This window comes from Impatiens glandulifera, chromosome 5 (assembly GCF_907164915.1).
Source record: "Impatiens glandulifera chromosome 5, dImpGla2.1, whole genome shotgun sequence".
In the NCBI taxonomy this organism is placed as follows: domain Eukaryota; kingdom Viridiplantae; phylum Streptophyta; class Magnoliopsida; order Ericales; family Balsaminaceae; genus Impatiens; species Impatiens glandulifera.
In genome coordinates this window covers 35,115,770-35,187,858 of record NC_061866.1, presented here as the reverse complement: position 1 = coordinate 35,187,858, position 72,089 = coordinate 35,115,770, and the positions used below count along the sequence as shown (strand labels likewise).

At 32.0% G+C, this 72,089-nt stretch overlaps 2 protein-coding genes across 2 annotated transcripts; both read right to left on the bottom strand.

Moving 5' to 3' along the window:
- Positions 1–18,076: 18,076 nt before the first annotated feature.
- Positions 18,077–19,732, bottom strand: LOC124940484 (2-methylpropanoate--CoA ligase CCL4-like). The gene has a single exon (XM_047481009.1). The coding sequence runs from the start codon at positions 19,730–19,732 to the stop codon at positions 18,077–18,079; it is 1,656 nt and encodes a 551-aa protein (XP_047336965.1).
- Positions 19,733–33,823: 14,091 nt separating this feature from the next.
- On the bottom strand, positions 33,824–37,298 carry LOC124939055 (3-hydroxy-3-methylglutaryl-coenzyme A reductase 1-like). The gene is made up of 4 exons (XM_047479568.1): positions 36,226–37,298; positions 35,948–36,129; positions 34,324–34,670; positions 33,824–34,206 (listed from the first exon to the last, which is right to left on the bottom strand). The coding sequence occupies exons 1-4, from the start codon at positions 37,212–37,214 to the stop codon at positions 33,964–33,966; spliced, it is 1,761 nt and encodes a 586-aa protein (XP_047335524.1). The 5' UTR covers positions 37,215–37,298; the 3' UTR covers positions 33,824–33,963.
- Positions 37,299–72,089: the final 34,791 nt, after the last annotated feature.

The following is a 72,089-nucleotide window of genomic DNA, read 5'->3' as shown; positions in this document are numbered from 1 at the left end:
GTAGTTAGACGTTGAGGTCTAACTCCATTAGACGTGGTATTCTAATGGGAAACATAGTTAAACGTTGACGTCTAACTTATTCAGACAAGTCTAAAGAGATGCGTAGTTAGACGTTGCAGTCTAACTACATTAGACTTGGTGGTCTAATGGAACACGCAATTAGACGTCGATGTCTAACTCCCTTAGACTAGGAAGTCTAATGGAGCACATCTAATGCCTCGCTTCAGCAGCCGTTTGAAGTTAGCATACGTCTACCCACGATCAACTAGTTGTCTGCTACTCTGCTCCACTCACTCTTGTGCAGTCTAACAAGCCAACTAATTGTATCTAATGAATGAACGTCACATATGAAAATGTCCTTCCAACGGTTTGTCTAGTACAAGACAATATTAGAGAGGATATTCGGCGCACTACTAGTTCGGTACGGCCACGATCCCTTTACTCGGAGTCTGCAGATTTCTGATTTTATGGGAGGCCTTCCAATGGATGCTTTCCACGTGTCAATGAAGAAGATTCGACCGTTGGTGTCCTTCTACTACAAATAGATGCTCAAGGACAATAGGCGAGTTACTGATTACCTTGCTCACCTTACTGTCTTACCGAATCACTCTTGCACTTATTGATTTCTATCATCTTCCAAGTTCAAGAGAGAAAGAATCAAAATACTGTCTAGCTGAGAGATATTGTTGATAATATTGTAAGTTGAATAGAGGTTGTTCTGTTCAATAGAGTGTTAACTAGTTAGTAAATTGTATTTGATTCAAAGAGTTTAGTGAAATCCTTCCGGTTATAGAAGAAGGGGTGACGTAATAGAGTTTTCTCCGAACATCCATAAACAACCTGCTGTGTTCTTTACTTTCTGTCATTCATATTTCATTGGTTCAAAACTTTAAATCTGACAAACACTTTCGCACTTGAAATCGTTTCAAGAGTTCAAAGGATTTGTGAAGAATAGGAAGAGATATTAAACCTTAACAAGATTTCTATCAAATTGTTTGTCATAAGTTGTGAATAGTCTCTTTATTAGTACAGATCATATCATGTGGTATCAGATTTTTCGTTTTCTATTCTCAAGCACCAACAAGAACCTGAAACATGTTTGTCGTCAACCAAATTCATGTGCTCTCAAAAGAAAACTATGATTATTGGATGATGAGAATGCAAGCTCATTTGGCTTCCCTTTATTGCGACATGTCGAATGTCATCTTTAATGTTCCTATAAAGATTGAGAAGCCAAGATGTAGCTGGACGACTGAAGATAACATGATGAACAACCTAGACAATGTTGCCAAAGATGTCTTATTAAAGTCGATCAATATGAATATATTTAGTGAGATCAAGTCTTGCTCCTCTACTAAAGAAATCTGGGAGAAGCTGATTCAAATTTATGGCTGTAAAACTCAAGTAAAGAAGAACCTAAAAGAGCAGAAGGTACTTGTGAGCGTTGAAAGCAAGTCCAAGTGGGCCGATAGCGACTAAGAAGACTCATCTAGTGAAAGTGATACCGAAGTCGTCACATACTTGATGGAAGATGACCAATCCAAGGTATCTGACTTCTCTCCAATTTTTTTTACTAGAGATGATTTAACTGCTGCACTCAATGACATGGTCATGGAGTACAAGAAATTATCAGACTCATTTAATGAAATGAAATCAAAATATGAGGCTAATAACTCTGTTTCATCTCAAGTTTCTGAACTAAATATTTTTGAAAACAAAGTGGAAGAGCTCTCATCTGAGAATGAGATGCTCAAAGAAAAAGTTTAAACCCTATCTTCTAAAAACCAACATTTGACGTATGTAGTCAGTTCATGGACGAAGTCTGGAGATGCTGTCAGACAACAAATCTATATACTGAGGCCTATCGGATGCAAATCCGATTTAGGATTTGACAACAATGACTCAGACAAGTCCTGCAAGAAGTTAAACTCGGTAACAAACAAGTTTAAGGATACAAACTTTGTCAAAGGGAGCTTAACTGATAGTGGAACTGATCCAAGATGTGAAGATCTAACATTAAAGGATGAGATTATTTATGTTCCGCCAACTGTTAGCTGGCTGAAAATTGAGAAGAAAACAACCAACAAGTCTGGAAAACTAAAACCTGACAAGAAGTCAAGGAGTTTTAAACAAAACCATCCTCTAAAGTTAAGGGATCAACTAGTAGCAGAAAGACGTCTGCTAATCCTAAAATATATGCACTTATCACAACACAAAATGAAAAATCCATTAGAATAACTCAAATATGAATTCCTAAGGGACTGATTGACCGAGGACCCAAATGAATGTGGGTACCAAAAGATTGTAAATATATTTTTGCGTAGGTAAATCAAAATAACTTCTTGGAGGATTTAGTTTGGTATCTGGACAACGGATGTTCTAGACACATGACTGGAGATAGACGACTTTTAACTGAAATAGCAGATTGTCCAGGTCCTAAAATCACGTTTGGTGATAAAAAGAAGGGTAAAGCCATGGGTAAGGGTAAGATTATCCATTGTAATCTAACCATTAAAAATGTTCTATTTGTTGAAAACTTGTGTTATAACCTGATCAACATTAGTCAATTATGTGATAATGGATTTTCTGTTGATTTTCAAACTCATGCATGCCTGGTTAAGGATCAACAGGGTAACATTCTGTTGATCGGAAGTAGGGTAGGTAACTCTTATAAGATGAACTAAAAAATAAGATATATGATCCCATATGTATGATTGCCAAAAATGATCAGAACTGGCTATGGCATAAGAGATTAAATCATCTTAATTTTAAAACCAATAACATTTGATCGCATAATCTTGTGTTTGGTTTACCTAATATTCATTTTTCAAAGGACAAGGTTTGTCCTGCTTTACAGTTAGGTAAATAGAGAAAATCATCGTTCAGAAGTAGAGGGAAATCTCAGTCCAACCGGTGCTTGGAGTTTTTACATATGGATCTTTTCGATCCAATTCTTGTAAAGAGCTTGGGAGGAAAGAGATTCACCCTAGTCATTATTGATGATTTTTCACGATTTACGTGGGTAGTGTTTTTGCAATCTAAGGATTGAACGGCTGGAAATTTGATTAAGATCCTTAGAAGAATTCAAAACCAAAAATCTTTAAACATTTTTTCAATTATAAGTGATTGGGGGAACCGATTCACCAACAGATACCTAACTTCCTATCTCGAAAAATCTAGTACTAGACCCGAGTTGTCTAGTGCCAGAACTCCGCATTAAACTAGTATTGCTGAGAGAAGAGTTAGGACACTGAAGGAAGCAGCGAGATCTATGCTTGCTGACTCAAGTGTTCCTAAGAAGTTTTGGGCAGAAGCCATAAACACAGCATGCTATACACAAAATCGGCCAATAATTAAAAAATGCTTTGACAAAACATTGTATGAACTATTTTATGGAAGACTTCCTACAGTTTCTTACTTTCGAATATTCGGGTGTAAGTGCTTTATTCATAATAATGGAAAAGAGTATTTGACCACTTTTGACGCTAAAGTAGATGCTGGAATCATGTTAGGTTACTCCTTAGTCAATAAGACTTTTAGAGTATACAATAATCGAACACAAACTGTTGAGGAATCCTTCTATGTTGTTTGTGATGAATTTGTTGAAAACAATTCTATTGATCTCATCGATCTTACTAACAAATTAGAAGCGGCAAGTCTTGAATCTGATAGTGAAGATGAATTCCCTATTCAAAAGAATTGTTTGTTTGATCAAGTGGTTGATCCGGTTGAGAATCAACCAGACGTCAAAACTTCCGTTCAACAGGTTGTTGACAGTTCGGACGTCGCGGAGTCATCTGATCATACATCTAACTCTTTAGGATCAAACTGCAGATGGAACAGAAACCATCCACCAGAAATCATCTAAAGCTATGACTCTCGTTTAAACTCAAAGTACTTTCAGATAGAAACGAACAAAAAAATGTGGTCAAAAGGGGGTTAAGTACATAGTCCTAAAACACACTTGACCATTTAACTAGGCGTAGAATTTCTCGCCTGACGGACTCAAACCTAGGATGTCTCTCAAGTAGGCTGAGAATATCCACATCTTGTTGTCGATAAACTAAAAGATATGATATATCAAAAAATTATTACATATTAACATGTAGAAATGTTTAAAAATGGAGCAATCTTCACTTTACATGTCACTATCAAGTGTTATCCAATAGGATTTAAGATCGAATTAAAAAAATGTAATACTTGGTCATTTAATTTTTAATTAAAAAATGACCAAGTCTTCAAGTTCCTTATTCAACTCATGCACGGTTGCATCTTTCTCTTTTCCTTTTGATTTTGCCCATAGCGGTTCTCCAAAATCGCACGGTTGGATTCTTCATTTCGCACAATTGGATTTTTCATTTCTCTTTTAATTTTTTCCCCTTAACGTGTCTACAAAATTCTATAAAAAGGTTAATTAAAAAACAAATTATTAATCTAAACAATTAACTAATTAATAATAAATATAAGGGAAAACAAAATGATTATTCTTTTAAAAAGGAAATAATCTTATTTAATCATAATCTAAAGGAATAAAAAAAAACTTAATTAAACTAATCTAATCGATAACTAAACTAATTATTTAAAATAACTAATCTAAGCGAATTTAAAACAACTAATTTAATTAAAAAAATTATATATAACTATTTTTTTTAAATCATTAAAAAATTGCTAATATATATTTTGTAACTTTTTAATTATAAATACCTAAGGTAATTAATTAATTGAAACCTTGAATATTCAAAATATAATAAATTCCCTAAGTGTTGTAATTTAGACAAATTATTACCTTAATTTTATTAAGAATTCAAAATTAATTATTTCTAAAAACGCAATTGTTAGAAAAATAATTGTCTTTAAAATAAATCTTGCAATGAGTCCATGAATAAATTTGAAAAGTTTGTTTAAGTTCAGATTTATTAAAAGTATAAACTATAAAATTTGTGTGTGTGTGGGGGGGGGGGGGGGGGTTAAAAATGAGTGTCTATAACTATTCTTGAGTTAATTATTTTGAATCACAACCCATAAAGCTTACTAACATGATTGTAATGATTTTGGGCAGTTGTATAATGTTTGATTCATCCCGATTATGTTTGATCAAAATAAAAAATTTCAAAATAAATTAAAATATTTGAGTTCTTGATTTGGTCAAAACAAAAACTAGTGTTCTTGTTTTGGTACCAATCAAGTATATGTAGTATAAAGAAGTTATTAGATATATCCTTACACCTCAAAACAACTTTAAGATATAAAAAACACATTTTTTTTTAACAAAACCTATTTTGAACAAATTGATCAACATTTAGGTTGATTGATACCTTGAGATGATGATCAACATATTCTTGGGAGCTTTGTAAACTTATCCAATCTCTTAGATCAAAGAATCAGAGCTAAAAAGATTAATTTAAAAACCTACACTTTTGTGTTCTTGAGGACCAAGGCTTGATAGATTTGGACCTAGAGATCCAACTTAAGATCCTCGGTCTGGACCTAAACCTATGACCGAGAAATTCGATCCTATGAACGAGACTTAGGACTGATGTTCTTGAGCTAGGGCTAGGAGGTCTGATCGATGTTCTTGAGATGAAACTGAGAGATCCAACTAGACCAAGAGGTCAGACCTTGGGACCGAGAATCCCAAACCCTAGGACTAAGAGGTCCGACCTTGGGACCGAGAATCCTAAACCTTAGGATCGAGAGGTGTGACATTGGGAACGAGAATCCTAAACCATAGGACGGAGAGGTCCGAACTTGGGACCGAGATCCCAAACCCTAATACCGATAGGTCTAACGTTAATACCAAGAATCCCAGGCTTAGGACCGAGAGCTCCCGCACCTAAGACCGAAGGTGAAACATTTCTACTCATATATTATAACTATTTCTCAAACAATTAGATCTATTAACATTGATATCATTAGCGGAAGCCATATAATTCTGGTCATGTTTAACATATAATTCATATATACATGCTTCATAATATGCCAAAAGAATCTACAACAAGATAAGCTAAACTCCATCACATCTATCATAATTCTATACAAGTTGATAGGATCGGCTTTATCGATAGAGACGAGGGTCTGAATAAGGATGAAGGCTTATGAAAAACGGTTTGAAAGAAATCCTATTAGAGATTTAATTCGCTTTCTATTCTACGCAAACTTGTATAAACACTTGAAACGGATTCAAGGCAGAATTGTTTACTTGGGTTTGAAGCACAAGATAAAATATGAAAAGATGACAGAAAAGAAGAACACAACAGATTGTTTATGGATGTTCAGAGAAACTCTCCTACGTCACCCCTTCTTCCAACCATCGGAAAGATTCACTATAATATGATTAGAATCAAATACAATTTACACACACACTTAGCTCACTATTGAACATAACACTTTCTGTTCAATTACAAGATGAAGAATATCACTCAGCTAAAAGTGTTTTGATTCTAGCTCTCTCTCTCGATTCACACACAGTACAATCAGAAAGAAGCTTCACAATATTCAAAGGCTTGAATTCTCTATAGTTTCAGTATGCAAGATTGGCAAGTAACATGTGCTTCGTCCGTTGTCCTTAGGATTGGTTAAATACTAAGCAGGAGCTAACAGTCAAAACTTCAAGAATGATACGTGGCACTCTTCCATTGGAAAGCCTCCATTGTACACAACATGTTCTAAGCACAAGGATCGTGGTCGTACATCACTGGTAGTGCGCCTAATATTCCATCAGGGATGTACCTGCAAAACAAGTAATTTGAGGAAAATTCTCTTACGTGGCATTCCTTGATTGGATGCATATAGCTGTTGTACTAATCTTCACTAGAAAGTGGAGCAGAAGTAGGGTACAACTATAGCACGTGGGTAGGTGATATACTAGATTCAAGCGTACTGCTTAAACTGAGCATTAGACGTATTTCAGTTAGACGGATTGTGAAAATCAGTCTAATTAAATAAGTCATCTCCTTCTAATAGAAAAACGTCTATTAGACTACCTGGTCTAATAGAATTAGACTCGCGTCTAATTACAATAACCATTAGACTGCACGTCTAACTCCACTGAGTTAGACTACACGTCTAATTATGGTTCTACATCAGACTTATCTGAAGGAGTTAAACGCACGTGTAACTTTTCACTAATTAGACTACACATCTAATTATTCAATAACCATTAGACTGCACGTCTAACTCCACTGAGTTAGACTGCACGTCTAATTCTGGTTCTACCTCAGACTTGTCTGAAGGAGTTAGACGCACGTCTAACTTTCACTAATTAGACTACACGTCTAATTATTCAATAACCATTAGACTGCACGTCTAACTCCACTAAGTTAGACTGCACGTCTAACTCCACTAAGTTAGACTGCACGTCTAATTCCGGTTTTACCTCACACTTGTCTGAAGGAGTTAGACGCACGTCTAACTTTCACATCCTATTAGACTGCACGTCTAACTCCACTAAGTTAGACTGCCCCTCTAATTCCGCATAAATTAGACTATCCGTCTAATTGCAAATATATTAGACTACACGTTTAACTCCGATGAGTTAGACAGTACGTCTAATTTCGAATATCAATTAGACTACCCGTCTAATTACAAATATATTAGACTTACGTCTAATTCTGTGCATTCATTAGGCTTACGTCTAATTCCTTACATTTATTAGACTACACGTCTAACTCCGATGAGTTAGACTGTACATCTAATCCTATTAGACTTACGTCTAATTCTTTACATTTATTAGACTACACGTCTAACTCCGATGAGTTAGACTGTACGTCTAATTCTATTAGAATTACGTCTAATTCCGTGTATCTATTAGACCATCCGTCTAATTACACGTCTATTAGACTACACGTCTAACTCCGATGAGTTAGATTGTACGTCTTATTTTATGCAAAGAAAGCCAAAATCGGTCTAATGACCCTCATTAGATCCAAGTCTTATAATATATTGTCTCAATACACTTGTATCAAAACTTATAAGTTATTTCATCATCAAAATCTCAGTGGTTAAATTATTTCAACGCTTAGTCAAAATAATTTGACCCAACAATTTCCCTCTTTTTGATGAAGAAATTGCAAACTTGCGTATATATATCAAAGCATGCATTCATCATATAATCAAAACCATTAGCATGCAAGTAAATCATTCAAAAATATCCAAGTTAATCACATATGAGTGTTTTCAGAAGAAACACTCAAAATATTGTTCAATGTAACCAAAATAAGTTTACCAAAAACATCGTGAAAACATTCAAAATAACTTCAAAAAGACATTTAATCACTATTCTTCTTCTTCTTCTTTCTGGTCATAACTTCTGGAAAGGATAGACTTCAACCTAAGAGATCTATAAGACTGCGGTTAGAGGGGAGTTAGAGTCTTCTCTTTTCTTTTTCTTAGACTTGAGCGTTCCACCCTTTGAATGTAATCTACCACTTTCTGGTAGTTCAGGATCTTAGAAGGAAGGGGAAAGCTCTTACTGGGTTTATTCAGGAGGAAACAAAGAAGAGAGCTGAGAGGACCATCAAATCCGAAAATCTTCTTCTGAGCAACAACCATTGTGACAAGATTCCCGAAGAGGAAGCTTGTCCAGTTCACAGGAACACCCCTAGTGATAGCCACCATTATCTGAAAGACTTTCGTACAATACTTGTAAAAAGTTTCTTTAGACAGAAGAGATTTCGATATGATATCGCTTAAGAGAGCATATTTAACCTTCAGGAGGTTTTTCTTTCCATGAATGTCTACTTCAGGGGAATCGGAAAAGACTTTCATCATCGTAATCATTAGATTAGGAGGAGTGGTCGAGAAATCATCAATATCTTCTTTTGGGAGATGGAAAAACACACCAAAAGATTCTTCTGAAATACAGACCATCTGACACATTACTGCACCAGTAATAACACTGTCTTGATAGAAGCTAACGGTTTTGAAGAATTCGTTAACTAACTGTTCGTGATAGATTTCATGAGGGGTGAGGAATCTTCTCAGCCCAGAAGCTTTTAACGATTCGAACATCCTATTCATTCCTGGAGATTGTAAAGTGGATACGGATTGAAAGTCCACTTGAATCGATTTTGGTCGGAAAGGCAACATTATGAATTGATGAACAAGGGTTAGAATGATTCGACTTCTAAAGAGAGAGAGAGATTGATTTCAAGGATCTTCTATCTTTTAGAGTAAATGATCCTATCAATATTAGGGTTTTTAATCATATAGAAAAAACTAATGATTGTTCCTACCGTCAAGAACTTTAAAAGACAGTTCCCAATAAACACAATATTTAATGTTAGCATGAAACAGAACGTTTAATACTAAGTGTACAAGCAAAAGTTGTCAAAAATATTAGTCATTCCTTGCATATTGAGAGACACGTGTCTTCAATTCTTTTGAGGAATGACTGATTTATTTTTCGGCGGGAAAGTATACTTGATCAGAAATCATTAACGGACAGCTGTCCAAATAGCCGGAAGATGAAGAGTCTAATTGCACCAGTAATTAGACGTTTATTCTCCTTATCACATTTTCAACTTCCTTTTGAAAATCAGTCTATTAGACGTGTACGTCTAATTATGCAATAACATCACGTAAGACACGTGTGTTTGGTTAGACGTGAGCATCCTCTTGCTCGTGACGAAAAAACATCTAACTTCTATTAGAAGCATCCGTCTAACCAAGCAGGTTAGAATAACCAAGACAATGATTTCATATGAAGATGAAATTGCTAAAGTAGACGAGTGTCTAAGTAGCTGTGTTTCTCAAAACTCTGAATCCTTAGGACAAATTAAGACCTTCGCCTTTCATATCTGTTCAGTTGCGTTTTGAACAATAAGTCCCCCTTAATTTATGCACGTAATTACGTCAATCAAGATCAACAAGACCTAACATGTTTCTAAAATGAGAAAACTTAGCTTCCGCTAGAGGTTTCGTGAAAATGTCCGCAGTTTGTTGATCTGTAGGAACATGTTCAAGACGAATTTGCTTCTGATTGACGTGTTCTCGGATGAAATGATGCCTGATTTTAATGTACTTTGTCCGAGAATGCAGAACTGGGTTGTAGGAGATTGCAATAACACTTGTATTATCGCAGAAAATTGGAGATTCATCAGCCTCAATCCCATAGTCTCTGAACTGTTGTTGAATCCACAAAACTTGAGAGTAACAACTACCAGCTACAAGATACTCTGCTTCTGTTGTAGACGTGGAGACCAACGTCTGCTTCTTGTTGAACCATGTGATTAGACGATCTCCAAGGAACTGACAAGTTCCACTTGTGCTTTTTCTATCAATTTTGCATCCTACATAATCTGCATCTGAGAAACTAATTAAATTGAAACTGGAATCCTTCGCATACCATAGTCCCACATTTTGAGTTCCCTTTAAGTATTTAAGAATACGTTTAGCAGCAGTAAAATGAGAGAGTTTAGGATCAGCCTGAAATCTGTCACAAATGCCAACAACAAATTGAATGTCTGGCCTACTAGCAGTTACATATAGCAAAGAACTGATGAGTCTTCTATATGTTGTTACATCGACACTTTGGCCACCTTCATCTTTATCCAATTTAACTGAAGAACTCATTGGAGTAGCTGCTGCAGAACAGTTCTCCAAACCAAACTTCTTTAACAATTCTTTGGTGTATTTGGCCTGGTTGATAAGAGTTCCGTTTTCTAGCTGACGGATCTTAAGCCCAAGGAAGAATGTAAGTTCTCCCATCATGCTCATTTCAAACCTATCCTGCATCAACTTGGCAAATTTCTCACACAGTTTAGGGTTAGTTGACCCAAAAATAATGTCATCAACATATATCTGAACAAGTAGTATGTGAGAATCTTTAGTAAATCTAAACAGGGTTTTATCCACTGTTCCAACAACAAAATCATGATCAAACAAGAAATTGGTAAAAGTGTCATACCAAGCTCTAGGAGCTTGTTTTAGACCATACAATGCTTTGTTAAGCCTGTAAACTTGATTTGGCAAAATATGATCTACAAAACCAAGGGGTTGTTCAACGTATACTTCTTCACTTAATTTTCCATTTAGGAATGCACTTTTTACATCCATTTGAAAGACTTTAAAATTCTTAAATGATGCATATGCTAAGAAGATTCTGATTGCCTCTAGTCTTGCAACCGGTGCAAAAGACTCATCAAAATCAATACCTTCCTTTTGTCTGTATTCTTGAGCAACTAAACGAGCTTTGTTTCTAATGACTAAGCCATCTTCACTAAGCTTGTTTCTAAAGACCCATCTTGTTCCTATGACTGACTTGTCAGTTGGTCTAGGAATAAGATACCACACTTTATTTCTAGCAAATTGGTTTAACTCCTCTTGCATAGCATTGATCCAATCTGGATCAACTATAGCTTCACCAATTTTCTTCGGTTTAATTTGAGAAATAAATGCAGAATTGGCCATTTCATCCATCAGTTGACGTCTTGTCCTTCGAGGAGAAAAAGGATTTCCGATTATCAGTTCTAGTGGATGATTTCTGTTCCATCTGAAGTTGGAACCAAGGGGATTGGTCATCTAAACCGGTGACAGAGCGACATCCAAACTCTCAACTTCTTGTTGAACAGGAGTTTGCATGTCTGGTTGAATTTCAACCGGATCAGCCACATGATCAGATAGAACCATCCGTTTGTCCAAGGTTTCTTTTTCTTCACTTACAGACTCAAGACTAGCCGCTTGCAGTCTGTCAGCAAGATCAATGGGTTCATTGGATTTTCTCTCAACAGACTCATCAAACACTACATGAAGGGATTCTTCAACAATCTTTGTTCTTTTGTTGTAAACTCTGTAAGCCTTGCTTACTGATGAGTATCCCAACATGAATCCCTCATCTACTTTAGCATCAAAAGCAGTCAAATAAACCTTTCCATTCTTATGGATAAAACATTTACACTCAAATATCTTAAAGTAAGAAACTGTGGGAATTCTCCCATAATACAGTTCATAGAGAGTTTTATTAAAACGTTTGTTAATTATTGACCGATTTTTTGTATAGCAAGTAGTACTAATGGCTTCCGCCCAAAACCTATGAGGAACATCTGATTCAGCAAGCATAGGCCTCGCTGCTTCCTTCAAAGTTCTCACTCTTCTCTCAGCAATGCCGTTTTGCTGTGGAGTTCTAGCACTAGACAACTCGTGCCTAATTCCAGTCTCCTCAAGATAAGATGATAGGTATCTGTTAGTAAATTCAGTTCACTGATCACTTCTGATGCATGTGATATTTAAAGATTTCTGATTCTGAATCCCTTTAAATATCATAATCAAGTTTTCAGCAGTTTTATCTTTTGATGGTAAAAATGCAACCCATGTAAAACGAGAAAAGTCATCGATAATAATTAAGGCAAATCTCATTCCTCCTATACTCTTTACAGGAATTAGACCAAAAAGATCCGTATGTAAAAGTTCTAGGATACGGCTGGATTGTGATTTCCCTTTGCTTTTGAACGATGATCTGTCATGTTTACCTAACTGGAAAGCACTGCATATCTTGTCCTTTGAAAACTGAAGTTTGGGTAAACCAATAACTAAGTTGTTTGAACAAATGTTGTTGATGGTTTTAAAATTCAAATGGTTCAAACGTTTATGCCATAACCATTTCTGGTCATTCTTGGCAATCATGCACATAGGGTCAGATGTCTCTTTTTGCCAATTCATTTTATATGAGTTTCCTACTCTACTTTCAGTCAATAAAATGTTTCCATCTTGGTCTTTAACTAAACATGCATGAGTTTAAAAGTCTACTGACAAACCATTATCACATAATTGACTAATGCTGATTAAATTATAACACAGATTGTCAACAAGCAGCACGTCATTAATAGTTAGGTTACCATGGATAATCTTACCCCTACCCATGGTCTTACCCGTCTTGTTGTCACCAAATGTGATCTTAGGTCTAGAGTAGTCTGATATATCAGTGAGAAGCCGTCTGTTTCCTATCATATGCCTAGAACATCCGCTATCAAGATACCATACAGATTCCTTCAGTCCTTCATTTATTTGTACCTACATAAATAGATATTTACAATCTTTTAGTACCCATCTTCAATTGGGTCCTCGGTCAATCAGTCCCTTAGGAATCCATATTTGAGTTATTCTGATGGACTTTCCATTTTGAGTTGTGATTAATGCGTATGTTTTTGACTTGGCAGACGACTTTCTGCTAGCCACTGATCCTTTAACTTTTGAAGAAGATTTTCTTTTAAAACTCCTTGACTTAGAATCAGGTTTTGAATTACCAGACTTATTAGCTTTTTCTAGCTTATTCTTAAGACAGCTAACAGTCGGTGGAACATAAACTATTTCATTTTTGAAAGTAACTTCTTCTTAAATAGGATCAGATTCAATGTCAGTCATACTCCCTTTGACAAAGTTCATAGGCTTAAACTTGTCATTTGGTTTTGACTTTTTGCAGGATAGATTAAGGTCATTGCTATCAAATCCCAATCCAGATCTAGATCTAGCAAGTTTCAACATGCTGATCTGATATTTAAAAGCATCTCCTGATCTTGTCCATGCACTGACAACATAGTTAAGCCTTTTGTTTTCAGATGAAAGGGTTTGAATCTGTTCTTTGAGTATCTCATTCTCAGATGAGATCTCTGTTAAGTTTTCATCAAAACCATTTGGTTTTAATTCTTGGTTTGGAGAAAGAACAGTTGATTCATATTTAAATTTCATTTCATAAAAAGAGTCAGATAACTTCTTGTACTCAATGGCCATTTCATTGAGTGCATTAGTTAACTCCTCGTTTTTAAATTCTGGTGCAGAGATATCATTTACCTTAGATTGGTCATCTGCCGTCAGACAAGTTACATCTTCATTCTCTTTTTCAGCTGGAGACTCCTCTATATGACTGTCAGCCCATCTGGACTTGTTCTGACTGCAAATGAATGTTTTCTGGTTCTTCTTTGCTTGAGAATTTACACCGTAGATCTGGTTGAGCTTATCCCACATCTCTTTTGCAGTGGAACAGGACTTGATCTCACAGAACATATTCATGTTGAGTGACTGGAACAGAATATTCTTAACAACATTATCCAGGTTGTTAGTCACCTTTTCTTCAGTAGTCTACTCACTTCTTGGCTTTGAAATCTTTATGGGGCCATCGGTGTTAACACTCCACATATCATAGTCAATAGCAGCCAAGTGAGCTTGCATCCTTATCATCCAACAATCGTGGTTATCCTTTGACAGAAGAGGAATTTCATTGATGCAAGACATGCTTTGGGTTCTTGATGCTTGAGAATAGAAACAAGGCTCTGATACCAATTGATAGGATCGACTTTATCGATAGAGACGGGGGTCTGGCTAAGGATGAAGGCTTATGAAAAACGGTTTGAAAGAAATCATGTTAGGGATTTAATTCGCTTTCTATTCTACGCAAACTTGTGTAAACACTTGAAACGGATTCAAGGAGGAATTGTTTACTTGGGTTTGAAGCACACGATAAAATATGAAAAGATGACAGAAAAGAAGAACACAGCAGTTTGTTTATGGATGTTCGGAGAAACTCTCCTACGTCACCCCTTCTTCCAACCACCGGAAGGATTCACTATAATATGATTAGAATCAAATACAGTTTACACACACACTTAGCTAACTATTGAACATAACACTTTCTGTTCAATTACAAGATGAAGAATATCACTCAACTAAAGGTGTTTTGATTCTAGCTCTCTCTCTCGATTCACATACACTACAATCACAAAGAAGCTTCACAATATTCAAAGGCTTGAATTCTCTGTAGTTTCAATAAGCAAGATTGGCAAGTAACATATGTTTCGTTCGTTGACCTTAGGATTGGTTAAATACTGAGCAGGAGCTAACGGTCGAAACTTCAAGAATGATACGTGGCACTCTTCCATTGGAAAACCTCCATTGTACACAGCAGGTTCTGATCACAAGGATCGTGGTCGTACATCACTAGTAGTGCGCCGAATATTCCATTAGGGATGTACCTGCAAAACAAGTAATTTGAGGAAAATTCTCTTACGTGGAATTCCTTGATTGTATTCATATAGCTGCTGCACTAATCTTCATTTGAAAGAGGAGCAGAAGTAGGGTACAGCTATAGCACGTGGGTAGGTGATATGCTAGATTAGACGTATTTCAGTAAGACGGATTGTGAAAATCAGTTTAATAAAATAAGTCATCTCCTTCTAATAGAAAAACGTCTATTAGACCACCTGGTCTAATAGAATTAGACTCGCGTCTAATTACAATAACCATTAGACTGCACGTCTAACTCCACTGAGTTAGACTGCACGTCTAATTCTGGCTCTACCTCAGACTTGTCTGAAGAAGTTAGACGCACGTCTAACTCCACTGAGTTAGACTGCACGTCTAATTCCGGTTCTACCTCAGACTTGTCCGAAGGAGTTAGACGCACGTCTAACTTTCACTAATTAAACTACACGTCTAATTATTCAATAACCATTAGACTGCACGTCTAACTCCACTAAGTTAGACTGCACATCTAATTCCGGTTCTACCTCAGACTTGTCTGAAGGAGTTAAACGCACGTCTAACTTTCACTAGTTAGACTACACGTCTAATTATTCAATAACCATTAGACTGCACGTCTAACTCCACTGAGTTAGACTGCACGTCTAATTCCGATTCTACCTCAGACTTGTCTGAAGGAGTTAGACGCACGTCTAACTTTCACATCCTATTAGACTGCACGTCTAACTCCACTAAGTTAGACTGCCCGTCTAATTCTGCATAAATTAGACTATCCGTCTAATTGCAAATATATTAGACTACACGTTTAACTCCGATGAGTTAGACAGTACGTCTAATTTCGAATATCAATTAGACTACCCGTCTAATTACAAATATATTAGACTTACGTCTAATTCTGTGCATTCATTAGGCTTACGTCTAATTCTTTACATTTATTAGACTACACGTCTAACTCCGATAAGTTAGACTGTACGTCTAATCCTATTAGACTTACGTCTAATTTCGTGCATTCAGTAGACTTACATCTAATTCTTTACATTTATTAGACTACACGTCTAACTCCGATGAGTTAGACTTAGACTGTACGTCTAATTCTATTAGACTTACGTCTAATTCCGTGTATCTATTAGACCATCTGTCTAATTACACGTCTATTAGACTACACGTCTAACTCCGATGAGTTAGACTGTACGTCTAACTCCGATGAGTTAGACTGTACGTCTAATTTTATGCAATGAAAGCCAAAATCGGTCTAATGACCCTCATTAGATCCAAGTCTTATAACATATTGTCTCAATACACCTGTATCAAAACTTATAAGTTATTTCATCATCAAAATCTAAGTGGTTAAATTATTTCAACACTTAGTCAAAATAATTTGACCCAACACAAGTCTTATATAAATTCTCCATTAGACAACCAATTAAAGATATTAAAATATAAACTAAGTGAATATACAAAACTACAAGTTAAGCCCATCAGTCTTGTTCCCTCTTTCCATACCCATTTCTATCAGATTGCTCCCCTCTAAGACTCAATCCTTCATGTTCATACTAGCTATGGTTTTGTAACTAAAGCACCCAAGCATAGTGAGTTTAGTTACTTGACAAGAAAATAATTATTTAAAACAATCTGGAATGCTTTGCTTTTAAAAGGGTTACATATGCATAAAAAGTGTTCATCATTTAAAAAGGAAATAATATATTTATAAACATCAAAGACATGTTTAAAGAAATAATATCATGATGTATGTACAGTTACATCTTGAACCGTATTTTGACCTAGACCATTCAGAGCAGATCCTAAAGGCATGTAATTTATTTGAGTCGTATTTGGCTAAGCACAATTAGGAATCCATCCCTAAAAGCCCATGACCTATTTGGACCATCTTTTAGTTTGGGTAAAGTAACTAGAGCTCATCCTAAAAACTCTCGTCCCATAATAATTAGATTATTTTAGATTTAGCTGACCATAATTAGATTATTTTAGATTTAGCTGACCAGAGCTCATCCTGGCCAACCTCCTCCCATTTCCGTCAATTCTTATTCATCAATAAGGGATCACCATATATGCATAACTAATAAGTATTGAGTTTCATAAATATTGTATATATTTTATAAATCATGATAACCCTATCATACTTGGAAAACATGGTAAACATTATCATACTTGGGAAAAACAACTTATTTATCAATCATGCTTGTCAACAAAACCATGTTATGTCATAAAATCATGCTATTCAATCATATATACAGATTATACAGAAAAACATGAATAACATAGCTATATGTGGGTTTTAAAAGTGAGTTTGAAAAGGACATGCCTTAATTTCGAAATTGGCTAAAGAAATGGTCTTTGCTAAGGTTGGTCGTCCTTCCTAAGCTATTAGATACTTGCTTTTCTTCAAGGCTACTATGGTTGGTTGTTCTTCAAGGATTCCTAATTGTTGGTTGTTCTTGAAAGAGTTTTATAGAGAACTTTTTATATCTTTTGCTGATAGAGAGAACTAAATTTTCCTAATGAATAATGGTAATGGAGTATAATGTGGCCAAATGAAATGGTATACTAGGTGGAGGGCATGCAAGCTGTGCAACTGGGTATAGTGGAGATTTATTAAAGTGCCAAGTGTTTTGGTTATTTGCTGCCAAGTGTGGGTTTAATTATTATTGACTAAGAGAGGGAATACATTAGGATTAACTCACTATATATCATAATTAACGCCGAAATTAAAATATACTAAAATCAAGATATATCAAAATTAAGAAAAGTAAATGTATGAATTTTTCTATATCGGATTTTCGATATAAGGTATAAAGTATGTATTAAAATTGAGGTATACTACCAACCCAACCTAAAGTGACTAATTGTTTATGTCGAGATTAGACACGAGGAAAATAACGCGAGTTAATGCAAGCTAAAATTATAGAGATTTGTGTGTAAATATCATTACACATTTATTTGCTGTATTCATAATTATAGTTTCAATCAAACTAAGACTAAGAATAGCTTATTTAGTTTGACAGCATTAATTTCCAGGAAAAAACGATCATGTGGACGAGCCCTAGATCTTTCTTCTTATTTTTATTTTTTCTCTCAAAGGTGTAACTCATAGACGACTCATCTTCCCTGTACCCATAGCTTTGGCCTTCTCTTTAAGCTCAAACTTCTTTATTTTTCCGGTAGAAGTCTTAGGCAGCTCCTCCATGAATATCACTGTCTTCGGCACCATGAAGTGAGGCATCCTTTCACGACAATATTCCACCACCTCCTTCTCCGATGGACCCACTTTTATCCCCTCCTTCAGGCTCACAAAAGCGCACGGCGTCTCCCCCCAAAACTCATCTGGTCTAGCCACCACCGCTGCTTCGTTAACCGCCGGGTGCATATAGAGAACCGACTCCACCTCCACGCTACTAACATTCTCTCCCCCGCTAATTATCACGTCTTTCGATCTGTCTTTTATCGACAAATACCCGTCCGGATCCATCACCGCAACGTCGCCCGAATAAAACCAACCATCTTTCATGCACTTGGATGTTCCCATCGGGTCTTTCAAATAACCCAACATTAGAGACCCACCGCGAATAACTACCTCTCCAAGGGTCGAACCGTCCCGCTTCACGATCATCCCTGTTTCAGGATCAACCACATCAACCGCAGTGGTCAACAAAGTTCGCACGCCCTGCCTCGCGTTCATCCTAGCCCGCTTGTCAACCGATAGTTTATTCCAGATTGGCTTCCAGGCGCATGACACCACATTACTAGCCATCTCCGTCAGCCCATATACGTGGCTGACAACAAACCCTAACGCCTCAGTCCGTATGAGCAAGGCTGCCGGAGGGGGCGCGCCGCCGGTCAGAAACTGAACCGGGATTCGGAGTGGTTTCTCGTCGGGGTTGTTGGTCAGCATGCTGAGGACAACCGGGGCACCGCACATGTGGGTCACGTTATGAACACGAATCGCTTCGAATATGGAAGCGGTGTCGAATTTACGGAGGCATACGTTAACGCCGCCCATCGCTGCAATTCCCCATGGTAAGCACCAACCGTTGGCGTGAAACATTGGTAGGGTCCATAAGTAAACCGGCTGCCTCGGCACCGCCCAATCCATTAAACAATTTATGGTCGCCAGTAAAATTCCGCGGTGGCAATGGACGACGCCCTTCGGCAACGAAGTGGTCCCGGAGGTATAGTTTAGGACAATCGGGTCCCACTCGCTAATTGGTCGAACCCACTCGAAGTCCGGACGACCCTTGTTCACAAAATCCTCATAGGTGGAGACAAAATCAACGGCGGTGGTCGGGGATTCGAGTACTTGACCGACCTCATTGATGAGGATGAGTAAGGGACGTGGAGAATTCGGTGGGAAGAGGCAGAGAGCTTCGAGTATCAGGGACGAGGACTCGTAGTCGACGAAGATGAGTTTAGATTCGCTGTGACGGAGGAGGACGGAGATGGTGCGGGAGTCCAGACGGGTGTTAATAGTGTTGAGTACGGCGCCTGCCATTGGAACCGCGAAGTGGAGCTCATACATCGCCGGGATGTTTGGAGCGAGAACGGAGACGACGTCGTTTCGGAGAACGCCGATGGATTGGATGGATGAAGCGAGCTGAAGGCATCGCCGGTGGGTCTCCGACCAATTGAATGTTACAGAGTTATAGATGATCGAGGTGCAGTCGCCGTAAACAGTTGCTGCTCTCTCTAGAAATCCTAAAGGTGTTAAAGGGATTATATTTGTTGTCCTGGGCTTTAATTCATCCATTTTCTTTTTCCTTCTCTTTCTAGAATCACAAAGTCCAATAGAAAAAAACGAAACTAAAACCATTTATATAGTATATTTTTGTGTAAATAAATAAATAAATAAATAAATAAACATATATATTTATATATTTAGAAAGTTTTGAGTAGAAACTTATTGATAGGGGTTAGAAACTTATTGATAGGGGTGTTCAACCGGCCGATTAATACTGGTTTTGGCTTTTATTTTATAAACTGGTTAACCGGTCATTAATGGAATCGGTTTTACCGATTCTGGTTCTACCGGTTTTGGTCAATTTTGGTTTGAGTTTAACTAGGAATCGATAATTCAATTTTTTTTAATTAAGTAATAAATTTATAAAAAATAAATAAATTATGTTATAATATATAATTCTATTGTAACAATGAGAAAATTCAAATTCATTATGTCGATTAGTCTTTGACTAACCAAGTATAAGCGAATATGATTGAATCCCCTTCTCAACCGATAGAACGGGAAGTGTAATCGATAAATTATAATTTATAACTTTGATTTTAGGTGTTTCTGTGTTGGACGTGTTGGAGAGAAAGTTAAAACATGAAGTGAATGTTGAACTTTGAAGACATCAAGTTTTAATTTGTTTAACTATTTTGATTTTTTTAATTTATAATTCCACATTATTGTATTAGTTATAAAAACAATTTTACATATTTTAATGAAATTATTTAATTTTTTTTAAATTTTTTTTTGTAAAATTTTATATAGATTATAATGTTTTTTAAAAATTATTTATAAAATAACTAATACAAATTATAAAATATAAAAATATATAAAATTAAATTATTACCGGTTTATCGGTTAAACCGTTAGAAAAATAGGAAAATCGAAAACCGAACCGTTTAACCGGTAAAAAACCGATTAACCGGAACCACTAGAACTGGTTAACCAATAAACTGTTAAAATGAAACCGGTTAACTATCGGTTCGGTTGGGTTACCGATTTTCCGTTTTTTTGCACAGCCCTACTTATTCATATAATAAACCTTCACTAAATATCAATTCAAATAGAATTATCAAAAAACTAATGAAATATTTGTAAAATATTATCAATATTATAACATTGTGATAATATTATATATAATATTCAGATTTTTATTATTTAATGTAATGACATCACTTAAGTTACTATATTATCTAATATAATTTTTCACTATATTCTAACCAAGAGAATATAAAAAATATAAAATAATTATGAAAAAAATATAAATATATATAAAAGAGTTCAAATATGCTGTTTCAAATAATATGTTCCATTATGTACCACATTCACAAAAATTAGGGTATGCTTGGTACGTGGTTTTTGTACTCAGGAATAGGAAAGGGAATAAAATGAGATGTTTGGTTGGTGGTTTTGATTCCAGGATATTGATTTGATTCCCGGAGCCATATATTTTCTCTCCCACTATCTCCACTCTCATATTTTCTCTCTTATAATTATAATTATAATTATAATATCTTATATATTTTATAATTATATTATATGTTATTTTATAATTAACATAATAATAAATTTTATTTATTTATAAATAAATAATTTCAATTATTTAAATAATATTAAGGAATCGTTTAAAATAAAATTTTAGTAATAATTAAAATAACTAATAATAATAAATTAATTTTATATAATTAATTTTAAATATCATATATTAATAATAAAATTAAAATAAATTAATTAAAATATAAAACTAAAAATAAAATAACAATTTTATATAAAAAATATAAAAAAATTAAATATGAAATATTTTAATAAAAATTATTATTAAAAAAATTATACCATGTTATAATATATTATTAAATAAAATATTATATTTAATTTAAAGTATATAATATTTGAAACACTTTGTCTTATATTATTTATATTTAATAAATAATTATTTATTTATAATTAGTAAAAAATTGAGACATTCAATATTTTTTTGTTATAAGTATTTTTATTTTGAGAAAATATAATTAATATAAAAAAATATGAGATGTTTATATTTTATTAAATTATGTCACTTAAATATTTTATATATTTTAAATAATATAAAAATAATAATATTTTATATTTTTAATTTAATAAAATAAAATTAAAATTAAAATTAATCATAATTTTAATAACAAAATTATATTTATAACTTTAGAAATCCAAACGTTATCAATGGTAATAAGAATGATTAAAACTCTTAACCAAACACTACACTTCTATCAATCATACCCATTCCCATTCCACACATCTATCAATCCCAATCCTATTCCCATTCCTTTATTTGAAGCAAGCACCCCCTTAGTTATTTTAAAGAATAAGTCAAATATATTGAAGAGAGAATGAAAAGTTTACTCATTCTATGAAGGTGGTACAAAATAGAATATAACATTTGGAATATTTCATATAAAAGATGAAATATATAACAACAAATTTATTAAAGATATTCATCAATAATTAGAATAACCATTTATGAATGCACGAAGATTATAATTTGTTACCCCCACCTAGGTAACCCTATTTAGGTAGTCCAAGTGTAAAAGTCAGCTTAAGAAACCAAAAGGGCACAGGATCAATTCCATGTAGAAGCCTTTTGAGTTTAAGCGGGAAAGATGACTTTGGAATGTTATGCTAGTTCTCCTCTAATTTAAAAAAAAATATTATTTTGATATATTAAAATTAACCTCTCTAATAAATATATATATATATATATATATTAAAATATCGAAAATGAGAGAAGATGTTTCAAATGTTTCTCTTATCTTCTAGAATTTCATTTAATTTAAGTCCTCTTGAACTTGGGATTCCTAGGCTATTGTCATGCGTGATAGTTCCCAAAAAAGTATAACAAAGAAATATTTGGAGTTGGATGAATTGCCACATATCACAAATATTAATGGTTAATTTATATTAAAAAATGATAATAAAAAAAAATTAAACACAACAAATAAACATTATAGGAGAAAAAATAAAAATAATAAAAATCGCAAAACATAAAATCAATAATAGAACATAAATACATATTTCAAACTTTTTATCGAGCTTGTAATATTGAAAAAACGATTAACTTTCTAATTTATTTTTACCAATTTTTCGGAACGAATATCATAAATTATAATAATAATAATAATATTTCTCATAATTTGCATCCGATAACTACAAACATTAAATGTACATTGATTTTTTCTAATCAAATGATCCTTAAAAATAATATTCTTTATCCAAATACACATGCTCATCTCAATCCAAACTTCATAACAAATATATCCAATAAAGTTTCTATAATATTGTTTTCTTCCTTTTGTTTTATCTCTAAATACAAAGTTAGGCTGCCATTTCCATGTATATCAAACACAGTTTGGTAATGAGAATGAGAGGGCTATTTTTTATAATTTGAATTATCACTACATTTAATATATTAAGAACTTAATATAAGTCGATCTATTTAATAACAAATAATTATAATAAATTATTTCTACAAATTTAAGTGAAAATATGTTAAAAATAATAAAATAAAATATCAACTTACGTTAAAAGGAAAAAAAGTTTTCTTATTATTCGAATCGCATCGAAAAGAATTTTCAATTTATTTTTTCACATTTTGACTCTTTTCTTTAATTATAATTCGCAAAATTTTAATATTACAAAATTAAAGATATCATAAACTAATTATGAAATATAAAAAATAGTATATTTATATTATCTATCTCATATATATATATATATATATATATATATATATATATATCACCTTTGTATAACACTTTCGCATAACACATTTAATATATTATTTCTCTTGTATTTTTATAAGATATATTTTCTCTTTCTTTCCAAATGAGGAAAGTGCTATGCGAAGGTACTATATAAGGGTGATGTATGTATCATTACTTTTATATATATATATATATATGATTGGCAGAGAAAATTTGGCAAAGAGAATATGAGAGGGAATGGTAAAAAAATAATAAAATTTATCTCTTTTCTATTTCTTCTCACATTTATTATTTTTTCAACTAGTGATATAGTGACATATCATTTATTCCTCCTAAACCATTTCCTGTTCTACCCCTGTTTCAAATAAACTTTCTCATACTATCCACATTTTTATTTATTTTCTCAAACTATCTATCTTTTCTCTCTAAAATTTTAATTAACTATTTAATTAACCACTCTCCCTCTCTTAACAATTAATTAATCTCATATCTCTAAAATTCAAAGAAATTAGGAAGATCATTGAGAACTAGAAGATCACTATTATGGGTATTCTTGAGATAAAAGTCAAAAGCTGGAAAGTTGAGAAGGTTAGCAAGTTGTGTATTAATAGCAGCTGGAAATAATTCACAACTCATATGACAAAACGGATAGAATCTGGGTTATCTGGGATAACAAAGTTACTAAGGTCAGGGCTCTCTTTATGATTTATCAAGCAATCCTGGTGGAGGTCAAAGACAGAATCACAGGAATCGTGTTTAATCTTGCTATTGTCTATGTAGCAACTCAAGCACTGATAAAAGACTCCTCTAGAATTGTCTTAGAAACTGGATCGGTAGTGATAAATCTTGGGCTATCCTCGGTGATTACAACGTAACTAGAAACGAATCTGATCATAGCCCAAAATCTGAAATAACTTAGGATATGATTGACTTTAATGACTGCATCATAGATATGGGTTGTATCGAGCCTACCCATTATGGGAATTTCTTCACTTGTTCTTCTTCGAGAGGGATTGAGCAAATTAGAAGAAGTAGAATTGATAGATGTCTGGTAAATGAGAACTGGATTAACCAATTTCCAAGAAGTTAACTTCACATTCTGAATCTGGGTATATCTGATCAATGCCCGATTAAATTGTTCTGGGAAAAGTAAGAAATGTTCAAAATGCCCTTTAAAATTTCAATTTCTGGATGGAAAACGAAAAATTCAAGGGTATTCTCAAAAGCGTATGGTCTAAAAATGTCAGGGAATCCAACATGTACAAGGTTTATGAGAAGTTTAAGCTCCTGAAGAATCATCTCCAAAGCTTTGACAAGAAGAAGTTCAGCAATATCTCCAATAGAGTTCTGGCTGCTAGAGAAGAACTGAAAGAAGTTCATAAAATGTTACTAATGGATGATAGTGATGAACAACTCAATGAAACAGTAAGGGATGCACTTTAAAACTTCAGGAAGCTAATTCTTCTTGAAGAGAATTTTATTAGACAAAAATCAAGACAGTTGGCTCTCGTTGGGTGACAAAAACACATCTTTCTTCTATAGAAAATGCAAGGCTAGAAACATGAGAAACAATGTATACAAGCTGAAGAATGATGATGGTTTATATGTTCAGGGTCAAAAGGGTGTACAAGATTTGGCTAACGATTTCTATAATAAGCTTATGTGTACAAGAAAGCAGCATCAAAGTCACCTGAATACCTTATATCAGATTATTGATAGGAAAATTTCTGCAGAAGATAGTCGCGAGTTAATAAGGGTGGTCACGAGGGTTGAGATTAAAGAAGCTCTATTTAGTATTGATGGGAATAAAAGCCCGGGTCTTGATGGGTTTAAGGCACAGTTCTTCAAAGACAATTGATCGGTTGAGGGTAAAGACGTTACTAATGAGGTTCTAGAGTTTTTCAAGATTAGGAAAATATTAAAGCAATGGAATACAACGGTCCTAACCTTGATCCCCAAAACTACGGTACCCGAGAAAGTACAAGATTTCAGACCAATTTCCTGTTGCAATGTGATTTATAAAATCATTTCAAAAATCATTTCTAAACGATTTAAAAATGTCATAGGAAAAATTATAAATCTTAACCAATATGCATTCATCTCTGGTAGGACCATCTCTCGTAATATTCTTCTAATATAGAGACTTTTAAAAGGCTACGGGAAAAAGAAAATATCCCCGAGAGTGGCTTTCAAAATAGATATCAAGAAAGTTTTCGACTTTGTTAGATGGGAAGCCATTCGGGACTTTCTAGTTGTATCTATTTTTTCCTATGATTTTTATTGAATGGATTATGTAGTGCGTTTCATCATCCTACTTTGTTGTTAGCGTCAATGTAGTCCACGGAGGCTATTTTAAGGGTGAAAACGGAGTAAGGCAATGGGACCCCCTGTTAGGATCGGGGACGCCCTTGGAGGACCGGGGTGTTTCCGGTTTCTAGGAAGAGTGGCCGCTTACAACACACACACTTTGGTGATAGTCCGGTTAGAGACTATAACCGTTCTCAGCACTGCACAAACTGTCACAGACTCTTGAACTGGGTTCAAGGGCGGAAATGTCTGTTTCAGGTTGAAGCAACGAATGCGACTTTAGATGATGTTTGAAAAGGAGTCGGTTTAATGGATGTGAGTGACCGGTTTTAGGAGTATGATTAGTTTGAGGTTATGCTAAGTTTCTATTAATAGGAATAATGTTTCCCTTTTCAATGATATGACCTAAAAACCTTATTCTTGTTTTGAAAAGATCTATTTTTGGTTTAGAAACTATTAATCCATTATGAGTTATTATTGTTTTGAACATATTTAAATGTTTAAAATGAGTTTCAATTGTTTTTGAATATACTAATATATCATCAATGTAAACAATTATAAATGTGCTATAAGGATTGAAGATATTATTCATAATTTTTTGAAATTCGGATGGGGCATTTTTTAATCCAAATGGCATCACATTCCATTCATAATGTCCTATAGGGACATTGAATGCTTTTTTTATATCTATCAGATTTTTCAATCTGAATTTGCCAATATCATAATTTCAAGTCAAACTTTGAGAATATTAAACTATCATATAGCCTATCTAATAGATCCTTTTTTTATTAGGAATTGGATGTCTAATCCATTTTAATACCTTGTTGAGGGGTTTATAGTTGATTACTAACCTTGGTACGCCTCTTTCGATTTCTGAATGTTTATTTACATAGAAAGCCGTACATGACCAAGGTGATTGTGATGGACTTATTAACCCCTTCTGTAATAGAGCATCTATCTCATTTTTGCATAATTCTAGATATTCTGAATTCATTTGGCAAGGTCTTGCCTTTGTAGGAATATTCTTTTCACTAAAGATTCCTCATAGGGTAGTGAAACTATATGTTTCTTTCTATCCTAGAATGCATTAGGATATTCATTACAAATATCTATTGAAAGTTGGTCTCTTAGTAGAGCTATTTTTTCTTGTAATTTAGGATTTTCTAGTTGTTCATCTATTGTTATAAGACTTATTTCTTGTTTTAAAAGTATATTTAATCTTGTTTTCCTTTGATATTATCATATATACTATGTAACATTTTAGTAAATGGCTCCACAATAAATTCTAGAAAAATATTATGTTTCTGAAAAGTTCATGTAATACCTTTATTATCAATCATCTTAATTGGGTAAATGGTGTTTAAAAATGGGGTTCCAAGTATGACCTGATTTGATATATATCTTTAGCAAGTATAAAACTTTGAGGAATACACTTATTATCAGTACATAAATAGGCTTTTGGAAGCTTATATTGGATTTGGAGTTTATCTCCACCTACATGCCATAGGGTATGGCTTGTTTTATGAAAATACCTAGTGGGAGTTAGTCATTCTTGAATAACATTTAAATCTGCTCCGCTATCAACAAGAGCAGTAAATGACCTTGTATAATGATTATCTATTAGGAGAGATATTCTTATGTGTCATTTTTGGGATTTAACCATTTCTATTGTGGATAAAAAAAATTCTAAGAAGATATTTTCTTCAATTTCTGTTTTTTTGTCATTATATTAATTATTTTCGTGAGGTTTATCCCCAAGCTTAGTTATTCTTGATTCTTGTATAATATTCTTCCTTTTTAATATCTTAATTTCTTCTTTTAAATTATTAATTTCTTTGTAAAGATTTTTGAGAGTTGTATTCTCCTATTTGTTTTGAACTTTGTGTCTAAATTGGTTCATTACTTCACTCATAGTGTAAGATTTATTATAATTTAATCTCTTTTCCTCTGCCTCTTCTTCTTTGGAGAATGAAGTTCCTTGTTCAGAATTGAACTGATCTATGATCTGCATTCTTAATTATGGGTCTCTAATGACTTTTAATAATTCAAAAGCATGATTTGATGTTAAAACATGAACTTTCATATCTGAGAATTGAGATATGATTCTATATAATTCTGATTTGTCAATATTTTGATTCGATCTAGGTTATTTGTTTCTTTTTTAGGACAATTTAATCCTGACCGGCAAGGCTCACATTCGGAGTCTTCTGAGCTTAATTCAAAAATGTTTTCATTATTTAGATCATTTATTTCAGAATTACTACTTATTGAATCTGAATCAGATTCTTCAGATTCTGAGTTTTGTAAAGTTTGAATTATTAATATTTTTGTGTCTTCTGAAATTTCAATATTATTAATTTTTTTTGCCCAACAGTATTTTGATGTGTGTCCAAATTTTCCACAGTTGTGGCATTTCCTATTATTTTTGAAATTTTTTGACTTGTTTTTAGATTTTTCTTCCCTTTTCTCATTTTTCATGTCTGAGTATTTTTGGGATGGTTTTCTATATTTATGAAACTTATTATATTTTACCCTTCTCTCCTTTTTAGATGTTGGGTTATCTATACCAAATTGTTGGCAGAATTGACCTAATTGTTGTTGTTCGCTTTGACTCTGTCTTTTAATTTGTTGGTTTAACCTTATTTCATTACATAAGGCTAGCCCTTTTTGTATACAAGTATCTATTAATACACCATATGTATATGTTTTATATGGTATTATTGAATGACTCTTTTTGAGATTTCTTCTAACTCTTTCAGCAAATAGGCTAGGAAGGCCGTCAATAAATTTTGATTTCCAATGTACATTATTACATTCTGGGAGTTCCATAACTCTACTTAGAAAAGTATATTTATACCATCTAAATTTTGAAAGCGTCTTACACCTTAAATTTTGTAATAATGTTTTAATTGTATCACTATTATCACTGAACCTTCCCGTGAAGTGTTTAGTGATATTTATCGATAGTGTATAAACCGCATGTTCAGTTAGGGGTGTTCATCGGTTCGGTTTTCGGGTTATTCGAGTTTTCGGTTCGGGTTCTTCGAATTTTTATTTTTTTTAAGCAAATTCGAAAACCGAACCGATTTGAATAAATTCGAATTCGGTTTATTCGAATTCAGTGAATTCGAATTCGGTTCGAATTCGGTCGGATATTCGGTTTAGACCAAATATAGAACCTCACTTACCCATAAGTTAATTTTTTTAAAAAGAGTTAACAAAATAAATAAGTTGTTAAAGAGATCTTATCTACTTAAATTATAAAAAAATATAAATCACGCAAACTTAGCTTAACGCTAGTATATATTCGACAATTAAACGACGAAAATAAAATAGTGTCGCCGACGACAATATATGGCGGTTGAGACGTGTTGACAACTAGAGAAATGGGAAAATGAATTAGGGACTATGGATTTAATGTAGGGATCTAGTAGGAGGTCCATGATAATTTAATATAAATATGTAATAAGTTATATAATATATAATAAAAATAAATAATAAAAATGAATTCGGTTTTCGGTTTTCGGTTTGGTTTTCGAGCTGAAACATAAACTCGAAAACCAAACCGAAAACCGTATTTAAATTCGAATCGGTTTAAAATTCGATTCGAAAACCGAAAATGTATTTCGAATTCGGTTTATTCGAATTCGGTGAATTCGAATTCGGTCGGATATTCGGTTCAGACCAAATATTGAACACCCCTATGTTCAGTTAGACTATTGTTTTCTTGTTTTACAGTATTAAGAATAGAATCTCTATTATCTTGGGAAAAATAATTATCCCACCAACCCTTTAATTGTCCAGTAAACCCAACAACAATCATTGTTGCTATTGTTTTATCACTATTTTTACAAACTGTTGAGTACATCAACATTCTATGTACTGTATTATAAATTTGTTTGTTTGAATATCCATCAATATTGTATTCATATATTTTGTTTCCTGAATAACTAATATCAATTGTATGTATGTATTCTTCATGTAAAACATTCATTGGTGTTGGTCTATTATAGTAAAATTTACTTTGTATAGGCTTATCAGCCCATTTATGTCTTTGTTTTCTTTGTCTAAGGTTTTAATACTTAGCTTGCTAATTTTTCTTCAAATTTTTTTTTCAAATTCTTGCATTGACCTTAGTTTGAAGTCCAATATTATTGGAGGTGGTTGGAAGGTCGGTGAAGCTTCTTTTTCTTTTGGCGTTATTTTTAACGCACCTAGATTAATTTCATTTATTGATTTTATTAATTTTTCAATTTTATTTTTTATGAATTGTAATTGTACTCCTAGAATATTTAAGAACAGACTTGTGTAATTTTGTTTTGCATGTTATTGGGAGTGTATCATTTTCAATTAATGTTTTGTATGACGTGAAATTTATTATTTTTTCTCCCTTTTCAATATGGAAAGGTTGTTGAGGTGGATATGTTTCTAAATAGGTTTTCCCTGTTTCTAACCTAAAAGTTTTTTCATTTACACATAGATCCTTATGAAAAAGAGGTGAAAGGGATTAGAACATTTTTTTTCTTTACAGAATTCATAAATTTTAATGAATATAAATCAACAAAGTGATAAAAGTTTATATATTCATTATATATTATGAAAAGGTGGATCATGAATCAATTATTTAATCATCCTAAATTATTAAATAAAATAAAAAAGATAAATTATTTGATGATTATGAGCATAATCTATATTTTGTTTGGTATATCTAAAATTACGAATTGGACATCCATGGTATATTATTAAGAACATCAATATAGCCTCACAAACATGTTTTAGTCCATTAATAAGTTTAATGGACTTCATTTCTCTAAATGTGTGAACCAGTCCAATTTCACCCAAGTGTTCTCAATCTTAATAAGTAAAATGATTTATATTATTGTTACCAGCAACACTTCATAATGATCTTCCTATAAGGTTTGGGAAATATATTATTGTCTTTTGCATTCATATACTAACTTAATGTTTATGTGAATGCAAAAGACAACTTCAAATCAACAATAAAAACTAATTGCAAGTGCTAAAGATTTTAAGAAGATAATGAAAAAATGTTTAGATAATTCACTTGTTAGAATACTATAAATATTTTAATCAATTCTCATTTTATGCATGAGTATATTATGCAATGATGAATATAAGACTGAAATATAAGGAGTTGGAAAGAAGAAAAGAGAATCCAGGCAAAAGATAAAGAGCGAAAATTTGGTATTATGAATGATATCGAGAATGATTTGACAATACAAGATTAAACTTAAAAATAAATTAAATTAAATTTATCTCTCTTATTAGATTTAAGTCCAATCACGTGTTAACATATCATCTCCGATCCGATATCATTAATGACACAAAATCTCTCAATCATTACTCAAAGATAAATTAGTATTTTTTTTAAATGAATTAGACACCCCACCACCATAACGTCCACCTCCTTCATTTAAAGCTAAGTAAAAATCAAATATGGGACTAAGGGGTGAATGAATCGAGTCGCTTGTGAGCTACTCGTGAGTGGCTCGGTCAAAATTCGATTCGAATTCGGTCAAAAATAAATTTGAACCGAACTCGTTTAAGATTCGAGCTCGAACTCACTTATGACTCGTCGAGCTTTTTCAAGCCTAATAATATATTTTTTTAATCAAATTCATAAGACTATTAATAATTTAATAGGCTTATGGGCCTCCTCAAAATATATTTATAAATTAAATAATATATGTTATATAATACTTATAAAGAAATAAATATATTTAATATTAATTTATTTATATAAATATAATTTTCCAAAATCTAAGTTATAGAAAAGTAAATAAATTGGATATTATTTTAATTATAATTTCTAAAACTTAAATCAAAATATAATTATATATAATATTATTTCATATATGTCATCTTAATTTATTATATTTAATAAGATATAAAATTATTTTTATTTCACTAAAAAAAATTATTTTTTAAAATAATCATAATAGATTCAAGTTTATCAAGTTTAAGTTTATCTCAAATATGAAAACATTCTGTTTACATGGATTCTTACGTGAACCAATACGTTCATTCTTACGTGAACCAAATCCTAGCTATAAAAAAAAAATACACAGAGAGCTGTACGATCCGATAAATGAACTCTCGACTTCCATTATATTTTTTTAATATAAAAAATTAATATTTAAATATATTTAAATTCGAGTCTTTCGAACTTTTCGAGCCGAACTCGAACTCATAAATCAAGCCGAGTTCGAGCTTAATATTTAAAACTCGATTGAGTTCAAGCCAATAAATAACGAGTCGGGCCAAACTCGAGCTAGTGGTAGTTCGAGCTCGGCTTAACTCGTTTACACCCTACATGGGACCTTGGTTAGGGGTGAGCATTGAGTGGTTTAATCTGAAATCCAATCCAATTCCTAAATACTAATTCAGATCCGATATTTCGGATTAAACTGAGATCGAATTGGATTGAATTCGAATTGAATTAAATCGGATTGGATTAGGATTATACAAATTATCCAAACTATCTAAATAAAAATATATGTTTTAATTAATTTTCTTTAAATTAAATTTCATCTCGATATTTATTTTTCTTTTTATTTTTTTATTATTTTTTTAGATTCAAATTTAATAATAATAAAAAATTCAAATTTTAAAAAAATAATTAAAATTTTTTTATTTTTTTTTAAAAATTGTTGACTAATTTCAAGCTGATATATATAAATATTTTTTAGTTTGGATTATCCCAACCATTTTCAATCCAATCCGTATTAATTAGTAAAATGGTTTGGATTACGGATTGAATAAACTTAGTTTGGACTTAATACGGATCGGACAAAACAGATTGGTTTTACCATTTGCTCACCCTGACCTTGGTATAAAAACAGATAAATTAGTTATATACCAAAATCCATCAGAAGGAATCCAGTTAAGATAAGTATTCTCTCTACAGAAATGCCGATTGTCTGTGATTCATATCAAATTACAGAAATGAAGGATGTCTCTGCAGAAGCTTTTTCGAATAGAATGGTAAGTGACAAACGCACCATTGGCCTAGGAGACCTGCTCGGAAACTGTGGAACTCTGGCGTCGCAAAATTGGGTGGTTTTAGAACAATATAAGCTCCATTGTTATTGTACCTGTCTTTTGTTGCCTGATTGTACAGGAATAGGAAAAACAAGCTTGCCGTCTCAACCCTTTTATTTTATGGCAAACTACAGAAGAAGATAATTAAAGCTTCATACATTTTTATTGGACATAAAATAGGTTAGTGATTTACATTTTATAAAATGAGCTAAAGCTCATAAAATACTAAACAGGTCATTAAGAAAATATTCAAAATTCTTTAGGTCCCTTTTCGGGTTGTGTACCAATACTATACCAATACTATATAGGAGTTTTTCATAAAAGAGTTTTTGAGCTCAACCACTAAGCTAAATGAATCTTCATATCCTATTTCACATCATTATTTAAATCAAATAATCCACTTTTTAATCGAGCAAGATTTATTTAGAAAAAAATAGATTATTCAAAAACAGAATCCGATTGTTTCTTCTACATGATTGTTTGATAATGATCAAGCAAACAAGCAAGAGAGAGCCAGTGTATACCTGAAACATTGGATAATTTAGCACGCTGAAAAGCATAATAATTTTCCTGGATACTCAAGGGTCACTTCTATCTTGCATCCGGACCTTCATGTGATCTGATAATTAACTGACATTAGCAGTTATAACACAACAGAAATTGGTGTTAGAATAATCTGACACCAAATGCCAAAATCTCAATAAATAAACTTAACTAAACAATTATATCAATCACCTTCAGATTGAACCCCATAGAAGGTCGCTCTTAGTAATTAGAGAAAGACCGAGCTTCATTGATGAATCAGACCAAATAATATTACAGGGCTTGAAAACCAAGAAGTAGTCTTAATTAAGTCAAGAACAACCCTGGTTAAATGCGATTCAGCTCAACTTGCCAAAATTCTGGCAATCCAATGTGTTAAATTTTGCTGACTTTCCATAATCATTTGACCAGTGACATTATTTAGTGTTATATATATATATGAGAACTGACAAAAACAAAATGCAAGTATTGAACAGGATGGTAACATAGAAAGAACGATAATTACAGGTAAAAGAACAGAAAATCAATTTCAGCTTGTTTAAAAGTCGGGGAATAAGGTTACAACATTAAACTCATCATAAAAGAAGTGAACTCTAACCATTTCCTTCAGGAAGCTGCTTGTGTAATATCTTTGCTAGATCTGTTGTATTTCATGTGACTCCTCACAAGTTGGCCAGATGCAAGAGCCGACATTAAAGATAGTTCCCCTGCTAGAACCGAACCAGCCACAATAGTAGCCAAAAGCCTTGCATTCGATCCCGGGGATTCCCTGTTTGCTCCCTTCACTCCCACAAGGTTCAGGCATGCTGACTGCGATGCTAACTGGGTCCCACCTCCCACCGTCCCCACCTTCAGTCCCAGAAAAAATCAACTATTAATTCAACATATAATTTCTTTTTCTAAAAAGAAAGGAAAAAGTTCTTGCTCAAATAACTCACTGAAATATCAATCAAAATCCTAAAATACCTCAATGGAAGGCATGGTGACGGAGATGTGAAGATCTTTGCCATCATTGACAGCTTCCATCATTGTGATGCAATGGGAGCTCTCTACATTCTGAGCTGGGTCCTGACCAGTGGCTAAGAACACAGCTGAAACAATGTTGCTTGCATGAGCATTGAACCCACCAAGAGCACCAGCCATGGCAGAGCCAGTTAGGTTTTTTAGCATGTTCAGCTCCACTAATGCAGCCACACTAGTCTTCAGAACCTTCTTCACCACTTCTTCATTGATAATCGCCTCGCACACAACAGATTTCCCTCGCCCTTCAATCCAGTTCACCGCTGCAGGCTTCTTGTCTGAGCAGAAGTTGCCTAATCCAGTTCTAGAGTTGGTTAGCTTGGCGATACCAGATAATATAAAAAAAAAACATCATTATCACATCTGTATTTCTACTTGAATTATAAAGCCTTCACCAAATGCCAAATTAATAGTTGGTGTTCAAATTAAATGTTCATAAGGGATTGTGCATTTAAGTTTCATTGGAGAGCACCATTTTATCCTGTTTTCTCATCTGGGTGTGAACCAGATGAGATTTCACATGGAAACTGAGTGATCTGAACTTAGAACTACTCTCCTGGCTAGCCTAGGTAGTTTAGTATCATGCAACTTATCATAAGACTTGGTCTCCTCTGTCCAAATATATTACCCACCCTGGTAGCTCATGGCAAGAGGCTTTGACTAGGGCCTTATTTGATCTAGGGTTATTTTGAATAGTTAAGTGGTTATTTTCATAATGTGGTTATTAAAAATCATGTTATTTGGAGTTAATTAGGTAAAAAGACATTAGGGCCTTGTTTAATTTGAGTTTAATCTCAAATAACCCATCATCCTCATCATTCAAATCATTGATCTAAATACCAAAACCCTCTAAAAAAAACTCACATTTCACTAGAGCTGGTTCAATCTTGGGTTGTTTTGTTTTTTTACAGTGTTTTGGAAACTCTCTATTTGTCATATCAATATCACACTAACCATCAAATCATTTAAATTTTCAACTAAAATACCAAAATATCATTACTTTAATTATAATAAATTTAAATTTTAAATACAAAAGAACATTTTAATAATTTATCTTAAACAAATTTCAAATTAGCACAAAACCTATAAAAATCCTAAGAAACCCAATATCAAACAAGATCAAACTAATACCGAACAAGGTTATTTGTAAAAACGGTGAAACCTATGATGTAATAAATATATAATGAAAGAATCTAAATGATTTGAATGATATGTGTAGATTAAATAGTTAGTAATTTGAAATTAATCTCAAATAACCCACATCAAACAATGCCTAAGAGATTCTTATTCAATCCAATTGAAGTACTGAAGTGAGAGGTGATAGGAATGGATTGTTCTTATAGTCTGTGTGACAGGGATTAATAGTGGGGCTAGAGGAAGTGTATAATTGAGCACTGAGAGGGCTCAAAAACTTATGGTGGAGACAGATATGAACTTTACATGCGATTTCAGATATACCCTAGTAAATCCCACATTTCATATCAAAGAAATCATTGGCAATTTTGAAAGCAGGATGTAATCAGAATCTAGATAAACTGGTTATAAGAAAACAGTTGCAGTTAATAATTACCAGAGATGCCAATGATATCCATATCAGGGAAGTCGGACATGAGGAAATCAAGAACATTCTGTACACCCTTTGATACCATGTTCATCCCCATGGCATCCCCTGTGCTACAGCTGAATCTCATGTATAGATTCTTCCCAGCAATTGCACACTTTACTCCCTGAAGTTTTCCAAATCTGCTAGATCTGTTGTATACAAATATCCAATCATTTCTTTAATCACATCAACTAATTCTTCAAAGTCTCAATTATGTGAATGTGACTGAATTGAATTATACTCACTTGTTGAAAACGACGGATAAGGTATCAAAGTTCATCGGATCTTCCAAGAACATTTTCAGATCTGCGGCTCTCTTGGCCGAAGAGAAGCGGACAACGGGAGCTCTAGTCATGGCATCTCTTAGAAGAACACTAGTGGCACCACCGGAGGTGTAGATCGCCTTGCATCCCCTATTTGTGCTCGCAACCAAACATCCTTCTGTAGTCGCCATGGGAACGGTGTATTCCCTGCCGTCAAGAAGCAGTGGTCCGGCGACGCCGACTGGTATCTGTACGTAACCTATAGGCATTTCACAGCACTGTCCCAAAATTGATTCGTAATCGAATCCTTCTAAAGGGAGGCCATCTAAGACCTTTCCCGTAATCTTCTGTAACGCCTCTCGTCGAATAGCGGCCGCTCTCTTGCAGTCACCTATTTTCGATTCGAGCGAATACGAAGGGATCTTACCAGCGACAACCGCGTTTACGATCTCTTCATCTTCTCCCGTAAGTAAGTATTTCTCTTCCGGTGCCGCAGCAGCATTGGGAGAATAAGGAGTCATTGGCTGAGTAACCGAGATGGAGTCAATAGCAGCGGAACAGGGACCACAACGCTTGTCCTCATTAACGATTTCTTGTTCCTCTGAATCCCATTCATCGTCTTGAGGAGATCGTCCGGTGAACAAGGATTGTACGAAATCGATCCCGAAGAATCCTAATAGATAAACGAAGGAGGCAATGAGTGAGAGCACAGCAACAAGTTCAGAGAGAGTAACAACGTGAAGAGGCATTGAATTCCTGATTTTCTCTCTCCATCGGTGTAGAAGAAAGTAGGCAATGGAGAAGAAGAGCGTGAAGACTATTCCATTGATTGCATAAACTGGAAGGGGTAGAAGGTCCGACGCCTTGGGCGATGAAGGTTTCTGTAGGTGGCGGGGGTTTGTGGGTTCCTCGTCGACGGCAACTTTCCGTGATCGGATCGAGGTCGCAGGTGATCGGCGGCGAAGGTCCATAAGATATCCACCGGAGAGAGAGAGAATGCGGACACGTTTGAAGCAAGTGATGTGCTAGTTGTTCATCTGTGGTGATCGAAATGGGTTGAAAGGTAAGGCGGTGGTTTAGGAAGCGTTTTATAGGTACATGGGGGATTAGGAGCTGCTGTTTGTTACGCGTGGACTTTCTCGCACACCTGTTTGCTCTCTTTATCAAACACAATCCCATTTCATTTTCAGTTCTTCAAACTCATTTTATTCATATATATTTATATTTATTTATATATATTAAAAAAAAAAATTATGGGTTTAACTTTTATTTAAAACATTTTTATTTGTTTTACGAAGGTTAGGTGAGAGCAAGGCTGTCAAAATCGAGAGTTTACGTAGAATCGTTAACCGGTTGTAAACTCGTAAAATCTAGAGTTTACGTGAAATCGTAAGAATTTAATTTAAAAAAATAATAGTTATATATTATTATTAATTTTTATATATAATTAAATATTTTATACTTAACCAATTTTAAGAAATTATATACTTTCATATAAAATTAATTAAATAATAATAATAAATAAATAACACTATAAAAAATTATAATTACAAAATTAATTATATTAATTAATTAATTTAAATAACCAATAACTTTATTTTTTAATTTTAAATATAAATTTGATTTTTTAAAGTAAAATCGTAAAATCGAAATTATTTATAAACTCGTAAAATCATAAAATCATATTATCGTAAATTTAAAATCGTAAGAGTTTACCTATTTAAGAGTTTACTTAAAATCAGACTCGTTAACCTAATGTGAAATCGTAAAATCGTAAGATTTTAAGAGTTAACTCGAGATTTTAACAGCCTTGGGTGAGAGGGTACACGATTCGAGTAAAATAATATACTACTCGAGTTCGAATAGCATTATAAATACTCGAACTCGATCGAGTATCAAAATTTATACTGGAACCTGGCTCGATGACAATTCGAACTACTCGAGCTCGAAAACTCAAAAATTAAAATTGATTAATTAAAATTAAATTTTATTATTAATAATATCTGAAACATAATATAATGTATATTTCAAAAATTACACATATATAATCACAATATTATTTCAAAATGACAAATATAAATATAATCATATAATTTAAAGATAACAAATGTTTATTCAATCACAAATTCATTAAAAATTACAAATGAAATTGAATATTTAGAAGATGTTCATCACAAATACTAAAATTTAGAAAATGAAAGTTGAGTATACAATTAACCTTATTCTACTATTTATATTTATAACCATTTGTTGCAATGAAAATGACGCTAATAAAGATTTGGTTTCTCATTTGCTAACAGTGATGCGACTATGCTCTTTCTAGATCTTCTTTCATGAGAAGTTTTCTTCATCAACTTTTGTATTATGTTTCTTCATTAAGTTTTTGTATATTCAAGGACGTACTACTAGAAATAATTTTTTTTTTGTGCATGTAGTTGTAAAGAGAAAGGGAAATTATGAGTGAACAACAAACGAAATATGTTTTTTTTTAATTAAGGAGAACTAGCATGACATCCCACAACCAAACCTCCGTTTTCATTCAAAACGCTTACGGGTAAAATCGAACTCGTGATCTCTTAGTCTTTTAAAACGATTTTTACCACTAAGCTATCTTGGTAGGGTAATAACAAACAAAATATAAGTAAAAATGACTCTAAGTATCAAACAACAAAGTCATGAACAGAAATAACACAAGGGATTCAATCATTCAACAACCCCCAAAGGCCTATCACTATGTAAGTTATCCGTTATCAGATCTAGCATGGTGGTTGTGTTGTGGTCTGGCTTTCATTTTGAACCCTAAAGTTTTAAGGTTCTGGACACATCAAGGTACAAGTTTCTTTACTTTTTAAATATCCAAATTCTCTCCAAAAACAAATAGATTAAGGCATGTGTGTAACATCTAATGTTGAAAATCTAAAAAAAAAAGGTTATGCAAAGTAAACAATAGTGTTAATAAAAAGAATCTAATGCGGAACATATTCCTTTTTGGTTTTAGTGTCCTATTTATAAGCTATCAATCTTCATTCAATCAAGCAGACAATGAAAAAAGAGAGACACAAGCTTTAGCGTAGAAAACCCTTTAATAATAATAAAAAAAACCACGAGACCATTAGGCCGCTTAAACCATCCACTGTAATATCGTTTATAATGGGTAATACAAAGTTCTTACAAAGTTCTTACAAAATAAGGTTTACAATAAGAAAGCTTACCTAAGCCTTTAAGAACTATTTAGAAAGAGAAGTGAAAGTAATTGAAGAAAAAACTCATTTTTCTTCTTAAAGTCTGCCTTCGTCTTGCTCTCTCTGTCTTGTTTCCCTCAAATTTGTGTGTTGTGATTGGAAACCCTTCATGTCTATTATATAGTATATAATAATATATAATATAAAATAATATAAAATAATATAGAATATATATAATTATAATATATAATATATAATATATCATTATAATATATAATATAATATATATTATTAGTCCAAGCCTAATTGGTCGGACACCCCCAACAAACTCTCCCTCCGGCTCATATGGTGGACTCCAACTGGCCCGCTCTTCGCCGACAAGCTTCAAGTTTTTCACCCGACAAAGTCTTCGTCAACATGTCCGATCCATTTTTACTGGTGTGCACTTTTGCGAAGTACAATCGCTTTGTTTCAAGCATGTCTCAAATCCAGTGGTATCTCACATCAATATGCTTTGATTTAGAATGAAATAAAGAGTTCTTGGAGAGGTGGATAACGCTCTAGCTATCGCTAAACACAATAAATTTCTCTTGGCTACAACTTAACTCTTCGAGAAATCTCTTCATCCACAAAGCTTCTTTACAACCCTCAGTGATTGCAATGTACACAGCTTCTGTGGTGGACAACGCAACATATTTTTGCAACTTTGATTACCATAAAACAGCTTCTCCTACAAAAGTCATCAGAAATCCTGAAATAGACTTCCTAAAATCAACATCACTTGCCATATCTGAGTTTGTATACTCAACTATCACGAGAAATATTCATGTTGAGTATCTTCTTTATCGGTCCTAAATCTTTCATCGCAAAAGATTTGTTCAACTCTTTAGTATATCAATCTTGCTAGTATCATGGTCGATAATTAACATGTCATCAACATATAAAAGAAGAATAATAAAGTCATCTTTTGAGTACCTTTTGACAAATACGCAGTGATTTGACAATGTTTTGTTGTACCCATGACTCATTAAAAAAGAGTCAAACTTCTTGTACCATTACCTTGGAGCTTGTTTGAGACCATACAAACTCTTTTTCAATTTGCACATAAGATGCTCCTTTCCCTTGACTTTGAATCCCTCTAGCTGCTCCATATAAATTTCTTTTTTCAAATCACCATGAAGAAATGCAGTTTTCACATCAATTTGTTAAATCTTTGGGTTCAAGCATGCTGCTATACCAAGAGCAACTCGGATCAGGGACATCTTCACAACCGGAGATAATATCTCTTCAAAATCAATACCTTTCTTTTGACCAAACCCTTTAACAACCAACTGAGCCTTGTATCTTGGTTGTGAATTTTTATTTTCGGTCTTAATCATGTAAATCCATCTGTTCTTGAGAATCTTCTTTCCTCGTGGATACTTTTCCAAGTCATAAGTGTGGTTCTCATGAAGTGATTACATCTCTTATTCCATAGCTTTCAACCACGACATTTTCTCATCAACATAAATTGTTTCTTGGTAGGTTTCTGGCTCCCCTACATCTGTGAGAATCACATACTCACATAAAGGGTACATCGTCGAGGGACGACGCTCTCTAATAGATCTTCTCAAAGGAGGTTCTACTGGTTTATTTTGAACTTCTTCATCAACATTTTCAGATGGATCATTGGTCGACGGAATTTCATCATTAGCGATACCATGACTATCATTTGACACATTTTCCCTATGATTAGGGTGCACTGCATGTGTAGGAACTGGTTCTATCTCAATAGAATCATCAATATTCTTCTCAACTGTTTCTATTTATTAATATCTGTTATGTTCTGGTTTTTGATAAATACAACATCTCGACTTCTAATGAGTTTTTTCTGAATTGGATCATAGAATTTGAAACCAAACTCATCCAACTCAAAACCGGTGAATACACATTGTCTTGTCTTTACGTCAATCTTAGATCATTCATTTTTCAAAATATGAACAAAAGTCTTGCACCCAAATACGCGTAGATGATCATAAGAAATTTCCTTTCCCGACCATATCTTGTCTAGCACCTCAAAATTCAAAGGAACGCATGGCGTGAGATTCAAAACATGTACCACTATATTCAAAGCCTCACCCCAAAATGATTTTGAAAGTTGTGATTGTGAAAGCAAACATCCCACTCTTTCAATTAGTGTTTGGTTCATCCTCTCATCTAAACCATTTAATTGAGGTGTCTTCGGATGTGTTTTTTGATGTCGTATTACTTGCTTCTTATAATACTCATCAAAAGGACCACAATACTCACCACCATTATCAGTCAGAACACACTTAAGTTTTGTTCATGCCTGTCTTTCCACAAGAGCATGGAACTGTTTGAAAATATCTAACATTTGATCTTTAGACTTTAAAGCATATACTCAATTCTTTCTTGAATGATCTTCAATAAAAGTCAAAATATAAGGCACCACCAAGTGTCCTTGTATACATAGGACCACACACATCAGAATATACTAAATCAAGTATACATGGTTTACGCGAGTGAGGAACATTTTTGAATGCAACTCTAGTCTGTTTCCCTGCTAAACAATGAGTACACTTCTTCAAATAACTATTCTTCACTCTAGAGAGAAGGCTTTTCTTAGCCAATATTATCAAACTTTTTTCACTCATATGACTAAGTTTGTTATGCCAAAGCTCAACGTTTTCTTCATCATCAACTACATTGACTGAAAATTTTACAATCATTGCCCGCATCATATACAATGAGGAGCACTTTTCTCCATTTGCCAATGTCAATGAGCCTTTAGTAAGCTTCCAATTTCCGTCACAAAATGTATTGCAAAAGCCTTCATCATTGAGCTTCCTAGTGGAGATCAAATTCATACGGATGTCGGGGATGTGCTTCACATTCTTCAGAACTAACGTGTTGTCATTTTCAATCTTTAGACACACGGTTCCAAAACCAATAACTTTGGAAATGCCATTATTACCCATTCTAATACTTCCACAATCACTAGAAGTGTAGGATATGAAGAAATCCCACCACGATGTGGTAGGTATTGAAGCACCGCTATCAATCACCCATTTTGTCTCCTAGCAAGCGAGATTAATATCATTGTCATACAAACTAAAGAAATCATCAGTGGTAACATTGACTTTCTCATGTTTGTCACCATCATTAAATTTCATTTCTTTATCATTTGTATTTTTGTTCTCTTGTCGGAACGTTCGGAAAAATTTTTGATGTGCCCCTTTTTGCCAAAATGAGAACACTCAATATTAGAATTGTTACAAGATCTACTTTTGCTTTTACTCCTCTCATTTGGGCCTCTACTATTAGTTCTCCCTCTTCTTTTAGTAAATAGGACATTAGAATTTGAAGAAGAAACCTGAGATTTTCTTATCATCTCTTCATTGAGGACGCTACTCTTCACCACCTCCATAGTACAAATACTATTTGCGGTTGAGTTAGACATTGACGTTCTGAACGTCTCCCATGAGTCTGGTAGTGTACCAAGAATCCATAACCCTTGCACTTCATCATCGAACTTGATACCCATTCCAGTTAGTTGATTAATAATTCCCTAAAATGTATTCAAGTGATTAGATATGGTGCTTCCATCTTGGTACTTCAAGCCCATCATCTGTTTGATTAGAAGAAATTTGTTGTTACTAGTCTTCCGAGCATATAACTCTTCATGTTTTCTCCATAGACCATTCACGTGTATCTCTTCACTGACATGGTTGGGAACATTATTATCCACCCATTGCCTAATGTAGTCGCACACCTAACGATGACTCAAGGTCCATTGCTCATCGGTTCTATCTTATGACTTTTCATCAGCAAACACATGTAAATAATAATCTTTGACGTAAAGAAGATCTTCCATCTTCCCTTTCCACACAATGATAGTTGAAACTCATTAAGAGTAACCATTATACTCGTATTGCTCTCCATTATTATAAACAGCACAAGGAGTACAATCTACTCTGATACCACTTGTTGGTAAAAATGAACCTAATGCGGAACATATTCTTTTTTGGTTTTAGTGCCCTGTTTATAATCTATCAATCTTCATTCAATCAAGAAGATAATAAAAAAGAAAAGAGACATGAGCTTTGGCATGAAAAACCCTTTAACAAGAGTGTTTATAATCTATCAATCTTCATTCAATCAAGAAGATAATGAAAAAGAAAAGAGAAACGAGCTTTAGCATGGAAAACCCTTTAACAAGAGTAAAAATCACAAGACCTTTAGGCCGATTAAACCATCCACTATAATATCATTTATAATGTGTAATACAAAGTTCTTAAAAAATAAGGTTACAATCAGAAAGATTACCTAAACATTTAAAAACTATCTAGAAATAGAAATGAAAGTAATTGAAGAAAAAACTCCTTTTTTTTCCTAAAACCTACATTTTTCTTGTTTTTTCAGTCTTGTTTCCCTCAAACTTGTGTGTTGTGACTGGAAACCCTTAATGTCTATTATATAGTATAGAATAATATATTATAATATATAATATATCATTATAATATAATATATAATATATCATTATAATATATAAAAATATAATATATATTATTAGTCCAAGCCCAATGGGCCGGACACCCCAACATACAGGACATATGAATCAAAAGCACATGGTATAAATGCATAATAAGGAAGTCTGATATAAAAACCTATCTTCCACGATATACACAAAATAGTCGATCAAAAGGAAACAAAAAACCCTAATCGACAATAGTAGTTGAGGCAGAAAGAGATAAATACATTTTTTTTATAGTGTCTATTTCGGCGCAAGATCAATGAGCGACGTTGACATCTTTCTCATCCATACAAGCGACAAGCTTTCTCATCCATACAAGTGAGACACTACAACAAAACATACTTCCAACAACCCTTATATGCCAACGCTTAATAAGGGTTGGTAAAAATTAAATGAAAAAAACTTTTGCCAACCTTTATATTTATACCATCACCTTTATTATTTTTTTTTATAAAATTTGTTAAAACTTTTTAATTTAATTATTCTAAAATTTAATATTTTTTATGTTTTATTTTTAAACTTTATAAATATTTTATTTCACTATTTTTAAAATTTTAAATTAAATTTGACTTAAAATTTTATTAACATTAAAATTTAATTTTTAATTTTTTTATAGCATTATTAATTTTTTTTATTAATATATATCTTTTATTTAATTATTATTTAAATTTAATTAAATTAAATTAAAAATAAAAGATAATATAAATTAAAAATAAATTAATTAAACATAGTATTACATTTAAGAATAAAAATTTAACTTATATATTTTTTAAATTAGGAATCAGTTTTTAGATATATAGAAAACCAAACCCAATTCATTTGATGTGCACTAATTTTCTAACCTAATCAGTTTGCCACAGCCAGTTCGGAGTACCAATTCTCTCTCCAAACTCTCTACGGATCTAATGGTGGTTAAGATGATGAGATGGCGGCCATGGTGGCCGCTTCTATCGAAGAAATTCGAAGTTAGGTTAGTCGTTCGTAGGTATAATTCGACGATTATACTCGAATAGGAGGAATAGCAGGGGATGACAGTGAAGATCAGGTGGAAAGGAACTAAGTTTGCCCTAAGTCCATTCCCACAAACGGTTAAGAGGAATTTCACTAAGGAGGGAAGGATTGGAGAAAACGTATATTAGGAGGAAGAATTTTAATGCGCATGTGGTATTTCTGGTTACAAAGACAATGTTTACCATCCTTTGGAGATCTCTTTAACACTGTTGAATGTGAGTTCTTTTGTTTTTTCTTTATATATAGTTATGGAATCCTGTTGAGAATATGAAATTGATGCATATTTTGCTGAAATCAGAACTCAAATCTAGGGTAGAAGAATAAGGTGTTTATTGTGGGAACAACATTATTGAATCTTGCTGAATTTGCTTCAAAAGCTGATGAGAATGAATTTGATCTTAATATCCATGTCATCTCTTCCAGTTCATCTGATTAGTGTAGTTCACTTTTGGTAGGTCTACCTGTTTTTTTTTTAAATCTTTTTTCAAGCACTCTTAATTAGATACTAGATTTCTGAAGTTCATTTTTTTTTACAGACATCACTCAGTTTGTTGGAGCTGAGAACCATTCAAGATTCTGCAGATTCAATTCATAAATTCTTCAATTCTTGATTCTCCGGCATTCTTCACACCATCTAGATCGGTGTTATCTGTAAATCACTCTCCTACTTACGATAATCATTCAATCTCCTTATCAACTGGTTCATTTTCGACCTTTTCCCATTCCATATATATATATATATATATATATATATATATATATATATATATATATATATATATATATATATATATATATATATATATATATATATATATATATATATATATATATATATATATATATATATATATATATATATATATCGCATTCCGTTCGCACATGCGTATCATTCACGGTCATATACTCCAGAATTCTATTGTTGTGTTGTTGTTGTGTTTGCCTATTATGAGAGAACTCGTCCTCCATATGAGGCTGAATTTTATGTTAATAATGTTGGAAGACGAAGTTTATGCATCATGTTATTTATTTGACTGTATTTAACGATTATATTGAATGTATGACTCCAATTCTTCTTTCATGTTCTGTAAGCTATATATTTTTAACATATATGCAAGCCTTGAAGTGATTGCTTGTTTATTCTATTTTCTTTGGTGAGCGTATGTTAAGAACATATAGGAAAATGAAATGGACATTGTTTGGAGTGATCATTCTAGCGGTAGAACTCCAAACTCGATTCATAATTTTAGTTTAAACATATGACATTATCTTTTGAACTTTTGTCTGTTTTTGTTACTTCATTATAATTATGTTCATCAATTAAAGTATGGTCTCTTTTTTTTCCTCTCACTTGTGTGTCTTTAATCTATCTTTGTAAATTTATGGATGTATCTTGTTGTGATTCACATGCTTAGGATTTCTGAGGAGGCCACTTGATACTGCTCTCATGGCACTGAGCATAGCAATCTTAAATGATAGGTAAGTCCATGTATATATCAAAATTACTATTTTTCTATTTGTTTTTGTTCCTATTCCAAACAATCACATTTTATACTCAAATCATATTATGACAATAATTTCTTAGTGGAATCAAACTATATTATACAAATCTAATTAAGTTGAGATATTGTTTGTAGCTCAGTTTTCTAATTAAGTTTATGAATTAAAAATTGTACTTATATATTCCTTATAATTTCTTAAGGCTCATATATATACAAATTGTTGTTGGTAATTGGTTTTATATACATATATAGGAAGGCTTTTAAATTGGGCTTTAGTCTATACATACAATGTAAACCAACTATATTTAGTGAGTGTTTCCTAGATCAGATCATTCTATTGGAAATGAAAGGGACGTTTCATCCCAAAATGGAAAAGACCAAAGAACACATAGAATTCTGCAAAAAAAAATATAATAAAATGAAAGATGAGTGAACTTTTATATGTATTGATTGATGCTCAAAGTCAAAGTGAATGACACAATGTACATTATGGACGACAAATGATCAACGAAAGAAAAGTGAAATGAATAATATAACAATTGAAAACAGATTCAGCCTAATGTGGGTGGAGAAGAAGTGAGATTGTAAAATTCCCTTGTATTTATACTACTGATCACAACCCAAAGGATGAAAGCATCCAAACTAGCTAGCAAGCAAGTTTAAGCTTCAATATTGATAGTTTTAATATTATTTTGAAGAATAATAATAATGTAGATTTTGTATTCATATATACAGTTAGGTAATAAAAATTAACAAGTTAACAAATTTTGTTCTGTATTCAATCTTTAATTAATAGATGCATTCATTCATGAATTTCTATCATGAATCTTTGGAATAGAAATATAAATCTTAAATCCTAGCTTTATATATATAGGCATGGCTTGCAATTTTCAATTAACTAATTAGTAAGGGATAAAGGGTATTGTGATTGTTTCACATTCTTGCAAGTAGTAATTACTTCATTCATTAAATTAGCAGAGTATTGTTCCTTCCAAATTCTAATTCCATTCATCTCCTCACTAATTACTTAAGAAACAAATGGAAGAGTTGAGAAGACTTTTACTATTATTTATAAATATTTTTTTTGAGAACGCTGGGTTCCGCTACTCCTATGGAGTGCGACTAATCCCCGCGGGTTAAGTACATAGCCCGCAAACATACTTAACCAATTAACCAGGCGCAGAACTTGCCGCCTGACGAGCTCGAACCCGGGACCTCATGGAGGCCTGGGGGATATCCACCTCTTGTTGCCACTAGGCTAGAAGAGGGGATATTATAAATATTTATATATATGCATGTAGACCATCATCATATCATCATCAGCTTTCATCTACCAAAGTTAAGCATGCCTTCAGCCTTCAGGATCCAAGAAGAGGAAGAATGAGAATAATCTCTTTTGTCTGATCATGGGAATGACACTCATCAAAGTAAAAACTCTCTTAAGTATTCATATTTGGCAATTTCTATATTTATTTCTCATGTCTCTTACGTTTTCTCTTTTACATATGTTGGTCTCTATATTATAAAATATCAGCAGATAAAGACAAAATTATGTGTCTAGAGGTGATTGCTGAGCTAAAGAAGATTCCTCCTTTTCAGAATGAATTGATTAACTCATTGACTGCCTCTTTGATTGACTCCTCAACTAAGGAGGAGGATACATCAATTGGTACATAACTGTTATGATTTCCTTGTCGTCAAACAATCAAGTTTTTCTATTTGTCAAGCCAAATATGTTTTTTCAATGTGATTGCAAAAGTGCAGAATGGAATGGCTGAAAAAGGTTCAATGTTTTTACGAATCTTAAATGAATTTTTTTACTATTATTTGTATAAAAGTTTAATGAAATTTGTGTTTAACAGATGTGGTTGTTATTACATCAAAGTCTGGTGAAAAAAATTATTTTAGAGGTTATTGTTGTGAAGGTGGAAGAGTTGTCTCTCTTGCGGATTTTGGTACCAACTGTGGAGGTTATTACATCAAGTGGAAGTGAGGTGAATGGGATCAGTGAAGTTATTGATGTTAGTGCATGTCCATATATATTGTATTTTTGTGTCTAGTTCAGAGATTTTACCCTTCTAATTCTTATTATTGATTATGTTGTGTTTGTATATCCAACTTTCTGAACCCAACTACAGCTTTAATCAAGCTTCAATCAATATGATTTAGCTAGAAACCAGCTAGAAAGCTTCAGGCAGATGCTCCAGAAAAATCTGTTTGAAGTAGAGAAGTTTCTAGAAGAATTCAACAACTCCAACTCTATGGAACTTGTCTCAAGACTATAATTTGTATTAATTTTGTTGTGAGAATTTATATTAATTTTGTTATAATTAAAAATGTCAATAATTAGTATAAAATATATTTTATTAATTATTAATTTAAAAAAATATTCAGATAAAATTGTAAAAAAAATCAATATTATAATTTTAAAAATTGTTAAAAATTAAATAGACTTTTAGCAACGCTTAAATTGATGTTACCGACGCTTAATTAAGCTTCGTTATAATTTGCGCCCACCCTGCTTTTGGCGACGCAAAAATAAGTGTCGGTGATATTTTTAGCGACGCTTTTAAGGGTTGGCAGAAGTCTTTTTAAGCGTCGTCAAAAGTCTTTTTGTTGTAGTGACATTTGATCTGAGAGTCCTTTTAACTACACAAAGCTCTTGATGGAGGCTCGATCTTGAGAAATTCAACGGCTCAGGAATAGTCATTTCTCGTTGGTTTGGTTCTGAAGGCTTTGAATTTCCTCTAGATTACAGTCTTTTTTATAAAATTAAAGGAGAACTAGCATGACACCCTACAATAATGACTTCCCGCTTAAACTCAAAGCACTTCCAGAATCGAGAATCGAACTGGTAACCTTTTGTCCTTTAAGCCAACGATTATAGTCTCTTTAATGGAGGAAGAATTGGGAAGAAGGAGAAGAAAAAGTGGGGTTTGAGAACGGAAGGAGAAGAGAGAGAGTCTGGAAATGGTGGGTGACACAAGGAAACAACTGTTTTTATTTATTTATATAATATATATTTAAAACGAGTTACTCGCGAGTTAGTTGAACAACAAATATAAAGCTCAAAAATCAAGCTACTCGAACTCGACTCGAGCTTTGTCAAAGTTCAAAAATCAAGCTACTCGAACTCAACTCAAACTTTGTCAAACTTTGCTTTAATTGAGCTACTCACGAACAACTTGACTCGTTTACCTCCTTATGTTGGGTATCTCAGTTTCAACCTTCACCCAAACAACAAAGCTAACATTTGAACTTTTCCTCCTTAAACATGATATTTTTAGTAAAAATATATCATTTCTTTTATAAATGACATTCTTAATAAAAATTAAAAGACATTTTTAAATTAATATTTCAAACTATGCTAAAATATATAAAACTAAAATTTGTGAGTAAGATAGGACATAATTTATTTTGGAGAAGTTAAGTAAAGGAATAGTCAGATGCGGACATATGGATGTTAGTTTGGCCGAAAACAAATTTATTTATTTATTGAGACTCTAATTGAAACGATTTTATAACAACTATAACTTAATAATTCTAAATATATTAGTCTTTCTATATTTTTTAATCTAACCAAATATTATTAACAAAAATGTGAATTTCACAAAAATAGAAGTTCTTATAATAATAATAATATGATTTGTCTTCACATTTCAAACCTTTAAAAAAAAAATCTTAAGGCTTGATTAGTAAAAATTATTTGAATAACCTGGAGATTGAAAAAAAAAATTAATGGTGATTATTTTGAAGAGTATAGATTTTTTTAGTTAAAAGACATATATATATATATATATATATATATATATATATATATATATATATATATATATATATATATATATATATATATATATATATATATATATATATATATATATATATATATCCAATGGAATTATATAATCAGTCTTTTTTATTTTTACATTATTTCAATCACCTTAACCGTTTCAGACATGTCACATTATATATTTTGAGCTATACTAAATCATGAAATTAAATAATGGAAGGTTTAGAACATCAAAATCATATTTTCCTCCACAAACTTATTTTTGAAAAATGGTTGAAATACATGAAGAATAGAAAGGTTTTAAAAGTTCACATAGTTTACAAACAGGTTTAGGAACAATCTTTAATTAATTCGTACAACAAACAAAGACTTTTAACTTCAAAACCTAAAAAATCCAAAAAGCTTCCAAAGATATTTTTGACGATTTTTAGTTTTTTTTTGCTACCTTATTCAAACCCCTATGTTGATTTTTTTCAAATTTTTTTAAAACTCAGAATCTTTGATTTTTGAAAGATGGAACTTTGTCATTTCTCCACCTTTTGACTTCGTTCAAAAGGTGAAATGATCACCCTACTCCGGTGATCATTTTCCATGCGCCCAAGATCATCATCGATGCCTACACTAGCAACTGGCCGAGGAACAACCAAAAGACCAATCAATGGTCGTTTAACTTAATTGAAGCCACTATCGACCTAGGGAGGTTATAAATAGCATCCTTCCAGCAAATTGAAGGCAAAAGATCAACTCAATCCCACAATCAAGGTTTTCAAAAAATATGTTATTGCATTGGTCTTTTGACTTAATTATATTTGATTTAATTTATTATTTAAGTAAATATATATAGAAGAGTGTTAGGGGAAATTGAGAGAGAGAATGTGGGAGAGAATGATGTGTCACTATATTACTAGTTGGAAGAATGATAAAAGGTGATTAGAGAGAGAATAAAGAAAAAATTTGTTATTTTTATCCGATATCTTTCCTTCAACCTTTAGATCTTTGGCTAGTATGCGCGAATTGACTCTTTTCCTTTGGTGGTGTACAGGTTTTTGAATCGGCCAATCAGATTGCGCTACATCATTCCCTCTCATTTTCTCTAAGATTTTCCATAGGATTTTCTACGAAATTTAGGACGGTTATGATTTTCTATTTTTGGCATTTGTGATAAAAGTAATGATGAAGAAAACGTGGAACATAACGTAAAAAATTTGTGATATATTTTCCATGATAGATATTTTTTACGATTTTTTCGACTAAGTATAAAACTTTGACGCAATATATTTTTCGTTGAAAATTTCATACAAAATATAGTATGAATTAATTTATGAATTTTGCCACGAAAAATTATCTTTTAGTTTAGTGACGATGATTGACTATATGTAAATATCTTTATGTTTTTACCGAAGTTTTCTTTATTCTTTTATTTTTACGACGGTTAATGTTTTTCATGGATTAAACCATCGCAATCACTAAAAAACCTGTTGAATCGCAACATATAGGTGTAACCATTTTTTTAATGCAAGTTTTTAAGAACACCCATCTACATTGCAATAAAAGAATTGTAATGTTGCAAATTTCCAACCAAAACATATTTTTACGAAAAATATAATATGAAAAATATATATTCCAAAATATATCACAAAATAGAAAAATGTAATAATTTTTCTAAATTCTTATAAATATATCATTACAACTAATATAGTAATAAAGAAGCCAAAGAAAAATGCTGATAATATCACTAAAATATATTGACATCAATGTTTGCAAAATCTTTTACAATAAAGTATATTTTCATTAACTATTGTAACAAATATTATAAATAAGGCAGCGATTCTTACAAATTAAATTCTAAAGTAGTGATAATGAAATTTGTAATATATATTGTGTTGACACAAATCAAAAATTTATTCGCAATTGATACTGCAATTCTATTATAATGTATTACTGTAAACTATATTACAATTATATTTAATAGTTCTGCAATAGTATAATATTATATTATTGCAAAATACATTGTATTAATATTTAATAGTTTTGAAAACATCGTTCGACATATTCGTAATATACTAGCATTAAATTTTGTATCAAACATTATATATAATCTTTCGCAAAAAGTTCTGTAATTGTATAGTATCATATTATTGCAAACTACATTACAATAATATTTAATAGTTTTGAAACCTCTATTAGTAATCTATTAGTAATACGTTTCAAATTAACAATTATAGATGATCTTTTAGCTTTATAATGTACATTAAATTAAATGAATTTTCACATTCAATGAAAAATTAGTTGCGGTTCATATTAAATTATGTCTCCTCGATTATCGTTTCACCATAATTTCGGCCAACAACTTGTGTCTTTTCTACTCTCACACGCCATCATTTCATTATTTCAATCAAGATATCTTCCCATTTTTTTTTCATCATTTCATCACTTTATTCTATCTTTATCTTCAAGATTTCTTATCATATCAAACTCTCTATCTATACATAAAAATATCATTCTTCAAACTCTTCCTTCAATCACTCTCTTCAACCTATTTTTTGTTATCAAATCTTCATCATGGTTTCTACTCATTCTACACTTAATCGATTGTTTTCAATAACTCCTAGCTCCTCCACTCCTAGCTTTCTTCTATCTTTGGATTCCTTGAACATGTTAGTTGTTTAATTTTTAACAGTTTAAGGTTATGCTTATTTATTTTTTTGTTTATTTGGAAATTTTATGGTTATATTTTATTCATATAGTTTTGACTTTGAAAATTTAAATTATATATTTATTTTTATAATATTTGCAGTTTTTTTAGGAATATTTTTCATAGAAATTATTGCGAATAATATTACTGAATGATATCTAGTTTAGTAAAAAAGTTTCTAACTCTCGGCTACAGAATGAATGGAAAATAACTTTTGCATTAATTCAGGTTCATCGCCACATTACTATAAATTATGCAATAACAATAATAATTATTATTGCAAAACCTATTTCGGATCGAATATCATATTTTGTAAAAAAAATTAATTCTTGCCCTTTATAAGAGTGCAATAACCTTTTCACTAATCAACATTCATCGCCAAATTATTGTAATCTTTGTAATATCGTCGATAATACGTTTTATTGCAAAATCTAGTGCAGATCGAAAGGTATATTTAGTAAATATTTTAAACACTCGAGTTGAAATCCTCTATTTGAGAATGCAATAGTCTTTGCAATAAACTTTGTTTAATGCCACATTTTTTTAATGTTTGCAATATCGAAAATACTTATTATTACGAAACCTAGTGCAGATCGAATGACATATTTAGTAAATATTTTTTAACTCTAGGGTAGAAATCTCTATTTGAGAGTGCAATAAGTTTTGCACTAATCTGTGTTTATCGCTAAATTATTTTAATATTTACAATATCGATAATACATATTATTGCAAAAATTAGTGCAGATCGAATGATATTTTTAGTAAATAATTTTCAACTCTCAAGTAAATATCCTCCTATTTGAGAGTGCAATACAATTTGCATTAATCCATGTTCATCGCCAAATTGCTTTAATATTTGCAATATCGATAATACGTATTATTGTGAAAACTAGTATAGATCGAATGACATTTTTAATAAATATTTTTCAACTCTTGGGTAGAAATTCACTATTTACAAGTGCAATAACATTTGTACTAATCCGTGTTCATCACCAAATTACTTTAATGTTTATAATATCGATAATAAGTATAATTGCAAAACTTGTGCAAATCGAATGATATTTTTAGTAAATATTTTTTCAACTATATAGTAAAATTCCCCTATATAAGAGTGAAATAACCTTTGCACTAATCCGTGTTCATCACCAAATTATTATAATCCTTACAATATCAATAATACATATTATTGCGAAAACTAGTGAAGATCGAATGACATTTTTAGTAAATATTTTTAAACTCTTGGGTAGAAATCTCATGTTTGAGAGTGCAATAACATTTGCACAAATCCGTGTTCATAGCTAAATTGCTTTAATGTTACATCTTTCGGTAAATATTCATAGTAATGAAAGTTTATCGAACATCTTTCGGTATTGTCTATTCTAAAAAAAACAGAAAATAATTCTAAGTATTGGAATAGGGTAGTAGCGAAAGTTATTTAAAAATATTTCGGTATTGGCTTTTCCCAAAAAAATAGAAAATAATTCTAAGTATTGGGATGGAGTAGTAGAGAAAGTTAATCGAACATATTTTTGGTATTGGCTCTTCCCCAAAAATCTGTAGTTAAGGTCATTACTGAAAGATATTTAACATATCTCTCGGCATTCCATTTAAAACCGAAAATCTTTTGGTATTGAATTTTCACTAATTGGTTTTTCACTATCTTAGCTTGTCTAAACTCCTAATTTAATCAAGTGTGTGTTATTTTTTAAGTGTAGGGATTGTGTTAAATTTTATAAGTGTCTATGATTGTGTTTGATTATATAAAGAAGTGTACAATATGTATGTTTGTGTTTGATGATAATTATAATGTGTGTAGTGTTTGATTATAAAATGTGTGGGGATTGTGTATAATTTTAAAACTAGATGATGTGTGTTCATGTTTAAGGATGTGAAATATGTTACATTAATATTGTTTAAGCTAAGAAAGTGAAAAAACAAACAAAGAAGTTCAATACCGAGAGATATTTTAAATATCTTTCGGTATTTAAGGGCATATACTGAAATATATTGATATATCTTTCGGTATTACCCTTAAATACCGAAAGATATTTAACATATCTCTCAATATTGAACTTCTTTGTTTGTTAATCTAAATGGTATTTCAATTTCTAATTAGCTTGTATAAACTCCAAAACTAATCTAAATGGTGAAATTGGACGGGCACCCACTGTCGTTGAAATTTTTAAGGGGACCCATACCCCAAAAGCTATAAAAGACAACCCCAACCCGGTTTCGAACGTACGAGCTCAATAGAAGATCGTAAGTTAGATGACTTTAATTGAAAATTTAATAAAAGTATATATAATTGATATAAATGAAAATTAATTTAAAATGTACAGGCGGAGATAGAAGAAGTAAGAAGCAATGAACCGGATATATACGACTTCAACTTGATAGAGAAAATGTTTGGACGCCAACTACATGGGACAGTGATCGGTATGAGATCTGGTGTCCGGACCACACACTTTTGAGAGGATCGACGGAGTGGCAAAAATTTTCAATGAGCCACTGATCGGTTGTTGTTGTAGGGGAATGAAAAGCTTAAAGCAGAAATGAGAGAAATGATGTCGATAGTGGAGGAAATCCAAAGGAGGGATGCGAAAAATGCACAAAAGGAGGCGGAAAGGGCGCAAAGGGAGGCAAAAATGGAGGTGGGAAGGGCACAAAAGGATGCGCAAATGGAGGAATATAAACAAGTAATTGCATTCATAATGAAGCAGTTTCAAGGGCCCTAGACAATTAGTACATTTGTAGTTGGTTTTTGAACATTTATAAACATTTTGGTTTGGCTGATAACATGGTTTTGTTTAGAATTTTAGAATTATAATGATATTTTTGTTTATGAATGGTATTTATTAGGATCAGTGTTAATAATAAAGACGGTGGTCTGACTATTGTTAACAACTTACAAACTTCGATTCGATTTTAACTCTGTTAGAAGTTAAAATCTATTTATATTCTTCGTAAATCTTCATAAACTCTTGAACAAGTTTAAGTGCGGAACAATTTGTTGGATTTGAAGCTTCAGACAGATGAATGCAAATGGCAGAAAAGTAAAGAACATAAGGAGTTTTATGGATGTTCGGAGATAAAACTCCTACGTCAGCCATTCTTCCTCAACAGGAGGATATTCACTAGAAGACTTTGATTTGTATAGAACACACTATACAAACCCAATTAGAAACCACAGGACTTAACAACTGCATGCTTTTTAAACTTCTATCTAACTCTCTATTGAACCTCTATTCAACTTACAACACTGAAGTTTCACATAGAAAGAACAGTGAATGAATTACATAGAACTCTTAGGAAATTGTAAACACAATGCTTTACAGAGAGTTTATCTTGATAGCTAGATCGTAAAATGATTCGATTGAATGCAAGTTATGACCAACCTCTCGTTCGTTGTCCTTGAGTAGAAATTTGTACTTGAAGTGGGCCAACAATCGAATCTTCTACTTGGACACTTGTCATGTGTCCGTTGGACGCCGCCAATAGTACAAGAATGTACAACACGGATATAATCATTGAGATCGTGGTCGTATAGGACTGATAGTGTGCAGAATATCCTTTGATATGATGTTGTAGTGGAACATACAACATATCGTGGGAAATTTGAATATTGAAGTACGTGGAAGTTGTTCATTTATTGAGATCAAAAGGCTTGTCAGACTGTTAATAACGAGAGCTGTAGATGAGCTGAGTACGATGTTAGACGGATGCTTCCTTCAGACGTATATTAGCTCTCTTCTTCAGATCACGTCTGATGAAGATAGACGACGTCTACTCGCGCTCTTCTTCAGACTACGTCTGATGAAGATAAATGACGTCTGCTCGCGCCCTTCTTCAGACCACGTCTGATGAAGATAGACGACGTCTACTCGCGCTCTTCTTCAGATCACATCTGATGAAGATAGACGACATCTACTCGCGGTCTTCTTCAGACCACATCTGATGAAGATAGACGACGTCTACTCGCATTCTTATTCAGACCACGTTAGATGAAGATAGACGACGTCTACTCGCTCTCTTCTTCAGACCACGTCTGATGAAGATAGACGACGTCTGATCGCGCTCTTCTTCAGACCACGTTTGATCAAGATAGACGACGTCTACTTGCACTCTTACTCAGACCACATCTGAAGTAATTAGACGACGTCTGCTCGCGCATTACTTTGACCACGTCTGAAGTAATTAGACAACGTCTACTCGCACTCTTCTTCAAACTATATTTGATGAAGATAGACGCCGTCTACTCGCGCTCTTCTTCAGACCACGTTTGAAGTAATTAGACTATGTCTGAATAGACAGTCTTCTTTAGATTTGTACCTACACAACGGAAAATAACCCAGCTTAGTTTTATTCAAACCACATCATCAAAATTATGTTGTGCTCAATCTCTTAAGTTAATTAATTATTTCTTTCTTAATTAATTTTCTCTTTTTTTGTTTAATTTAATCCAACAGTATTGTATATGTTTTGGTTTGGCTGATAACATCTTTTGGTTGCGTAAAAAATAGACGGCCTATTTGAACCATTTTCAAGGATAATACCGAGAAATGATCTATTATCTTTCAGATTTTCACACGAGGGAAAAAACAAAAGTTATAAGAAAATCTTTTGATTTTGTTCCAAGAGAAAATATCGAGAGATTATCTATTATCTCTCGGTTTTTCATACATACCAAAAGTTATTAGCAAAAATTTTGGTATTTCTATCGTGTGAAAAAACTGAGAGATGATCTATTATCTCTCGGTATTTTCTCTTAGAACAATACTGAAAGATTTTTTTATAATTTTCGTTTTTTCTCTCTAGTGTCTAAACCAAGAGATTTAAGAAATTTCTCAAGAAACACCCAAATATATTTACTGAAAGTCGTTATATAGAAAAATGTCGAGAGTTCTCTTAACTTTTGATATTAGTGTTATACCGACAAATTTAGGGTCATTGCCGAGAGATTGTACTCTCGGTAATGACCCTTTTTTCACATGTGTCTACACCGATATAATTTCTCACAAAATAAAATCCGATATAATTTCTCACAAAATTAAATTAGGATAGCTCTGATACCAATTGTTAGATTTCTGAATTAAATCATATATATTTGTTTGAGAAATTAAAATTGGGATTAGCGGAAGCGTACCTCATGTACTCATCTTCTCTTTATTAATAATTGAAATATTCTTTAATCTTCTCTTCTCTTAGAAATGTGATGGATCTTCTAATTGATGAGTACGTCAAATTAGTTTTCTCTCTCTGATGATGGAGTCAAATAAGGACCATACCGTTACAAAATAATCATAATGTTAGTTATTTTGGTTTGAACATTTTTAGTTTAGCCCCTTCATAAAATTATAAAGTTCACTTAAGTATCCTTACTTTATATTAATGACAAATACACACATAAGTTTATAAACTTGATTTCACATTAGATCACATTATTTTGGCTTAATTAAAAGATGATATTTGCACAATTATTTATTGACCTAACAATTAAAAGATGATATTATTATTTTATTATATATTAATATTTGTAAGTTTTTATACAAATAATTTATATTTATATCCCAAACGAAGGAGAGTAGATTATTTAAAACCAAATCTGAACAAGGTAGTCAAAAATAAATACATACAATTATGTTCTGAATAAGACCAAGAAAATAGTTTCGTAAACGTTTTAAAGAAAGTAATTATCCAGCTACTAGATAGTATGAACTTTCTAAAGGATCTTAATTAGTCACGTAAGTTTGGTCATGGGTAAAGTTTTAATTATAGATGAAGACTTCAACATGGTTATCTATTATCACATGATCTTTTAATTCAAGATATGGAGTGGCTAACATGATTAAGAAAGCAAGATGACTTCTATAAGGTCATCACATGGTATATTTTTAATTCAAGATATGGAGTGGCTAACCTTGATGATTAATTATGAAAGCGAACAAATGTAGACAAGGTGATCCATGTTATCATGTGGACAGGTACAAAAAAAGATTTTTTTTTACAGTTAAAATTTGACGTTACCCTCTATTTTTTTTAAAAAAATCAATAGAATTTACTATTTTTTATTTAATTATTAAAAAATAATAAAACTTATTTTTATTTATTCGTTTTATCCAAAAAAAAATTATCTTTTATTTTAGTCCACCCTAAATTTCTTTTAAGCCCACCCACCACCGAATCCTGGGTCCGTCCCGATGTGTAAAGTGGCTAATCTTAATGATCGAGAAAGCTAAATGGACAAAACTTGTGAAATGACTTAATGCAAAGATGGGGATAAGAAATTCAAATATTAGGGTTGACTATTCAACATTATTATTTTTGTAAGTTGATTTTTCAAGTATTCATATTATAAAGGTAATAAGACTTCCTTATACGGAAGGTTTGTGACTTGTTAGGGGAGTTGGAGTTGAAGATTGAATTAGGAAGGAATCTATAAATATCAGTTCTCTTTCAATGAATGGCCTTTTGAGATTTGTCCTAATGAACAAAACAATGACTATTGGACATTTCACTTGTGGTGTCTGGATAGATCATTAATCCCAAATAGCTCATCAATTAACAACCTCGTTAATATAATTCTTTGTCTTATCAGACATTATTTATCAATTTTAAGAATTGTATGATATGATAAGATACCTCTGATTTAAACTCTAGAAATCTTACGAGACCCTCAATTACAAATTATTTTATCATAATGCGATCAAGGCTTTGTTTTGATTGAGGTTTTTTAAAAAATTTATAGGGAGAAAAAAATAATGATGATTGATAATTTTGAGAGAATAATAATTATTTTTCATAAAAAGACTTAAAGGGTATTAATATATATAAATAAAATAAAAAATAAAAATTTAAAATAAATAATATTTTAGTACTTCGGTTAATGATTTGAGTGATGTGATGAATGAGAGAGGAGGAGAGTGAAATAATGTTTGATTTTGTTTGAGTTATTTAAAAAACCCAAACCGAACAAGGCCCAAGGTGGTATATATGTCGCATTATAGTAAAGTTACACTTCCCGCCTTGTGTGCACATGTTAGCCCGGATTTGGTTCAAGTCCGTCCAATTAGACCATCAATGACTCTTGGTCCATCAGCAACACTATCAATGCCACCTTATATGCTATGTCTAGGTTCTTACTTCTTTTTTAATTAAGCGAAATTTTGAAGGATAACAAAAGAACGGGCAACATAAAAAATTAAATAAAGAGAGACCAAATAAAAAGATATAACAATAGAAAAAAAAAAATAGTTAGAGACAAGGTGACTCCTAAACAATCTACCCTTGTCTAGGCATCTCCAAAGTGTCTCCAACCAAATACACAAGAACACACTTCTCCATGAAAACTGTGTTTCTAAGAAGAAACCTCTTCAAAATTACCATTTGTCTAACTTTGTTGTCGGAAAACCTAGGATTTCATTCATTTTAAATGATCCACTAATCTTTTAATTGTCTCTGGCATAACCATGTAAGGTTAAACAACCCCTAAAGCAAGGTCCATAACTCCCCCAATCACTAGACAATGAAGAAGTAAGTGGTACACAATATGTTAAAGACAAGTATTAAATAAATGTAGTGAATATGAAGATATATATGTATATATAACATTATAAGTAGTTTGATTGTAATAGATTATTTTATAGAAAATTCATCTCAAATGTTACAAATTACTTTTCAAATTTTAACCTAACTTATTTGTTAAAAAATTAAAAGTCAAAAATATTAACTTTAATTTCAACTTTAAAAAAATGTCACTTGATTTCATTTTTTAATTGTAAAATTGAGAAAACCAATATCCTTTAAGTGAGTACATCATAGAGATGTGAACATATATATAAAAAATAAAAATAAAATAATAATCAGCATTTAGCAACTACTATTTTTTTTAACATAAAATAAAATGTTGGCAAAATAATTAAATAGCATCTCAAATTTTAACTAAAAACAAGATAGTGAAATTTTTGTAGCACATTTTGTAATTTAAACTATTTCGATAAAAAAAATTAAAATATTGTAAAACAAATATGGTTAAAAGATTCGTTTAAATCTCAAATTCATATTATTCTTCAATAATTGAATTATTTTTTAAGAATTTAAATATTGTAACTATAAAAACAACATTATTTTGAATCAATGTTACAAACTATATCGTTAAACATTTAAATATAGTTTTAACTTTATTTTATTCTAATGTTTTTACTAACTCAAAATTTTGCGATAATAATTACAACATAACATATAATATAGGTTGAAAAATATGTTGATAAAGTCTCATTATTTGTCTTTTACAACAAAATATAATTTATTGATAATATAATACAATTTTAAAGTAAATTATAAATTATGTTCTTAAAATTTTAAAAATGACTAACTTGATTAAAATTTCTAACCCTTATTATAATTAAAATATTTTCAATTTATTAACTACATACAAATAAATATAGATGGTCAAATAAGTTTCACACTAATACACATTTTAATTTTTTAGTTTTAAACTCACTCAAAAAAATATTAAAAATTGCAAAATAAATGGCAAGTGTTGAATTATGTAAGAAAATATAAAGCATAAACTTTTAACCATTTTACAATTAATTTAACAATAAAATTATATTACATATGCTAAAAAAAAACATATTCCACTATTATATATTTGTCCAATTACCGTATGAGGTTCAAATTTTGAGCATTCTTATCGTATGAAACTCGAACTATACGTGTTATTTTTTTTTCAAATAATATGCCACTTAGTTATTTATTTATAAATGAAGTTGAAAACAAAAATTACAATCATCTCTTCATCTCCTCTTCTTGTATATAGGAATTATGTTGCCAGATTATAACGGAAAATTTCGTTTATAGAGGTACATCTTCAAGACGACAAGACAGGAAGAAACATAAATGAGGAGGCGAGAGGCCTTTGTTTCCCTTTACTACCCCTAAATTCCTAGATGAGAAAATCATGGCCAACCAAAATCTTCTAATCGACTGAGCTTCGATCGGCCGTATGTACAATCTTATGAGTTAAGACACATTAAGAAATGCCTTGTGATCAATCAAAATCTCGGCCAACTAGAATCGGCTCCTCCGATTGTCCATAATTGCAACATTGAGGTGGGTTATTCTACGTTGTTCCAAGCAGGATGGAAACTCGATTTTGCATCAATTTGGCAAGTTCTATTTCAGATATTTGCTTATAGGTTCATCGAGAAAGTCTCTGTCAATCTGAATAAAGTATGAGATTTAGCTAAAGATGGAGAGTCGGGTTTGGGACTATCTTCAATGGATAAAGAAACAATGATGGTGTGGGTGAAGATTCATTCTTCAAAGCTACTATCGTCGGTCAGTCTGTTCAAAGAGTCCAACAACTAAGGTCTTATCGAAGCTGAAAATTGATCAAAGTTCTGTATGTTTATATACACCTTGGAGGAGAGTCTTAATTATCAATGATGATAGTTAATAATAAGCTGACTTGTTCATAATTCTCATGGAGAAAAATTAACGATAACTCATCAAAAGTTGGTTTAAATATTTAAAGGAGAAACTCCTTTGCAGCTCCAGCCATGGTGGATCTGACGTCGGAGGGTGATGATGCTGTAATGATAGGTCAACGTCCATGATATTGCTCGATGATTCACCGTTTACAATAGTAGAATTTGATGGTCTGACTCCTCCACGAAAGCCAAAAAAGAAAAAAATCTAAAAAATGAAACAGAAGAATCAATGATCAAAGAACAGATTGAGAAAGTTAAAGGCAATCAACAAGGAAAAATGTTGAGGAATAAATCAAAGAAGACTAAGAGAAGGAAGAAAACAATGATGTAGAGGCAAAAAGAAAGGTAGAATTAGATAATGAAGAAAGCAAAATTGATTAAACAGGGGATGATGAAAAAGATAAACCTAAAGATAAGGAAGATGACGAGGCAAAAGATGAAAATAAAGATATAATAAATGAGAAAAATGAAGAGGAAACTAAGGTTGTTGATCCTTAAACACGTAAAACTGAAGTAGAGAAAAAACAGTGACAAAAGCCCTAAAATCCCGAAGAAGAATACATTTTATCATATTAGTACGGGTTCATACAAAGAAAGATTAAACAATGAGAGCAGACAAGCATCATCATCTACTTCAATTCAATCTCCCTTCATGAAGAATGAGAGAAGAAGGATACGTGGAAGAATGCAATACGGTCAAAAAGTGGAAATGGAGATAACACAGGTTGTGATAGATAGATTGTAGTCTTTGTTCATTGTAATATGTGTTTGTAATGTGGTTTGACTACTATCATTCAAAAACTTTTAGATCATTTATTTGTCATTTTACAATCAAAACTAGGGTTTGTCTAGTTTAATTATTGATCCTCCCACTTTTTGGACTTCTTAATAAAAGGGTGTTAAACTGTTTTTTCAATAAATAAAATGTTGCAAACTTAAAACCCTAAAAAATGTTCAAACTAAAACTATCATTCTTTTCACCTAAAGCAATTTAATTCTATTCAAATGTTATTTCACTATTAAAAAAACATGTTGAAATGCAATACATGTCAACCATAATTTGCAATTACAAATTGAAATAACAAACAATTTAAACGTTTATTCATAAATTTCAATTAAAACATGTCATTAAATGAGTTATTTGATTCCTCGTAATTTTTATTTATTAATGTTTCATCATTATATTCACTCTCTTATGTTAAGTTATTGTAATTACTAAAAATCTACATCCAAATTTATAATATTAAAATAATTATGTTGATTTATTTTTAAATAAATAAAATCAAAATAATTAACCTCATGCACAAAAATCAATTAAAATAATTAATTAAGCTAATTATTGTGATAATTAAAGGCTAATTAATTTTAAAAAATAGTCAAAATAATAAAATTAAAATTATTTAAGATAAATGTTATACTAATTTATTTAAAATTAGTTTTAAAAAAAATAAGAAACAAAAATAAATAATTTAGAATGAATTATTGTATCCATTTCATTTAAAACAACTATTTATTTAACCCAAAAAATATACAAAAATAAATCAAATAAATTGGTAAAATATTTTCCATATTTATTTTAATATTTTTTGTATTTAAGAAGATAAAAATTAAAGCCAAAATGGTGAAGAAAAAATCAATTTCAAACAAACCCTTAAAATTTTAAAACAAAAATAAAAATTGTAATTGGGTGTAACCGAAAATAGAAGAGAAAGTTACAGTAGGAGCTGTGTCCATTAGATGGACGCTATAATCGCATCCAACGCTCCTCAATAGCACACAGAGCCCGCTATAGCAGAAGCAGCGCGCGCCCGGGTCACAAAGAATTGGCTAACACCTGTTAGCAAAAATTCTAATGGAACGCCATTAGAACACTCCAACGAGCTCAAAATGACGTCGTTTTGAGCTCCACCTTCTTCTTCATCGCGACACCGTCTAGTTGAGGATGAAGAACCATGGATGATTTCTTTATTTTTTAACTTCCTCCACAGTCAACCATTCTGGCTCATTTAAAGCTCAAAATGATAACTCTACGATGGTGATCATTTATACCTATCAAAATAGGGATGAATCATCCGTATTCCAATAACTTTAGCCAAGAATAGTCAAAATACATTAATGGATTTTGGCCGATTCATGCCACTAGAAGTCTTCGACTTAGGAATGTTATGAATAGCTTCCATAAGTAATTCCGAAGCCAATGAACCAACTCATAGCCTTCAAATCAAAGAAAATCAAAAATCCGCCATTAAGCTTGAAGTTTTTAGATTTTTAGACTTTTCTGTTTAAAGCCTTAAAGCTTGGATCTAACCATCTAAAAAGCTTCCCTAAGGATCAAGGAGTGTTATTCAATATTTGATAAAGTTCTAATCATTCTCTAATTCATATTTACAGTTTTAATTTGAAATTTTTATATTTCAAATTGCATAAGCTTGTATGCTTACTGTTTATATTGTTTTATGGTTGAAAATTCATCCTTATATGATTTATAAACTATTTAGATATAACCGATCAATCAATCTAAATAACAAAAACCCAAATTTGATTTTTAAATATAAAAAAAAAACGGGTTTACTGTTCTTGGGTTAATTTCGTTGAATCAAAACCTAGAAAGCTTCCCAACATGATTGTAATGATATTGGACAACTGTTTGGATTATGTTTGATCCGTTCCCATCATGTTTGATCAAAATCTGTTAGGATCGGGATCGCCGAAAGAGACTGGGGTCTTGCTAGGGTGAACGCTTACACAACACGTCGGTGATACTAACCCTGTCAGAGGTTAATATCAGTCTCAATATTACTCAAGTTGTCACAAACTCTTGAATCGAGTTCAAGTGCGGAACTGTTCGTTTCAACTTGAAAAAACACACACACGGTTTGGACAGCGATAAGAAAGTATGAAGTAGAGAAGAAACACAATACATGATTTATGGATGTTCGAAGATAAAGCTCCTACGTCACCCCTTCTTCTCAAAAGTTGAGAAGGATATTCACTCAGAATATTCAAAACAGTTTACAATACGTCGAATAACCAAGGCTTATTTATTGCTCGTTTTCGACTTACAACACTCACTATTCACACAAAATAGATGAACTTGTAATACACGTGAAGTTTTAACACACTTTGAAATGCTTTACACAATATATGAACAAAGATGATTTGAGATTTCTGGTCCGGTTCAAGGGTTGATTGTCTGCGTTCGTTCATGTATATTGGTGTCTCTTCTGATTGTGTTATGATCTCTTAAATAGTAAATATGACAACAATCATATTTTTCATCTTCAACGGATACTTGCATGGTAACCCTTTGTTTCTTGAATCTGATTGGTTGATCAAGGATGTATAGTAGGGCATTTAATGAGTTTAATACTTCACAAGGAGTAGATCAACATGCATCTTTATCTTCTAATGATTTGATTATCTAGAGTAATGTGACAAACATCTGCTCCAAATGGACTGTTGTTAGAATTATACCAAAATAGGTATCTGAATATTTGACAGTCTTCTGTTTCCCAAAAAATATTATCAGACTTGTATTAAAATGACAATAATATAGTCTGTACGTTAGAAGGCTCCCTTCTGTATTTTCTGAAAGTGTTATGTATTGCACTGAAATGGAAACTACCTACCGCTCTTAGTATAAATCTATCTTAGCATAAAACTGGTTCCATCTCTTGGATCAGATCGGTCAAACTACCGATCATTTTACAGATTGTCTTGTATAGTAGCTTAGGATTATACCAAGTAGTTTATCGGGCAAATCACCGGTTGTGCTGTCTTTTTGATATCGGTCAACTGGTCATACTATCGAAGTATAGAAACCAATTTCTCTTCCTGAAGTATAACTGATGAGTTTACCGATCATGAAGCTGAGCGGTAAAACCGTTTTTCATTGCTGAGTCGATCCTCTACTGGTTCTGTTTCTTGTAAAGATAGCCGAATAAAGTTTATTTAGATGATCCTGGTTTGCACCGCCTTTTTATTATCGATCAATCGGGCTAAGCGGTAAAACCGTTTTGTAGATATGGAGTTAAATTGATTACTGCATTTCTGAGCTTCTTTGGTCTTTCCGGATTTCTTTTATCCTGTACAAACGGTGGATTTGGTTAAGTTCTTTAAATATTTAATTACTTACTAATTAACTATCTATTTTATCTAACAATTTCTCCCTTTTTTATTATTTAATTTAAATATTCAAAACTTGTAATTGTTGGCCGCTTAAGTTTAGTTTTGATTCAAAATTTGATTCATAAAATTTTGTAAGTTGATTTTTTTAGCAAAATCAAAATAAATTGAAAATTTTGAGTTCTTGAATTGGTCAAAACGAACCACTAGTGGTTTGTTTTGGTACCAATCAAGTATATGTATTATAAGGAATCTATTGAATAATTCCTTACACTTTAAAACATCAAAAATTTGATTTTTGATCACAAACTAATTTGAATAAATTGATCATCATCCAAGTCGATTGATACCTTGAGATGATGATCAACATGTTTCTATGAGCATTGTGAATCTACCCAAACTCTTAGATCAAAGAATCAAAGCTAAAAAGATGAATTAAAAAAACCTACACTTGGTATTTATTAGGACTGAGGCTTGTTAGCCTAGGACAAAGAGGTCCGACCGAAGATCCTAGGATGCATCAATATTTCCATACTCGTTCTCAATCTGACACGAAAAATAGTTGGCTCAGTTTCATTTGCCACACAAAAATGATTTGGTTAGATGTTAAATTGAACACACCTCTAACCAAGAATGAGTATCTCACAAATGTCGGGAGATCAAAGAAAAAGAAACTTAAACTAGAAAATGACCTGAGATAAAATAATGGTCCTCTTGGGATGCATAAAGGTTTTCTTGCTTCATAATGTCCACAATCTTGGCGTTGAATCGCTCCATTTCTGCCTAAAACAATGTCGTACACAAATGACTACTTTGAACAGACATTCATCAGGACATTGTCAAATTTGTTAGTTTCCTAATGCAAAGAACAGTTTGCTAGCATATATTTACCAATAGTTCCATTCAGCGCAAGCATAAAGCCGATGCGATGCGAAGATGGACAAATAGACCAACTTCACGGGCCAAATTTATAAACTTCACAAGCATTTTCTCCCTTCAAAATCGTAATGTAAGAAACCAACATTTCTTTTGAATGAGTAACTCGAGCTAATTCACTTCATAAGCTATAAAGTCTAGAGACATAGATTCTTCTCATTTGAGTAATCAATCACTTTTTACATTCTCCGTATAGCATTATCTTACTAATTGTTTGTAACAGAAGATTAAGAAATTCGAAGAAAGCAGAAAGAAGCAGAAGGCGAAACCTGATTATGAACTGGCTCATCGATAACATCCAAGCCGCCATCATTAGGTCTGGCCACATCTGTGCTCATTTCTTTTTTTTAATTAGGCAGATAGATATTATAGATAGAGAGTAAAGAGAAATAAACAAACAAAGCAATGACTCTGAATTAGGTCAAGAGTGATGCGAGGGTAATGAATGGAGCCTGAGAATAGAAGCCTCCGCATACTGTCAATAACCAAAGAAACCCGCTGATCGTAAGTAAATTTGGTGCCAAATGCGAACGTTTCGAGAAGACCTATAACCATCAGGTAGAGAAGAAGCAGAACGTCAAACTAAACATCTTTTTTGGAAAAGAAACAAAATAGGTAATTTCTGTAACGGTTTTATAAAAAACCGTTACTGATACGTCTTAGGTAAATAAAAAGCGAATGCATATCAGTAACGGTTATTCTAAAAACCGTTACTGATACTTTTGGTGAAGACGAAATGACTGATATTATATCAGTAACGGTTTTAAGATTAACCGTTACCAATACCTGCATCAGTAACGGTTTGAAGGGAACCGTTACTAATATGTCTTGAGTCAAATAAAGAGCGAAGACATATCAGTAACGGTTTTAAGAATAACTGTTACTAATACCATTACTTCGAAAAAAAAGATTAAAAACACTTGTATCTGTAACGATTCTTTCATATACCCGTTACTGAATATTTTTATCAGTAACGGTTTTATATGGCCGTTACTGATATCTTTATAATAGTAACGGATATATTAAACCGTTACTAATAAAAATTATTAGTAAGGGCGTTATAGCGCCGTTACTAAACCTCGTTACTAAAACCTATTTTCCTATTAGTGTCGTGGAGTTTTGGTTGACAATGCCTTTCAAATCCGAAGACATCTTGCATTTAATGTTCCTGCTCAACCGACAAGGGGATCCTGGTCAGATGTCGATCCTACTAATCCGGGAAGGGGTTTTGTAAAACCGTTACTTCATCGAATTGATCAACAAAAAGGATGAAGGGAGCCACTAACCACCACCTCTACCCTTATGCTTTTTATTATTATTTATGAATACTACTATTTTGGGAACTTATGAATATCTTTTGGAATCTATGAATACTTTTGGGAATTTAATGATCTGGCTTTAATTTCAAAAATACTAATTTTGATAATTTTAATTAAAAATATCAAAAAGGGAGAAGTTGCTAGATAAACATACAAAATTTTTCATACAAAATTTTCTCAAAACTTTCTCCTCAAGTCAAACCGTTTTCAACCGGCCAATAAATATAAGTTCTTTAAAACCGGTTAACGAATATAGGGTTTTGAATATTTAACTTAAATAATTAAAAAGGGAGAAATTGTTAGATAAATTAGATAGTTAATTAATAAGTAATTAACTTTCTAAAGAACTAAATCAAACTCAACCTTTTGTGCAGGAAAAGCTGGGAGCGGTCATATTCTCAAATTGGTCGGTCAAACCGATATCATAGAAGCAACACAAACTGAATCCATCTAATTGATTTATCTTCTCAGCATCAGTAGAAGACCGGTTCGGCTCAACTTCAGAATCGGTGAAATATCTTTCTCAGAGATCGGTTGTTACTCTTCTGAATCAAGACCGATCAAACAACAAACCGATATGAAGTCCGATCGGCTCAAAACGTTGGCTCAATCCTAAATGACCGTACAATCCTAATAGGAAGATTAATTAAGATCAAATCAAAGATATGGAACTACTGGAAGTTTCCATTTTGATACAATAGGTTCTCTTTGGGAATATACAGAAGAAGATTTTCAAATATGCAGAGTGTGTTATTTCCTCTTTGATACAAGTCTGTTGATAGACTGCAGACTGCAGAAGATTGCCAAGTGACCAGATATACTTATTTTGGTATAAGTCCACATGCAGCCTCCAAGGAGCAAAGAACTGTCCAACCGACCAGTTGTTAAACTCAATAGAAGACAAACTGGTCGGCTGTATTGTTTCTTGGGAAGCATCAACTGCATTTAATGCATTACAGCTCATTTTGACCAACCAATCAAATTCAAGGACTACCATGTAGGTATCCGTTGAAAGAGAAATATGACCGTTGTCATATTTTCACTATATAAGGAGAAGTTGAAGAACAAAAGAAAGGGTTAAGAAGACAGTTCTTTTGTGACAACACAATTATTTTTAGTTACTAGAGTTGCAGTTTCGAAAAACAAGTTTTAGATCAAACCTACTGTTCTTACAATCTGTCCAAAATTGTATTACAATTCTATTCATTCTGTGTGAGAGTTGTAAGTCAATAATGAGCAGTAAATAAGCCTCGGTTATTTGACATATTGTAAAGGGTGATTGAATATTCTTAGTGAATATCCTTCTCAAGATTTGAGAAGAAGGGGTGACGTAGGAGTTTTATCTCCGAACATCCATAAATTTTGTGTTGTGTTCTTTCTTCTTTCCATTTATCCTTACTATCCAATCCGTGTGTGTTGCTTCAAGTTGAAACAAACTACTTCCGCACTTGAACTCAGTTCAAGAGTTTGTGACAACTTGTATAGTGTTGAGACCGGTATTAATCTCTAACCGGATTAGTACCAACCGTTGTGGGTGTGTAAGCGTTCTCCTTTAGTCGGACCTCGCTCCTTTATCGGCGATCCCAATCCTATCACAATATAAATAATTATTGATCTATAATTAATTTTATCATATTTTTAATTGATGTTAGTTTAAAATATTATTGGGGGTTTAATTTATATAATTGATAAATATATAAATATTTATTGAAAAGGTTAAAAAGTTTGTAAAGTAAAAAAAATTCAAAAAAATTATTTTTTGAAAAGAAATTCTAATGTGAACAGATTTTTACAATATTATACACATTTTTCTATCAAATTTAAAATCTAGTGGAACTATGAATGACAAATATTTGGATTTTTTTTTGAAGTTATAACTTTCTATTTATCATCAATTATAGTCTATGCAATTTTTGAAGCATAAGTAAGGTATTAGTGATTCAATTATTTACAAAATAGTTAAGTCATAAAAAAAATTATTATATAAAATTGAATTTATAATTAAGTAGTTAAAAGGTTGAATGTTCAAAAAGAATTACGATAGTTTGTTTTATATATATATATATATATATATATATATATATATATATATATATATATATATATATTTAAAATCATATAATCTCAATAATTTTTTTTTTATATATATTTATCTACTTATTTTTAAAGACATTTTTCATCTCATCAAATAAATATTAAAAATAAAAAATCATGTTTTTTTTTGGGGGTAATGGTTAAACCAAAATTATTATTATCTAAAATTGAATTTATAATTAAGTAGTTAAAAGGTTGAATGTTCAAATAGAATTAGGATAGTTTGTTATATATATATATATATTATATATATATATATATATATATTATATATATATATATATATATCATATAATCTCAATAAAAAAAATATTTTTTTTATATTTATCTACTTATTTTTAAAGACACTTTTCATCTCATCAAATAAATATTAAAATTAAAAAATCATGGTTTTTTTTGGGGGGAAATGGTTAAACCATTTCATTAAAATCTCAAAAGTAAGAGGTTAATGATCAAAATTAGACAAACCCTACTTATAATTAAAATATAACAATCAAATTACCTAAAGAATCTAACTAGTAGTAATCAAACATAAACATAGATTACAAACAAAGATTATAAACCGTATCAAATCCTAATTATTCCAATCAGGATTTTTATTTTCATACCAACCTATTGTATCAACAAGTTGTCATCTTCTTCCCATTCCTCTTATTTTTAAAGGGGATGAACTGAAGATGTTGATAAATACTGCATATTCTTATTTTAATTTCTTTCCTTATATGAATCTGTTCTGATATGTTAAAAATAATTATGTTTTAGGGATTACCGGGCTCTTCACATTGTTGTTCTCAACTTAAATTTCTAGATCATTATCTTCATTCCCTTCAGCTTTAGCTTTGAAATCCTCAACAACTTTAGATTCATCTGTATCAACCTTTGAATGGTCTTCTTTCTCTTGGTTAGTCTGAGTATCTTCCTCTATGTTTTCATCAACAACCACTTCAACATGATTTGATTGCAATTTTTCAACTATCTCTTCAACATGATTAGGTTGAGGTTCCACCTCCTTTTTCGTACTACTTTCTACTTGTACAGAAATTTCTTTACCTTTTGTTTCATGTTTTTTAATCACATGTTGCTCTTTGATTATTTGCACCGCTGTTTCATTTTCATGCATCTTTATTTTCTGACTTTTGTGAATTTTCTAATCTTCTTTCTTAG

What these genes read in the sequence shown, in the direction of transcription:
- LOC124939055 (XM_047479568.1), bottom strand. Translation starts at nt 37,214, where the DNA reads ATGGACCTTCGCCGCCGATCACCTGCGACCTCGATCCGATCACGGAAA. An exon ending in TTATCCGTCGTTTTCAACAA is followed by an intron (nt 36,130 to 36,225) that starts GTGAGTATAATT and finishes TGTATACAACAG; the next exon opens with ATCTAGCAGATTTGGAAAAC. An exon ending in TCACCATGCCTTCCATTGAG is followed by an intron (nt 34,207 to 34,323) that starts GTATTTTAGGAT and finishes CTGGGACTGAAG; the next exon opens with GTGGGGACGGTGGGAGGTGG.
- LOC124940484 (XM_047481009.1), bottom strand. Translation starts at nt 19,732, where the DNA reads ATGGATGAATTAAAGCCCAGGACAACAAATATAATCCCTTTAACACCT.